This window comes from Gossypium arboreum, chromosome 4 (assembly GCF_025698485.1).
Source record: "Gossypium arboreum isolate Shixiya-1 chromosome 4, ASM2569848v2, whole genome shotgun sequence".
Taxonomy (NCBI): Eukaryota; Viridiplantae; Streptophyta; class Magnoliopsida; order Malvales; family Malvaceae; genus Gossypium; species Gossypium arboreum.
The window spans coordinates 4,066,352-4,131,033 of record NC_069073.1 but is presented as its reverse complement, the minus strand read 5'-3'; the positions used below and the strand labels follow the sequence as shown (position 1 = coordinate 4,131,033).

The following is a 64,682-nucleotide window of genomic DNA, read 5'->3' as shown; positions in this document are numbered from 1 at the left end:
ATAAACAATGATTTACTCTTATTAGAAGTATAGTCCTTAAAATTGAAAATTTTCTTTAAACCCCTTCAACATTTATAAAATTTTAAATAAAATTATAGTTTAGTCTTTTAAAAATGATTAAATTTTGATTTAGTCTTTCTAAAAACTATAAAGATATAAGATAATATATTGGTGAAATTACATTTTAATTCTATTATACCCCAATTTGGACTGGACATGTGATACTTTTAAAAAGCGCCATGTGGATACTTGAAGATGACTCTCTACATTCCGTCCATCAGATCGTCCTTAACTACTCAATCTCTTGAATGTACCACCCACTAATAGAGGATAACATCTCCTTTCATTAGGCTACCTGCTCACCATGATTTGGCTACAGTTTTTTAGTGTGAACATTTTCCTCAAAAATTATTAGGGTCCATCTGAGTATAACAATATTGTTCTCTTTTATAAAGCATAACAGAATGGGTCTCACTGCATACATCCCTCACATACTCCATGATGAGAACTAGCTTGTCACGTCACCACTACAAGACAAGAGGACTTCCCCTATGAATACCCTCCAAATGATCAATAAAAAAAGGATATTCTTCCCCTAAAGCAATCCTCAATTACTCATCCCTGCAACCAACCTCCATAACATTCACAACCTACTTCTTTCTCCTCTTATCCTTCTCCGACTCATTGCTGTTTTGGTGAATCAATTCCCTTTTGGACCATCACCTTTTCCTCCCTAGCTCATCCATTGTTGAGACTTGTTTTGACAAATTCTCCTCTAAAAAAAAAAAAAGGCTATGTCCCTAGTTAAGATATTGTTGAACATGAAGCTAAAGCATTTGAAATGTATATACATTATATATATAGGATCGGGGTGAATCGAACTGAATTGTGTGAACATTTTTCAAATTAATTGAAATCGAAACAAGATGAATGTCTTGGATTGTTCCAAGTTGCATTGTTCACTATTTCACCCATTAATACATAACGAGAAAGTAAAGAAAAGAATAATAAAATAATTAATCATTGTGATGAATACAAACAAACATTTCCACCCTACTAACCACTAATATTAATTTATACCATAAATAATATTCTCATTATTAAAACATGCAATATATTTTATCACAAATCTTTGAAAAAAAGAAATAATAAAACAGTGCTTAGCATATATCTTGGAAAAAAATGAACAAATCCCACCGGAGATAGCTAACAGAAAGAATTTAGAGATGGCAACCAAAGCAATTACAGGTCTTGGGAGTGAAAGAGCAGAAACCAAAAGGTCTGTTTGGAATGTTGCAATTGATGGCATAACAGCAAGGAGATGGCAAACAAACACCTCTAGCTCCACCACAACAAGTACAAACCGCACATATCTGAAATCTCCTTAAATTCCTTTTGCTTTCATTAAACAACATCAGCATCTTCACCATCTTTTCTTCCATAATTGGAACCATTTCAGATGACCCATTTACCTTCAAATCCATAAACAATGAAAACACTCAAATCTTTGACGTGAAAATCAAAGAGAAGCAAGGATTTTGACTTACTTGACCCATAGTTGCAGCCTCATTGTAATTGAAGAAACAAGATGAAAAGAACAGAAAGAGGAGAAAGAGAGGGACCCCATAAGCAGACTTCATGTTTGTTCAACTGGTTTTCTTTCTTTCTTTTTCTTATGTAAGTAAAGATGAGTAGGTTTTCTTTTTGGGGGGGATGAAAAGTAGTAGTATTTATTTAGTTGAAGTAGTTTTTCTTTTTGGTGTAAATCATAAATGAAAAAGATTTGAACAGCTTTGGGTGGTGCTAAATGGAGTGCATCTTAAATGGATTTAGCTGTAGAAGTGGAAAATTTTAGTTTCATGTGGAATTGCTTGTTAGATTTTACAATAAGTGTCCATGTCTATATCACTTTTTTATTCATTTTTCAAATAATTATTAATTCTTTTAAATATCCGTTTACATGAAAAAATGTTACATTAGTATGAGCTACACGTGACACATTATATCCATTACCTACTTAACAATTGAAATAAATGGATTTGTTAGGTGTGAGTGTGACCAAGGAAGAGTCATATGAATTTTTTTTGGTATTATTTATATCGGTTTTACAATTTATATTTGTATTTGTGGTTATCTTTTTTAGTAATATCATTTTAAAGTTCAAATATGTGTTATTTTTTAGGTGTAATATATTTTACCATTGCACACAACAATTGTTGGTGAAGATACGATAAATTTACTTTTTGTTTAGGCTTAGATATTAAAGAAATGTCTTTGAATTGAAATTAAAATTTAATAATTATTTTATTTTAATTAATTTGAATTCTTAAATAGTACTTTTATCTTATTTAAATTTGGCGTAATGATAAATTTAGTCTTCAACACATATTTTTTGTCAATTTGTTTTTTTTAAATTAAATTTAACTATTAAACTTTCGAAAAAAGTTAAATCACTTTTTAAAATGAAAATGTTAATTGAAGCATTATTTTTTAATGATTTTTACATGACAACCTGCATAGCAGTCCATGTGTATTTCATGTTGACATGACATTATTTATTTTATATAACACATAGATTGTTATGCAAGCTACTATGTTTAAAAATTTAATAATCAGTAATGTCGTTAAAAAAGTAACAATTCGACTCTTTTTGAAAGAGTGGTGGGTAAATTCAATTTTTTTTTTAAAAAATTGATGGTCAAATTTAACTAAAAAAAAGAATAAAAACTAAATTGACAAAAGATGTAAACATTAAGCGCTAAATTTATTATTATGTCTTTAAATTTTAAAGAATTATTTTTATTTAATTAAATTAATATATACTTGATTGTAGGGTATGTACCTTTCGATTTAACCGAACAAATCAAATTAGTTCAAGTAATTGGTTGGTAACCAAATATAATTTAATTAAAGATTTTTGAAATTTTAGTTATTGGTTAATTCAATTTAAAATTGAATTTGAATCGAATTAACTTATTAATCAAAATTAATAATAATATATTGTAGACCCAATATATTAGATAAATCCAATAGGTTAAATAGCCCAAAATATAAAGTTAATAGATATATATTCTTATAATGGCATAAAAAGCATTATGAAAACTAAAATTACTTGAAAATTAAAAAATTAAAAAAAGTAAAAGTAAAAATAAAAGAAATAATATGTAAAATTTTGGTTAATTTCGATTGGCCTAAATTAACTAAATTTATTTTAATTAATTAACAAGTTTTTAAAAATTCAATTCGGTTAACGGTTTTAAAATTTTGATTAATTCAATTAATAATAATACTGAGTTGAGTATTTTTTAAATTTTAAATTTTAGTTGATTTAATTTTTGAATAAATTATTAAACAAAGCCTAAAACTTGGAAATTATCGATTTTCGAAAACAATATCAGCCAATTTGCTATTATCATTTGGTATACAAGTGATGGAAAGTTTTTATTTTATAAGTCGGTTGAGATTTTATCACATTTTTACTTAGGAAAGAGATCCATTTACATTATGTAAAAATTATTTATAGATTTTTATTTATAAAATTAGGAAAATAAAAAAATTATATTTTAATCTCAGCCATAAATTTAATTTGATCTAATTACTAAAATATTAGGTAAAACTAATGAGTCTTACATTACGTAAATCAATCCCTTCTCTTTTATTTATTTATTTTTATTTTTAAATAAATTTAAAATATATGACAAAATTTCAATTTCACTTGTGGATTAAAATTTTCCGTCGCATTGTACCAAATGACTATCCTATCTTTAATATATGTCATACAACTTTTTCCATTTCTACAAACCATTTTGTCTTTAATATATGTATATTTTTTATTTAAATATGCGAAAGGTTCCTATACTTTTTAAATTTTAAAATATAGTCCATATACTTTAGTTTTGAGACATTAAGTCCCTATGTCTTTTTTTTATTTTTTTTATTTGAAAATCTTTATCCCTCCATCATCAATTTTGTTGTCAGAATGGTTAAGTTAATTGTTATAATAAAAGGTAAATAACTTTTTAATCCTCATTATTTATAATTTTGTGTCAATTTGGTCCTTACTCTCTTTTGTATATAAACAATTAAAAAATGTTTCAAAAGTTAAAAGTTATTTGTATTTTCAATAAAAATATTAGAAAATATTTAAAAATTGTGAAAAATTAAAACTCTTTAAAATTTTAAAAATAAAAATAATGTTATTTACTTAGACCTATTAATGATTGGGCCGTGGCTTGGGTCCAAAAAGATTTCAAGTCCAGATTATTTTGGTCCCGCCTATTCAAAAGTTCATTTTATTATTCAAAAAGTAATAAAATATTAAAAATATGTGTTATATTAGTATTTTATAATTTAATTTAATTTAAAAATATTTTTATTATATAAATTGAGCTTGAGCCTGGATGTGCAAGTTGCCCGACCCATAGGCATGTCTTTTAAATTTCTCCATGAATGGTAATAAGATCTTTCCGAACTTTCAGCTATTCATTTGGTCCATATTAAATCAAATTTGAATATTTTTTAAATTTTCAATTAGATTAATTATATATCAAAACTATTTTATATAAATTTAATTATAAAACATGTAAAATATTACTATAAAATAATTTTAAATAATGATACAAACTTTGAATAGGCTCGACTTGGACTGAGTTTGGACAAATTTCTTTTATGTCTTATGGCGAGCCGACCTTAATTTAATTTAAATATTAAAAACATGTTTAAAATTAAATTTTATTATAAAAATAATATAAAAATATATTTTAAATATTTTATTATTTTGAAAAATGAAATAGGATTGAGTGGGGTGAACCAAAAGCGGGTTTGAATTTTGAAATTTTTTTTGACCTTGACAATAACCCAACTAGGCTTGGCCTATGGATAACTCTAAGTAAATAACACTTTTTTTTTTGAATTTTTGGGAAAAATATATTTTTTATATATTTTATATTTAAATATATAGCATTCTAAATATAATAGAATTGAAACGATAATAAATAACACATAAGATGAGATTTTAATTTTACTTTAACTAGGGTCTAAATATAATTCATATTTACATATGAATAAACTAACTGATGTGTTTAATTTGTCTTGATTTGAATTGAATGGTGATTAAATTTTTTGTTAAGTACTCGTTTTACACGGACTCGAACCGTACTACCTCATCCTAGTATATAAAAGAAAATCTACTTACGTAAAAACGAATATGGGACATGCAACAATAATGCAGTGCACTCCTAAGCTTGTTGGGCATTTCCTTGCGTGAGTTGCTTAATTACTGTTTGGGTGGACGTATGTACAAGTTGGCACATTTTAGTATTTTAGTATTTCAAGTTGTAAGAAGAAAAACAAGATATTTCTTGTTGTTTTCAGCTGATAGAGAGATAATTACAACACAACTTAAACAAGTCCTGGACTCTTTCTTCACCAGCCAGAGTTGGTGAATAAGTGGCTGAGCCTCAGATATTATTATTATTCCATGGCATATGCTTAGTAATAACATAGTAACATGGTAGAGCCTTAGGGGCAATACACTTATATCTATTTCCTCTTCTTTTTTTCAATGCTCAAACATGCATTATATATATATATAGTGTGTGTGTGTGTATTATTTGTGCATTACTCAGGACAGCAGCGATAAGTGTAAAACACGTCCATCACTCTGGAACACTCAGGGCAGATCATTATCCCCGGAATCTGACCCATAGCCGGCAGGTGAAGGTTGATGCAGCTATGCACATCCCTGGTTATTAATTTCTTGTACTTTTTTATTCCTTCAAGGAAATGAACCCCGATCATGCCGCTTCTCTCCATCTGCTGGTAGTGTTCCATGATAGTTAGAGCTGTTTTTCCGCTGGTTGTGACCATGGCACCTTGTCCCATGGAGAACATGGCCCATTCTTCCCCATTCCCGCCGTACCCAACCACTTTCAACGCCTCCTGCATTACCTCATCCTTCTTGCCAAATCGGATTTTGGCGTACAATATGCTCTCCAGTCGACTCCAAAACTGCCACTGTGATTCAGATTGAATAACCAGAATGTCTCGACCCAGCTGGTTCCTCGTTAGGCCTTTGCCTTTGTTCTTCCCCACTCCCAAGTACACAAGTTTTAAGAAAACACCGGCACTTTGTGCAGCATTATTCACTTTCTGGATGAACTCCTGGTTCCATGATATATCCCCACCACCAAACAAGCATACAAGTGTCGCCTCGCTATTTGTCTAATGAATCAGAGTAGCCATTAAGCACCCCAAAAACTGAACCAAAAATAAATACAGAAATTTAGAGATGAAAAAAAAAATACCCATGATTCTATGTCTATGCCACTGTCACCGGGAAGGATAAGTTGATCAAACAGCGAGTCGAGCGTCCAAGTCTTTCGCTCGTCCAATTTCTTCCACTCCTCATCAGTGAAAGGGAAGGCCCGCTTACCCCATGTCCACAACATAGGGAGAGCATTTAGGCATGTTATTTCCCCTCCTTCAGTCACCGACACAGCAATCGCTTCCTTTATAAAGTGCCAATCCCTCTTGATGTACTGAATGACTTCTTTAATCCTGGGTGGAAAAACCGCAATCCATTTCATCATTTGTCTCAGCTCCAAAAACCTTGCCTCTGCTTTGTCATCGTATGCCAACGATCCCACGATTGGGAGCCACACGATTTCATACTTGCCCTCATTCTCTTCGTACAATCTCTCGAGAACCTTAATTTCTTCTATGGAGATGTTGAGATCCGATATCAGAAATAACACATGCTTGTTTCTCAGTTTTTCAGAATCCTGTACCTGTACCCCCAAACAAATCAAACCTCAAAACCCCAGATTTTGAAACAATGAATCCCACAATAATCTGCAGTGGTGTGTAATTTGAACCAACCTCAATACATTTCTTGATTTTTGCTATCAGTTCCGAAGTACTGATTTCGGACACTTCCTCATACTCAAGTGGAGAAATTTTCTCTGCGCCTGTGATCACACGTAAAATATAAATTACATTTACTCCATTACCAGACACCACGAGAAAATTTCTTATATAAATTTATTAAAAATTGACGTTGAAATGGTAAACATGTCTGAAATATATGTATTTTTTAAATTTATCAAAATATAAAAATATATAAACACTCCCGAAATGATTAATGTGTGACCTCAATTCAATCAAGCATAACATTATAATAATTAGTAATTCGATGATATACGTGTTCACGTAGAAACCACGCATTTAAAACATAGGTGTTAGTTTAAAAATAGCATCCAATAAACAATAAAATATAAAATAATCAAAATAAAGCTTTGATTGAAATAATAAAATTACAAATAACAAATATGATGCATCATTATGGTCTGTGCATTATTGAAGTTTTAGTATATAATATGATTTCGGTTTAAAATTTTACAATTATGACAATTATAATTATATCGATAAATTTAATAATTGATTTGTTAAAATATAAATCGTATAAAAATATATGAAAATGATTTATTCAATTGTATATTTATAATAATTGATTTTATTGTAATTATTAATATAATCGTAAGTTGTAACTTCGGTGAGGAAAAAAACTTACCAATATACTTCATGTTGTCTTGAAGTTGAATACTTATATCCCTTAATTGTGCTGAAAACGATTTTAATTCAACATGAACATCCCTAAAATAGATGAAAAGTAGAAATAAATAAACATATAAATAATTAAGTTAGGAGGAGTTTTAAATTTCTAGAACTTTAATCTCTGCCAATTTTAATTAATCACGGTGTTAACGTATTTCATTAATTATACTTAATTTTGATTAATATAATAATTTTATCATTTAAAGTTTACATATTTCTTAAATCTGATTTTATTCTAAAATTTAACAAATTTAGCCTCAACATTTATAACTTATAAGAGTTAAAATTGTTATTATATGAATTAAATTCATGTAAAATTAACAAAAAATTAACACGGCGATTAATTATCATTAGTTGCTCACTTTGAAATTAACGGGTATTAAATTACTCCGATTTTTTAAAGGTACTAATTTACTAATATCAAAATTGAGAGGCAAATTCAGCGTTAATTAGGCGCATCCAAAGCATTTTATCTCAAGAGAAACGGTGGTGCTTGCGGTACATTCCGAGAAATCAAAATCAAATTGCAGACTGTCTTGCTAAACAAGCCTTGTCTGAATTTGATAATTTACAAGTGTTCGATGATCCTCAAATGATGACACACACTTTAGTGGATTTGGATAAGATTACAAATGTTTTTTCTCTTAATAATACTATTTTGTAATTAGTTTTTGTTTTTTATTATCACCAAAAAAAAATAAAATTTGAGAAGCACCAATAATTAATTAAGTTTGGAGTTGAGGATGGAAGGGGCTTACTCCCTTTTGCTTAAAACGGCTGAAATTTGTAAAACAATGTCGAAGATGTTTTTTGTAGCGTTGAGGTAAAACTCCAGCATCGCCTCCTTCATGGATTCCTGTACTTTTAGGCTGTCGGAGAATTTCAAATTGGTGCGTACCACTTCCAACATACCTTCGGTAAGCCCTGCTTCCGTAAGAGCGTTCAAATCGAGTTTGGGCGAGTGGCCTTTCAGGATTTTAACTAAAAGCTTAGCCATCAGGTCGTCATCACGATGCTTCACCAGCATCGACAACTCCCCGATACTGGAAGCAAAAGCTGCGATAGCTATCACCACTTTGGCGCTCCATGAATAACTGCGAAGCCTTTCCAGCACTGCTGTTCTGGTTTTCTCCAGATTCCCGCTTCCTGCTGCTAAAAGATTGCATGACATCTACAATGGTGCAAGTACAATGCGTTTGATTAGTACATTCATAAATTAATCAAAACATGCATGCAGTGGTTGGTGTAATAATAATTTTGAGACAACAACCTCACAGGAGATATCTCGTATATCATTCAATACTTGACGCATGCCTTGAATTCTCTCCAGGCTGCTGATCATGTTGTCTAACTCTGCAGATTGATCAGTATCCTGCAGCAAATAAAAAGCATTTAAGTGGAGTTACCAACAAAGATAACCCATTTTGACTTAATGAGCTTGACTAGATGTTGGATCAGGCTGAGTGCTGAACCAACCGAGCTAATTACTTGCTGAACAAACTTATTTTTGGAGTAGAGCAAAGTAAAATAACGCAAATGAAATTTTATAAAGCAAGTAACCTTGGAATCAACAACAAATTTGAAAATGCTTTCGACGAGGTCGAGTAGATGTCGGCGAACATCAGGTTCAAGAGTTTGAAGGGAATTAGTTTTATTAGTCATCTGAGTCTGTTGTGATAACTTGTCGAAGGAGTAGTAACGAGAAGGATGAGATGTTTTAGCTTCAGCAGCCATTGGTAGCTCGGAAGGTGAAGGTGGTAGGTCAAGATTCAAGTGGCAGATGCATTCGGACTATTATATACCATATATGGACAACATCATTGCATATTTGACCAATCATGTCAGATATGTGACATCATCATCATCATCATTTAAAGAAAAAGTTAGCTTTCATATTCTTTAGAAAATTGTATGGTTAAAACATGCTCCAACAACTATACTTTTCCTACATTTAATACTTAGTTTTTAGGTTTTTAGATTTTAAATTCAATTATACTTATTAATACTTGTAATTTTCGAAAATTTCTATTCTCACTAAACGATAACAGTTAAATTTATTAAGTTACTCTATTTTCAAAATATAATGCAGCAAACATATTATCATATATATATAATACCATGTTAGTTTATTATTTTCACATATTACTCACTAAAAATCCAGTTAATGGATTAGTGATTTTCATTTGCATCAAGACTGGAATTTCAAAAGTCTAGGAACGTAGAATGACCTAATCGGAGAAGATAGATTAAATCTATAAACATACTCATAGTACATGACTAGTAATTAAATCAAGTTCGTTTTTTTTATATTTTTGGGGCCTTAGGTGAAATAATAAATTGGACTCTTTTTTTTAAAAAAAATTAAAAAAATATAATACAATAAAAGCTAGAAAAGTTTTGGAGCCCTAATAGATAAAGCATTTATGGTAAAAAATTAAAAGCTCTAGGCATTTAATTAATTTGTTTTAGTCTAAAATTATTTTCCCATATTAAAAACTAAAAAAATATTTTTTGGGCCCCTTCCGGCCTTGGGCCATGGGCGATTACCTTCTCAAACAACCCTAAGATAGGACCTGATTGAATTTAATTAAACAGATTTAACAATTATTGTTTTGATCAGAACTAAAATTTTAAAATTCGAAAAGTAGGAAGTAAAATTGAGAAATAAAAGTATTAAATTTGTACAAACAAATGGCATCTACCCATATTATATATGATGACTAAAGATGTTGGTTTATTTGAAGGAATATTTTTGGTCAAGTAAATTAAACTCATACGAAAAGCATATATATATATATATATATATATCTGACATAGCAAAGATAAAGTTGATTATTCTTTGAGTCGGATCAAGAATTTGTATCATTGATGAAATTAAAACTTGGAACTTGAGATATTGCTCCTTTTTTCCTTTCTTTTGCTTTTATGTTAATTATTTACTTTTAAAACTTTTGCATCATATTCTTGCTTCACACCTCAAAACCAGGACCCTTTATATTCTACCAAGTCCCCATCTTATTCAACAAAATTGCAAATAGGAGGTCTCATGGTTTTTAAATTTGGTACTTAGGTTTAATATATATATATATTTGTTTATTTTAGTATTTGAATTTGATAATTATGTTTATTTTGATCTTTATATTTGGAAAATATAAACGTTTGTGTGGCACTTTGAGATAGTTCCATGTCATCAAATTCAGATGGAATCCAAGTTCAGAGGCCAAAATGGACTTAATTGTCAAGTTTAAGTATGCAAACTGAACAAAAAAAAAAGTGAACTTAGTTAAAATTTATGTATAAATTATTATTTTAACTCATTGCAAGAGAAATTCTAATTTCCTTTTAATGTATCTTAAAAATACATATTTTGCTTACGAGACTTTGACGATGTTGACATTGAAATTTTGAGTATTCAGATTCAACCCCCATCATGTGTTAATATCATATGTAGGTTTTATCCCGGTTTATTCTAGATTTCGATCTCACTAAATATGAGTTTTGTTCGGATTTATTCTAATTTTCAATTCAATTATGATTTATACTAAATTGATTTTAATTGTAATTGAGCGAAAATATATTATTTATAACAGTGTATTATGCTAATATTATTTTTAATATATATATTAAGAGATCAACATTTACAATTTCCTTTTTGTTTTCAGTTACAATTTAATATCTCTTTCAAATTTCGACTCAGAACTCAAATATCAATATCTATTTACTTATATATAAAAGGAATGACATTTTTCTATGACATTTTTCTTTAGTTGACATGTGGCACCTCACAATGCTTTTTTTTTTTTACATTTAGGAATATGGTTAAATTTTAGTTTTGGTCCTTATAATATATTTAAATTTGAGATTTAATCTCTATACTTTAGTTTATAGTATAATTTATAATGCTATTAATTAGCCCAAATAATTAATATCGTTAACTTTTCAATTAAAACATTAGATGGTTATGTATAATTTGAATACCCTAAGAGTCTTATAGATTGATAGGTAGGGGTGGGAAAAACTTAATTCAATTTAAAAAATCTTCTTTTTTCTTTTTAAAATTCGAATTCATTGAATTGAGTTATTTGATTTTTTTTGAACCAACCCGATAAGTAATTTGGGTTTTCGAGTTTGAGTTGAGTTGAATTTTACAACTTGAATAATTCGAATAATTTGAATAAATCAAATAACAAGTTGATATAAATACCCTTAGATCATTGGAAATTTTCAAAATGTGTATGTTGGTCATTCTCAAAACTTTAAAATTCAAATAATCTTCTAAACTTTAAAATTTTATAAAAATATATACAAACTCCACAAGTTAAAAAATTAATTTTTTACAATATATAAAAAGAATAATTTATATATATTTTTTAAATTTCAAAATAATAAATTTGAGGACTTAACAAGTAAATTATGAAATGAGTATCTATATATATATATATATATATATATATGTGTGTGTGTGTGTGTGTGTGATATTTAAGTTTTTAAAACTCAAAATTTAGTTATATTGTTAATAAGATTACAATATGGTCGGTTTAATTTTTTTGAACTTAAACAAATTTATTCGACTCGACTAGAATTTCATTTCACCTAGCTCAATTAGAAAATTTTCAAGTAAAGTTAGGATGATAAAATAAGACTCATCAACTTGACTAACTCAAAACTTTTTCACTCGATTTGGCTCGATTCGATCAAACGCTCACCCTACTAACAAATGATTTCCCATTTTTGTTAGGTTTGCTGTCTGTGACAGCCCTAATTTGGCCCTAGTCGAAAAGTGGTTTCGGGACCACAAAACCGAGTCATAAAAATAATTAACCGTTATAATTTATGCTTACTGTATATGTACATGCACGTGTGAAAGTTTCATGTTTTAATTTGGTCAATTGTATGTGAAATTATTAAATAGGACTTATGTGAGAAAATTCTGAAATGTGATAGGTTAATCTTAAGTGGCCTATTAATGCATGTGACAAAGAGGATGGACTTGCATGTCAAATATTCATTTTATTTAGGTAGTGGCCGGCAATGATGATATGTTATATGGAATATATGTATTATTTAATTATAATGGCTTTATAATTTTAATTTAGTAATGAATTAATAAAAGAAAATGGGTGATGAAAACAAAGCTTCACCTTTGTTCTTACAGGCGAAATGTAAGAAAGGAAAGGGGAGAAAACTTCATTCGGTTACCATAGGCTTAAATCAAGCTCAAGAGCAAAGAGAGTCGAAGTTGGATAGGGGAAAAGAGAAAGTAATTGAGTGGCCTTTCTGCAACCGTTCAAGTATATCCGAGGTAAGTTTTGAATAGTCACATTTAGTACGTAATTGATAATGTCTTGATATGTGTATGATAACTGTATGTACTGCGATCTATTGATTCTATTTGAATATAGTTGAGTGACAAATAATTTATGTTTAAGGCTTAAAGCCGAATAGACATTAGAAGTTAAGCTTGGAAAGTAAATGGACATATATTCTTATGTATGTTATTGAGCCAAAAGTTATATGAATGGTGCCCATGTTATGCTATTATTGAATGGAATAAATGAACTATGATTGTGAGATGTTATGTGAATTGAATTTTCTTGCGAATAAGTATGCATGACATTCATGATGTATATCCGGACTTAGGGTCCGCAGCTATGTCTTTGGAATTATATCCGGACTTAGGGTCCGCAGCTATGTCTTGGAATTATATCCGGACTTAGGGTCCATGAGCTATGTCTTTGGAATTATATCCGGACTTAAGGTCCGCAGCTACGTCTTGGAAATATATCCGGCTAAAGTCCCGAGCTTCGAGTGGTATTATACGGGTTTAAATTCCCGAGCTTGTCTTTGTAATTGGTTTCAAGTCCTAAGACCTAACAAGCTTAATGCCAGTAAGTTAAGTAAGATTACGATATTGAATGTTTTCAGTAAACCATCGTCAAGTAAGTACTATACATTTAAAATGTTCAGGTACGTATTACTTACTCATCGATGAATTGATTTCGAAGTGAATCATTAGCATCAAAGAAGAATATATATATATAAATATGATTGATGGTTATATTTGTGAATATGAGAATGATTTAATCGGTCATGGTATATTTGTATATGAATTATATGTTAAAATTTCTTTATGTACTCATGTACATTCAGTCAATGATTTTTGTGAATTATTAGTACTAAAGAATGATACTTAAGTGTGAATGAATGTTTTGATTTTCGATAAGTCTTTAATTGTTTGTGATGCTTAAAACTTACTAAGCTTTGAAAGCTTACTCTGTTCTTTATTTCTCTGTTTTATAGATTGTTGATTTTGGCCACCGACTGGGGATCGTCGTGATTCATCACACTATCGATCTTTTGGTATAGTTATATTTTGGACTCGATATGGCATGTATAGGTTAGGCTGATGATAACTATGTTTTGAAATTATAAATATTTTGGCTATACGAAAATGGCGTATAACTTAAATATTAGTATGTATTTCAGCTCGATCTCTGTTTATGTTTATTGACACTGTGAATGAGATAATTAAATGTTTAGTTCGGTAATACCTCTTAACCTTAATCCGGCGTTTGGATTCAGGTTAGGGGTGTTACATTTTATTAGTATCAGAGCTACGATTTAGTCGATTCTAGGTCTAAGGTTGAGTGTTTGAGTCTAGCTATACATCCATATAGTATTAATACGGTAGTATGATGAATTCTGACAGTTAAAAATGTGTTTTCGTATAGTAATGGATCCCGATCCCAATCGAGTGGTAGCCGATGATGTTGAGAGTGTAGCGCCTGTTCCCACGCATGGGACAGTGCCGATGGACTCTCAACCTATTGCAAGCAATCAGAACGAGGAGGCTAGATAGGCCTTTTATAGTGTGATGAATAATTGGTTCAACCAATACATTCGAACTAATACGGCTGTTCCACAACCCCCACTCCCGAATAATACACCCCCTGCACCTACGATACCTCCGGTAACTGATCAGACGAGGCTAAATAAGTCTCCGGTAGACAGAATCCGAAAGCACGGGGCTACTGAATTTAAGGCTACAGATAGCGATGATGCTGAGCAAGCTGAATTTCGGTTGGACAATACTATCTGAGTATTCGATGAACTATCTTGCACACCTGATGAATGCCTGAAATGTGCCATATCTCTGCTACGTGATTTTGCTTATTATTGGTGGAATACATTTGTTTCTTTTGTGCCCAAAGAACGGGTGACGTAGGAATTCTTCCAGATTGAATTTCGAAAAAAATATATCAGTCAGAGGTTCATTGATAAAAAACGAAAAGAATTTCTTGAGCTTAAACAGGGTTTCATGTCAATTACTGATTATGAACGGAAGTTTGTCAGACTCAGTAGATATGCTCGGGAATGTGTATCGTCTGAGGCTATTATGTGTAAACGTTTTGAAGATGGGCTGAATGAAGATATAAAGATGTTTGTTGGCATTTTTGAAATACGAGAGTTCGTAGTACTTGTAGAACGAGCTTGCAAAGCCGAAGAACTTAGTAAAGAAAAAAAAAGCTGATGTCGAAGCTGGAGAATTTCGTAAAAGATCTTCAGGAAAGTCTTTTCAGCAATCATCGAAGAAATTTCGAGATGATTCAGGCCGATCAAAGAATATTTCAAGTTTTTCCAGACGAGACCATGATCGACCCCCTGTGAGTACACGAGCCATTTCAGTTGCCAATGTTGGAAACGAACGTCGGGACAGAACCGAGTGCAAGTATTGTGGTAAATGGCATTCGGGGAGTTGTAGATTTCATGATCGCTCCTGTTATAAATGCGGGTCAGCCGACTACTTTATCAAAAATTGCCCGAGATTATCCGAACAAAATGCGAATCAGAGTGGGAAACCGAGTAATACTACAGCACGAAGTAGACCACCTAGGAATACGGGGAATGCTAGCGGCGGTCAGAGAGGGTCTAGAGATGTTACAACCAGATCCGAGGCTCGTGCTCCTGCTAGAGCTTATGCTATCTGCACGCGAGGATGCTTCATCACCGGATGTTATTACCGTACTTTTACTCTTTTGATCTTGATGTGATTGCTTTGATTGACCTGGTTCTACTCATTCATATGTATGTGAGACTTTAGCATCCAAGAAGACTTTATCTGTTGAGTCTCTTCGAGTTTGTTATTCGAGTGTCGAATCCTTGGGTCGTTATGTGCTTGTTGATAAGGTGTGTAAGAAATGCCCCCTAGTAGTCCGAGATTACTGCTTTCCGGCCGATTTGATGCTTTTACCATTTGATGAATTTGATGTTATCCTCGGTATGGATTGGTTGACCGTACATGATGCAGTTGTGAATTGCAAAAGTAAAACCATTGATTTGAGATGTGCAAATAATAAGATAATCCGAGTTGAGTCTACTGATTGGAACGGATTGCCAGCAATAATAATATCCTCGATGTTAGCTCAAAAATATGTGAGAAAGGGGTGTGAAGTGTATCTTGCATACGTACTTGATAGTAAAGAATCAGAAAAGAAGCTTGAATCAGTGCTAGTGGTTTGTGAATATCCGGATGTTTTTCCCGAAGAATTACCGGGGTTACCACCTGATCGGGAAGTAGAGTTTGGCATTAAATTTGTACCTGGGACTACACCGATTTTGATAGCTCCATATCGTATGGCACCAACCGAATTAAAGGAATTGAAAGCTCAGTTGTAAGAGTTGACGGATAGAGGTTTCGTTAGACCGAGTTTATCACCTTGGGGTGCACCAGTGTTGTTTGTGAAAAAGAAGGACGGAACCATGAGGTTGTGCATCGACTATCGTCAGTTGAATAAAGTGACAATAAAGAATAAATATTCGTTACCGCGTATTGATGATTTGTTTGATCAACTGAAGGGAGCCTCGGTGTTTTCAAAAATAGATTTGAGATCGGGTTATTATCAGTTGCGAGTTCGAGACTCAGATATACCTAAAACTACTTTCAAAACGAGATACGGTCACTACGAGTTCTTAGTGATGCCGTTTGGGCTCACTAATGCCCCTGCAATATTTATGGATTTGATGAACCGAATTTTTAGACAGTGTTTGGATCAGTTTGTAGTTGTGTTTATAGATGACATCTTAATTTATTCACGTGATGAAACTGAACACGCCGAGCACCTGAAATTAGTGTTGCAGATTTTATGGGATAAGCAGTTATATGCTAAATTCAGTAAATGTGAGTTTTGGTTGAGAGAAGTTAGGTTTTTGGGTCATGTGGTATCCGTATCGGGTATTCGAGTTGATCCGAGCAAAATTTCGACCGTACTTAACTGGAAGCCTCCAAGAAATGTTACTGAAGTTCAGAGCTTTTTAGGACTTGCCGGTTACTACAGACGGTTTGTAAAGAGTTTTTCGATGGTAGCCACACCAATGACGATGCTACTGCAGAAAGATGTTAAGTTTGAATGGTCAGAAAAATGTCAGAAGAGCTTCGATCAGTTGAAAACGTATTTGACTGAAGCTCCATTACTAGTGCAGCCCGAATCCGGTAAAGAGTTTGTCATTTACAGTGATGCATCCTTACTTAGGCTGGGTTGTGTGTTGATGCAAGAAGGTCGAGTTGTAGCTTACGCATCAAGGTAATTTAAGCCGCATAAGAAAAACTATCCGACCTATGATCTTGAATTAGCTGCCATCGTATTCGCTTTGAAAATATGGCGACACTACTTGTTTGGAGAGAGGTGCCATGTATATTCGGATCACAAAAGCCTCAAATATTTGATGACTCAAAGAGATTTAAATCTGCGACAAAGACGTTGGCTTGAGTTGTTGAAAGATTATGAGCTTGTCATCGACTATCACCCGGGAAAGGCTAACGTGGTTGCTGATGCTTTAAGTCGTAAATCACTGTTTGCTTTACGAGCGATGAATGTACACCTGTCTGTTTCATCTGATAATGTGTTAGTAGAAGAATTAAGGGCCAAACCATTATTGATTCATCAAATACGTGAAGCTCAGAAAGTTGATGATAAATTGGTTGCTAATCAAGCTGAATGTGTTTCAAATTTGGAATCAGAATTTCAAATTGATGACGAAAATTGTTTGAGGTTCAGAAGTCGATTGTGTGTTCTAAGAAATTTAGAACTTATTTCGGTAATTTTGAATAAGGCTCATAGTAGCTGAATGTCAATTCACCCGGGGAGTACAAAAATGCACAACGATCTGAAACGTCAATTTTGGTAGCCTGGTATGAAACGAGACATTTCTGATTTTGTTTCGAAGTGTTTGATATGTCAACAAGTAAAAGCGGAACATCAAGTGCCTTCAGGGTTACTTCAACCGATCATGATACCCGAATGGAAATGGGATCGAGTCACGATGGATTTTGTATCTGGGTTGCCATTATCGTCAAGTAAGAAAGATGCGATTTGGGTTGTTGTTGATAGACTGACTAAGTCGGCTCATTTTATTTCCGTACGTACGGATTATTCACTGGACAAACTAGCTGAATTATACGTTTCTCAGATTGTAAGGTTACATGGGGTACCTATTTCTATTGTGTCGGATAGAGATCCGAGATTCACATCGCGATTTTGGAAGAAATTGCAAGAAGCATTGGGTACCAAGTTGCATTTTAGCACCGCTTTTCATCCTCAGACTGATGGTCAATCAGAGCGGATAATTCAGATACCCGAGGATATGTTGAAATGTTGCATCCTTGAGTTTAGTGGTTCATGGGAACGGTATTTACCTTTGATTGAATTCGCGTACAACAATAGTTTTCAATCAAACATTAGGATGGCACCTTATGAGGCTTTGTATGGTCGTAATGTCGTACACCGTTATTTTGGACCGAGCTTAGTGAAAATAAAATCTTCGGGGTCGATTTGATTAAAGATGCTGAGCAAAAAGTAAAAGTAATCCGTGAAAGTCTGAAGGCGACTTGGATTGTCGAAAGTCGTTCTGGATTTAAAACAAAAAGACATTGAATATCAGGTTGGAGACAAAGTATTTCTTAAAGTTTCACCTTAGAAAAAGGTGCTCAGATTTAGCCGTAAAGGCAAATTGAGTCCGAGGTTCATTGGGCCGTATGAGATATCCGAACGAATTGGGCCAGTCGCATACAGATTGATTTTACCCCCTGAACTTGAAAAGATTCACAATGTTTTTCATGTCTCGATGCTTCGACGTTATAGATCCAATCCATCGCACATAATTAACCCATCAGAGGTTGAAATTCAATCTGGTTTGAGTTATGAAGAAGAACCGATTTGTATCCTAGCTCACGAGGTGAAAGAGTTGCGAAACAAAAAGGTTCCGTTAGTAAAGGTGTTATGGCTCAAACACGGGATCGAAGAAGCTACATGGGAAACCGAAAAATCTATGAAAGAACGATACCCAAATCTATTCACTGGTAAGATTTTCGGGGACGAAAATTCCTTAAGTGGGGGAGAGTTGTGACAGCCCTAATTTGGCCCTAGTCGAAAAGTGGTTTCGGGACCACAAAACCGAGTCATAAAAATAATTAACTGTTATAATCTATGCTTACTGTATGTGTACATGCACGTGTGAAAGCTTCATGTTTTAATTTGGTAAATTGTATGTGAAATTATTAAATAGGACTTATGTGAGAAAATTCTGAAATGTGATAGGTTAATCTTAAGTGGCCTATTAATGCATGTGACAAAGAGGATGGACTTGCATGTCAAATATTCATTTTATTTAGGTAGTGGCCGGAAATGATGATATGTTATATGAAATATATGTATTATTTAATTATAATGGCTTTATAATTTTAATTTAGTAATGAATTAATAAAAAGAAAATGGGTGATGAAAACAAAGCTTCACCTTTGTTCTTCTGGGCCGAAATGTAAGAGAGGAAAGGGGAGAAAACTTCATTCGGTTACCATAGGCTTAAATCAAGCTCAAGAGCAAAGAGGGTCGAAGTTGGATAGGGGAAAAGAGAAAGTAATTGAGTAGCCTTTCTGCAACCGTTCAAGTATATCCGAGGTAAGTTTTGAATAGTCACATTTAGTACGTAATTGATAATGTCTTGATATGTGTATGATAACTGTACTGCGATCTATTGATTCTATTTGAATATAGTTGAGTGACAAATAATTTATGTTTAAGGCTTAAAGCCGAATAGACATTAGAAGTTAAGCTTGGAAAGTAAATGGACATATATTCTTATGTATGTTATTGAGCCAAAAGTTATATGAATGGTGCCCATGTTATGCTATTATTCGAATGGAATAAATGAACTATGATTGTGAGATGTTATGTGAATTGAATTTTCTTGCGAATAAGTATGCATGACATTCAGTGATGTATATCCGGACTTAGGGTCCGCAGGCTATGTGCTGGAATTATATCCGGACTTAAGGTCCGTAGGCTATGTCTTTGGAAATATGTCCTGCTAAAGTCCCGAGCTTCGAAATGGTATTATACGGGTTTAAATTCCCATGAGCTTGTGCTGGTAATTGGTTTCAAGTCCTAAGACCTAACAGGCTTAATGCCAGTAAGTTAAGTAAGATTACGATATTGAATGTTCGCAGTAAACTATCGTCGAGTAAGTACTATACATTTAAAATGTTCAGGTACGTATTACTTACTCATCGGTGAATTGATTTCGAAGTGAATCATTAGCATCAAAGAAGAATATATATATATAAATATGATTGATGGTTATATTTGTGAATATGAGAATGATTTAATCGGTCATGATATATTTGTATATGAATTATATGTTAAATTTCTTTATGTACTCATGTACATTCAGTCAATGATTTTTGTGAATTATTAGTACTAAAGAATGATACTTAAGTGTGAATGAATGTTTTGATTTTCGATAAGTCTTTAATTGTTTGTGATGCTTAAAACTTACTAAGCTTTGAAAGCTTACTCTGTTCTTTATTTCTCTGTTTTATAGATTGTTGATTTTGGCCACCGACTCGGGGATCGTCAGCAGTTCATCACACTATCGATCTTTTTGGTATAGTTATATTTTGGACTCGATATGGCATGTATAGGTTAGGCTGATGATAACTATGTTTTGAAATTATAAATATTTTGGCTATACGAAAATGGCGTATAACTTAAATATTAGTATGTATTTCAGCTCGATCTCTGTTTATATTTATTGACACCGTGAATGAGATAATTAAATGTTTAGTTCGGTAATACCTCTTAGCCTTAATCCGGCGTTCGGATTCAGGTTAGGGGTGTTACACTGTCACTTTTTTTTTTTTACATTATAAGACAATGGTCAAATTTCAATTTTGACCCCTAGACAATGCTGAAATTTGAGATTTTATCTATATACTTTAATTTTGATATAATTTGGTTCTACTTTTATCATGTCATTAATTAGTCTAAATAGTAATTTTTCTTAAGAAAACTATTCCAACGAAAAATTATATTTTATCATGATAATTTTGAATAATTGTTTTAAGAAAAAATCTTAATCAATATTTTCAAAGCTATTTTATTGATACATGACTATTAAATGACTTTTTTTTTTAATTTCAAAATATCGCACTAGAAATTTCAATAGAAGAATTGTAACAATAGTAACGGACTTGAAATTTATTTTTTTATTGAATAATCTTTTTAAAATTCTGATCATATCTGTTCTTTTTAACACAATATCTAAAACTACCCGTATCATCTTCCCAACCCATAAATAGGAGCATAATGCAATTTAGCGCATTTGAACCCACGTAATCCTTCATTAACAACAATACTCATACCAATTAAACTAAGACTCAGTCGACATTCAAGTTTAATTTTTAAATCTAAAAAGTAGAATATAATATCATGAAAATAAAAATAAAAATCTAAATTCTAAATATATAAAATTGATAAAAAATTAGAACATATTTTAATTATCAAACTTTGTAAATTAGCACAAAAAAAATAATAACAAAACAGAAAACCTCATTCTTAAATGGCGACTTGTGTTATACTAAAGAAGTATATTGTAAAAGAAGAGCCAAAATCACGAGTTTCATGCTTGCATGCTAGCTGGAAAGAGACAAAAAAAAAAACTGTTATTGTGGGAGAAATGTTGGATAACAATGATTGTGGTCCACTGCTTGTCCCAATTAACACTTCAACTACACTTCTTTCTTATTTTTCTATAATATCCTTTAAATTTTTTTTATTAAAAAAAACCTTTAAATTAACAAAAATTCTTTCATTATAATTAATTTGTTGCATGTATTAACGAGAAATTATTCCATGAATTCTTCCCATGATTTCGTATATGATCCTATCCAATTATTTAATACCACGTCAATAACTTTTTTCAACTCAAATTAAAGAGATTAAAACAATTTCCATGTCATATTTAATTTTGTTAAATTTTTCTTTTCTTTTCTTTTCATTTGACGTGGGGACTAGTCCCTCCTTGTATTTCAAGTCTTTTCTCTCTGAAACTGCATATGTATTGACAGAAATTTCAAAAGGGTTACTCCTCACATTTTTATTTCAATTTTACTTCTTTTTTTTTTGTTTTTAATAAATAAAAAAATAAAAAATTGTTATGAACTAAATTCAATAACTATTTCATAGTTGAATGAAAAGATGGAAAATCATTGATTTTAATCATTAGAAATAAGAACAAACCTAATTCTGCAATCCCTCTATTTTTTTGCTCAGTTGTAATTCTTTCATTCCTGATTTTGAATTGCCCAACACCTTAAATTATTTTTTTTTCTAACAGTGAAGAGATGATGAAAAAAAAAATTAAGAAAATCACCAAAACCCTAAATCATCTTCTTCTAATAGTGAAGAGACGGTGAGAGGGAGGGAAAAAATCACATCAAATGAAAAGAAAAATTAAATAAATAAAATTAAATATAAGGTGGGAATTGTTTTAATCCTTTTCATATGAGGTGGTGGAAAGGATTCATAAAATAATTTCTCTGTGTTAAGCTAGATTAGGTGATACCCACCTTGTGAATGAAAATATAAAACCTTAGGTGATATATATACTAATTTTTAAAAATAACTTTTAAGATGATAACAATTTTTAAACGATGGGGTAATTTTTCTTATATAAATCTTAAACTATCTATAAACGAAAGATTAAAATATGTTTTAAGTTTTTATATTTTTTTTAAATTGAATTTTAGTCTCTATACATTTTTCGATGAATTTAGTCTATTTTTAAATTTCAAAATTTAGTTAAATTTTAAAATTCAAGTTTAACTGTTAAAATTATTTTGTTAAATTCAAGTTAAAATTATTTTGTTAAATTCAAGTTCATTATAAACTCTCTCTTTTTTAGTTACATTGCTATCGTATGCATAATTTTTTATTTCAAAATGGCACAAAAGTGTTAACAATTGGACCTAAATTTTAAAATCTAAAAGGTAGCGAGACTAAATTCTTGAAAATAAAAGTAAACTGATTAAATTCTAAATTTGTAAAGAAGTGGCCTATGGCATATTCTAACCAAATTTAAATAATACTAAATTATGGCACACACCACAATGTAGGTAAAAATTTTCATGTGACAAATTTATAAAAAGTTGATACGGTGAAAAGATGATGTATTAGATTCAAATCTCACGATTCCTATTATGTGTAGCTATTTTTCTACACTTATCAAAATATAAAAATACATAAATACCATCGAATAATATTTGTTGCTTTATAAAAGATAGAGACTTTTTGTAATTTCTTAATTGAGTTAGGACTTGGTTGATAGGTGATACCAACTCAATCAACCCCTAATATATAATAAATTTTCTCACCCATGATGTAGGTGAAAGAAAATATTTTGTGTAAACAAATATCTTCTTTTAAAATTTTCTTAATAATGATTATTGGTGCAATGATGAAAAATTATTTTTAATTTATTAAACACGTGTTTGATACTTGAATATGTTGTATTTAATTTTTTTTATTTAAAGATTATATGAAAATATGAAAAAACAAGAGCATCATCACAATAACATTAGTGATGTATACCCTAAACTCGACTTGAAAGTCGACCAGATACACAATGCCACCTTGGTTATCTGGAGCAACCTCAAACAAAATTGAAACAATCGAATCCTCTAGCATACTGCACCAAGTGTGGAAAATAAAGGGCAGAATATGAGGACCTAGAAGGGAAAGGTTGGATTGAACCAGGTTGTGACTTTGCTTTTATTTTCTTGTTCATAACATTTCAATTTTCATATTTTCCAAGGTTTTGTATACTAACTTCGCTTTCTATGTATAGTTAGAAGTGCCACATCTATCACAAGGGAAGCCAATATTGCAAAAAGAAGTAGCAACCTCGATCCCTATTACAACTTCCAAGGCAGTAGTAACCTTTAAGGCACTTCCAAAGTTACCTATATGGAGGAAGCAAGCAAAAAGGCAGCAACAGCCACTCCCAATCCATCAACAGCTAACATTATAGCCATTCGTTTTACTTTTCGATGAATGCTAAGTCAAGGAAATAGTATTTCCAACGCTGCTACAAAAGACACACATGGTATGAAAAAGGCCAAGGACTGATTAAAGGATCTTTACTTTTGTGTAGTTAGTCACTTCACTGTTTTTTGTCTGTTCACCATATGTATTTGGCTATACAAGACACACGTGGTACGACAAACAACTTATCAATTTTTTGTGTATCTTCTTATTTTAGCAGCTTGTGATTTAGGGTTTTTTCTTGTGTGTATCTGGTTTTACAAAGGTTGCTTTAAGAAAAGCTTACAATATGAAACACTTATTTTATACCTTCTTACCATATTCAATAGAAATGAATTTCATACTTTGAGCAACTTGGCGATTACCCTTTTATTATGACCTTTTATTATAATATTAAACACTTAGTTTATACACAAAATACATTACTTTCTTCCATATTAAATCTTCTTATTTTGTAGGAGTATTATTTTTTACACATGTTTTAGTATATGAATTAGCAATAAACTAATTCAATTAGAAATACTAAGCCACACCCATGACTTATTTTTAACAAAGAGAAGGAAAAATTATCTTATTTTAAAGAGGTCTTATTTTTTACAAGAATTTTTAGTCATTTTCTAATTTCAAGTTTAAATTTCTGCTGTCTTTTCTTTATTTTATTACATTAGTCACCAAACTAGACATTAGTCTGTAGTTTTTTGTTACACTCCTATTGCCAGCATTAAACACTTAAAACATTACTTTCTTTGGAATTTAATGTTCATATCTTGTAACTTCTTTTTCCTAATTTCATTTTACAATTCTATACTACATTTAAGTTCCAATTTTCATTGTCGATTGAATCTTAGTTTGATTGGCATGAACGTTGTGTCACAAAAAATAGATATGATCAAAACCTTTAATAGATATGATCAACATGGACTTAGAATTTGCCCAAATTCAGAGATAAATTTTTATTTGTTATCCAATTGAAGGAATTAAAATTTGAAATCCAATTCTGTTTCAAAGACGCCATTAAAGTTTGAAATAAATGATAGCATATCTTCAATGTGGGTGGAGTTGGAAGATAATTAGACATGTAAAAGATTTGTTTTAAGGGAAAAAGATGGGTTTGTAGGCAGCATGAAAGAAGACCAAACACTTATCCACTCAACAACCACAAGCATAAGAGTCATAAAAAAAAACAAAGAAAGCAAACATTACCAATAGCTGTTCCTCATGAGATCATAAGCTTTTATTACAAATTTAGCACATGCATACAAACAAACTTAAGATAACAAAGTGGCAGTATTGATCAATCATGAAACAGATAACAAGCCCCTACAACCTCATCATCATCAAATGCAAGGTCCCTACTCCCTAACCCTCATAAGTTCTTTATGCATTAAGCAATGCCATAGTTCAAGAAAAAGCCAATCATATCTTTCCAGAGAGATCCAACTGCACACGTTATCGCGTTGAATCATTTGTTCATGAATGCCAAAAGGCATAGGAATCATCTAAAACTGGAATTATTAACCACAACAACTGGCAGCCCAAAACATGTAGGTAGCAAGTAAGACCTTCTTACATCTTAAACTATCCAATATTTACACATCTTATTTCTCGCTTAATATATATAATAAAAAGAATGAAAGCACAAGTTTTCATATTTGAAATTATTGTACCTGATATCATCTTTATCAATGATATTTAATAGAAACCTGGAATATTTTATTGAGCAATATTCTGAAGATGCTCTATCATTCTCAAAAGCCTCCTGCAAGGACAAGAGTATGGTGCTTGGTCAGTACAAACTAATCCAACAAAACATAAGATTCTGTTAAGAGTGACTTACTAATTCATTTAACATGAAGAAAAATCTCCAGGAGTGAAGAGTTAGAAGAATTCATCTTACAATAATATATAGATAACATGTCCCACTTCTTTATGCAAGAGCATGAAATGTGTACTGATTTGTACTTCTGCTTGACAATTTCACTCATGTATAATTAGGAAGAATATATATATATATCTCAATGCAAGAAACAACGTACAAAATCACTCAAGATTGTTCAATATTGAGGAATACAGTAACTGCTACCTCATGCAACAAGGCTGATAGTTAAAGAAATGTCTGCAAATGTGAGGTCAAAGAAGAAAAGGAAACAAAAGGAAAAAAAGTGTGATATGGATGGTGAAGCGATGGTGTACAACCAAAGCAGGATGGCAGAAAATTGCTCAACCAGTATTAGAATTGAAAACCTGGGTTCAGACTGGAAATCTTAAGTCAGAGGCTTAAAAACTGCAAAAGAAATGCCTTGTATAACATACTGTGAAAGAAACATAACACAGCTTTGGGACAGATGAATTGTTCACATTGGGTTTACCAAAAGTGACATCAGTTTCAGATTTATACAAATGCAGGAATATGAAATTCAGAAGATGCAACTGTCGACTGAATTGCATATATTTTAAAAGAACAGAATCAACTTGACATGAACTCTGTACATCCCCAACAATGGGAAATGAATTTACAGATGACTCTTCCTCATCCACCAAAAGATTGTCAACTATAATTAGCGCATCTTGTTTCAGTGTTTATCCCTCTGTATCAATACTGTCATCACTGGAAGACAATTGTCTGTTCTCTGACAGTGAAAGTCGTCTGGGCTTTGTAGAGCCTGCTTCAACAAGCCCTTCTGACGAAAGGTTTATCCCACCACTTCCTGATGAAGACCCCAACAAACGGTGAACTGGGGCTTCAAATGGAGAAGATGCAGAGTAATTGAATGTGAAAACTCCCATAGGATGGTTAAACTTGCAACTTGGACCAAACTTGCAAATTCCATATCTAGAATAGAAAATGCATAGAGGTTCTCCCTGTTAAAATGCAAAAATAGAAATCAATATCAGTAGCAAAAGAATAAAGCTAGCAACACCATAAAAGCACATCAGCACACAGTAGGTAAACTCTCAATGCAAATTACCCACATGCACCATAGAATTAATGAGCATATTTCAAGGAAGGCAAACTGACAAGAACTAAAGGCGACCTTAGACCAGAATGAATATGTGAAATGGATAATGGATAATCAAAGTGTTTTCTTGGTAAATAGAAATGAAAATAAGTAAGTCAAACCAGTAACAATCTACAAATGAACATATAATTTAAACAACATGAAAGCTTCAAAATGAGTGCGCAAGATAAAGTTCTCTACCATATAAATTCAGTAAATGATAATTAAGAATGAAATGAGGAAGTTAACTTGAAAAATAACCTAGTAACTTATGTGACATGGACTCATAAGGGTATCTAGTTTGAATATGTCATCATAGGGGTATCTAATTCACCCAAAATTTCAACAAGCAGAGTAAGCGAATTAGTTTAGTCTTCATCTGTACGATAGAACACAAAATGTACGTCTCAAACTTCATTATAAAAGTGACACTTCACCACAAAAGTTGGCACAGGCTTTATGACTACAAAAATTGGAGGAGAAAAAGGTTTAGTCTACAATTTATGCATTTAGATTCATAAATTTACTCTCTTATCCACTTTGACTTTCCTCTTTTAATCTTTGTTTCCATAATACCCAACTTCTCTAGAGCAACACCATCAATTCTCTATATTGTTTAAACTGAAGTGTGGTAAATAGAAATCAGGATGTAAAGTTGCTTGAAACAGTAGGCAAAATTCTACTAGTTGCTATTAGCGTCCAGATTGAACTTATTAAAGATTGAGTATTTCTGCCAAAAAGGTTTCATTGAAACAAATGGTTTTATTTAAATATGAATACAAAGATATAAAAATATCTTAGTAAAATTAATTAAATCAAGCAAAAAACATTTAAGCATGAATAATTGATATAAATTATATGGATATATTAAAAAGTAAATACACATATTTATATATGGTATTACACTTTTTGCATTTATATATATTTATTCAAAATATTGTTATTAAGACATCAATATATGCATATCTAATTTCTGGATCCCTTTTAGCTGAGCCTGCGAGTCTAAAAACTTTAAGCAAAAGACGAGTCAGACACATGGACACATGCCAATATGAACACCTGAGTCCATCTTACCTAGTTGATATGAATTTCCCAAATTAAGAATATTAAGAATTAACCTAAAATTAATTGACGTTTGACAATAATTAGAAGGGCCCGACTTGAATATAAGACCACAAGAAATCGAAGATCTAATAGATGAAGGATAACACAACTTAAAACTCCCTTAATATGTGGCTCAACAAGGGCCTATGTGAACAACCTCGCATGGGGTAATAGACAAGAACAAACGTATCTTGGATCAGATAACATATTGAAAATCAAACCTAAAACCTATTAACAACAAGCAGAGAATCCCGATGTAAATATAATGTCACAAAAAACCCAAAACTTAATGTGAGATGAACCGCTTAAAAGGTAAAACCATTAGCCCTCTTCAAGGTAAAAAAAGTAGTCCACATATTTGTAGTGGCATGTTAAGAATCTTATTGTCATCTTGAAGTTGACAGAATTGATGAGATGATAGGTTACAAGGTTAGTTAAACTTCCAAAAAATAAAAATAAAAAACTGACCAAAAAAACGAGGTATAAGAGGGAAGCACTTTGGTCTCAGAAGATAAAGAGAGAGGATCAATGACAAGAAAAAAAGGGAAAAAAAAACAATGAAGTCTAAACCAATTTGAAACCATCTTCATTGTAACCCTAGTTTATTTTTTATTTTTTATTTTTTGACACCTCACCCTTCTTTTAGCCTTTCTTCACTGATTTCAGACAAAATAAAAAGGGCAAATTCTTGATTTGTGCAAAACCTTTATGCCTTTGGTCATAGAAACAATTTTAAGGATGACTTAAAAGACAAGAAGAAGATTCTAGATAAGTCACAAGAGCATGTAGTTAGCTTTTGTGGCCCTTTAAACTAGCCTTTTTTTTCTTCAAAGTAATAAATTTAGTTTGCTTTGGTTGCTTCCGAAAATACAATTATTTAAAATAGTTAGATTAAACCACCGGTATATATATAATCATATTTACTTTTATACATATAAACATAATACTATTGTTGAGACTTAACTCTCTGGGATACCATTGTTTCATTTCTTGTTTGAACATCACTTGGGACAACAAGTTAGGACAACTTCTAGGATGCCATTGTTCCATTCCTTGTTCGACCAGCACTTGAGACAACAAGTTAGGACATCATGTGGGAAGGCAAGTTGGGATAATTAAAGTGTAGTACGTTTGACTTGCTATCAACAAATTATCTCTGGTTTATAGCTTGGATTAATGTTAATTGTTGGGGGCTTCATTTTCAAATAGAAGAAGAAGAGAAGTTTGAAATGCTTGGAGAGGCTATACTTATCCTTATCTTTTAAGAGTATTTGAAGCTACTAAAAGACTTGCTTATGAAGGGTTTCATGGGATAATTATTCAAGATTATGTCGATAAAATCCAGCCATTTAAAGTGAAGATAAGGTCTTATCAGATCAGCATGATGTTTACTTGAAAAGACCCTACAAAAAGGTTGATTGCTGCACACTGATAGCAGTTTTGAGTGTCTTATTGAGTCATTGTTTTGTTATTATAGCTGATAATTTTCAACACTCTTTAGGTATTTGTTGGAGAGAGTTCTATTATTGTAAGGTGTCTTGTGGGTGATTGATTGTAACAGTTGGGAATTTCTATTGGGGTTGCAATTGTTTCTTGTTGTAAAGGTATATTGGACTTTAGCCAATATGTTTCTGAATCCATAGTTAAATAAAATCATTCACTAAACGAGGCTCTGTAGATTCGGATTGGTGAATCCGAACTGCGATAACAAATACCATGTGTTGATTTCTGTCCTTGCTTTACTTTCCTTTTATAATCTATTTGTTAAATTGTCTTGTTTCAAATTCTGTTCCTACATCAATTGGAACATTGAATACGGATATCTAGCAAATTGAGAGTTTTTCTATTGGTACCAGAGCAAGCTTCAAACACATGTGAAGATAATTGTATTTTCAGTTTGTAACAATGGAATCCATTGATGAAATTAAGGAGCAATTGAAGAACTTCGGCAAAGCCATGAATAAAATTCTCTAGAAGGGGAATGAATTCAAATGATGGAAAAAGCAACAACCACATCAAGAAGATTCATTTGATTGATGACAATTTTGAGCTAAAAAAAGTTAGTCCAATGCTATGAATGCAAAGGTTTTTGTTACATTCAATACGAATGTGTTAGCACCATCAAGAAGAAGCAAAAGTCACATGCTAGTGATGAAGAGTTTAGTGATTTTATTGATTCAAATGAAGATTTTATCAACAGTTGTTTTTACTTCCTCTGTCCCAATGCATGTTCCAACAGACTATGGAACAAATAAGGATTCAAATCATGATGTTGAGCCAAATTATTGAATTGAAGATGCCTATTAATGGATATAAAAAGGATGGAAATATTATGTTAATCGAATGATTCCTTGAGGGAAGAAGCTGTCATCCTTTAAAGGAAAAAAGGAAAGGCTCGAAGTCATGGTTTAAGAAAAAGATGATGCTTTAAAAATCACCAAGAAGGAGCTAGCTGACTCGAAGGTTGTCGTGAAAAAGCTTTGAGGCCAACATGAGAAGCTTCATGAAATTTTGGCTTAAAAGAAATTTGAACCAAGCCATAGAGAATTTGGTTATATCAATAAAGGTAAGGAACCTATCACTACTATAATTTTCGTTAAAATTAAAGATTCTTTTACTCTTCAGAAAGGAAAAAAGAAGGATCAAACACCTATTTGTCATCATTGTGGAAAGATTGGAGATATTAAATCTTATTGTTACAAGTTGATAAATTATCAAAGATGGGAAATTATAAGGAGTGTCCAATCTAATGTTACAACATTGAAAAGAACAGTACCTAGACAACAACATATTTGTAATAAAAAAGGTAAATCAATATGTTTTTATTGTAGGAAAGAAAGGCACATCAGACCCCCATTGTTTTAATATGATGTGAGATTGGAAGAAGTTCATGTCCATTGCAAAACTTGTTACAATAGCAAGTGCACAAGGTAGAATGTGATGAAGGCAAATTTGAGTGAGAAAAAATCAGCTACATTTGAGCTTTGAAGATCATCTGCCGATTGATGCTCACGTGAAACATAAGATTGCAACTTATGTTGAAGACATCAAAGATTAGACATTCTAGCTTGCGTGGAAAAGGTATTTGTTGTTATACAAGCTGCAACCCCTATTGTTAAATATTTAGCACCTTTCCCCCTTGAATTAAATTTGAGGCAAACAAACAAAAGTAGCATAAAGTAAGGCGGAGTAAATTTGTTGATTTTGGTGTTACTTATGGTATAGTTTATATTAATGCTAATTATGGTTTATTTGTGCAGTTGAGATGATAAGATTTGACATGGTGATTGATTTCATTTAGCAAGCCTTCAAATTTGGTGATTGGAAGTACATTTTGAGGAAACTAAGGAAAACAGAGATGGTTAAAACCCTGTTATAAAAGATGACGAAATAATCTCAACCTGCTGCAGCTGCACAAAAATAATTGGTTGTTTGGTAAATTGATTTGTGGCTTGGAGAAGACAACCTTGTAAGGGGAGGAGAAGTAACAAACAAATGTTTGAATTTAAAATGAGATGGTGACTGATGGTTGTTGCATTGTTGATTTGGTTTTGAAAGATTGCTTATGTTCTATTTGCTTTTGCACCATTTTTCTCTCATGTTGTTAGTTTAGTTAGTTGCTTTTACTCTTGGTAGTACATTGTTTGAATTTGTTTCAAACTTGATATCTTGTTACTAATTGATCATGCTTTATAAATCCTTTAAGATTAGAGATATGCTTGGTTGACTAATTGAAGTTTGAGCATGATATTTGGGGATGCATTCTCTTAGAGGAAGTCTTTTGTTTTTGAAGTCAGTTTTCATAAGGAGCATCTTTGGCATTCTTTCAAAAAGGGGGAGAAAATTGGCAGCAAATGGCCGTGCTAAGTTATTGATGATGACTAATGACACTGTTTGAAATGCATGCTGAAAGGGAGAGTTCTAGTGTGATGCTATGTGATAGGGGAGGCTTGTTGAAAGTTGATAACAGGTGTATTAATAATTTGCTAATGTGTTTTGCCAAAATGCCAAAACGAGATTGTTGGGATTTTAACCATCTGAGATGTCATTGTTTCATTACTTGTTTGAACAACACTTGGAACGGTAGGTTAGGACAACACTTGGGACAGTTAAAGTGCAGTAATTTTGTTGACATTTTTTACTTGGGTAATCTTGGTTGACTTCCTATCAGCAAATGATATTTGGTTTTTGGCTTGGAATAATTTTAATGTTGTCGGGAGCATTTTCGAATGGAAAAGATAGAGAAGTTTAAGTGATTGGAATAGTAGGGGATTTCTATTAAGGCCGCAATTGCTTCTTGTTGTAAAGGTGATTGGGCTTTAGTCAATAGATGTTGACAGCTTATCTTAGCTAATCTCATTACTGATTTTTAGAGATTAGATCAGCTTAAAATTAGGATTATTGATTTAATGTATTGATTATGTTTCCTTAGTTAGTCCTACTCTTTTAGTATAAATAACCATTTAAGTTTTTCTGTTGTAATAAATAAGCAAAAATGATTCCTATTATCAACATGGTATCAAGAGCTTGAGAATCCAAATTTAAGGAGCCTATTTTTTGAAATTCCTAAAACCTAGAAAATCCAATTTGGGACTCTCCATTTTTCAGCCTATTATTTTCTCACCGCCCCCTTCAACAAAGTTGTAGTCTCATCTCCGGCGAAACCTCAACATGTTAAGACAGAGGCAAATACAATAGGGGGCTGGTAGTGGCCCTGCCCACCCCCCCCCCCCAAATGGAAAATTTCTATTTAGGCCCTTGAAATTTTTTTAAAATTTTAAATTAGTAAAGTTAAAATTATACTTTGGCCCCCCTAAAATTATAGAAATTCGATTTAATCCTTTAAAAATTATAAAGCTATAGACTATAAAAAATTAAATTTTCATTCGGCCCCCCCTAAAAATTTGTTCTGGCTTTGTCCCTATGTTAAGATACAATTTTTTAGAACTGACAATGGTACAGAGTACAATTTTGATACCTATTTGGAGTCTTATGGGATTATTCATCAAACAACTTGTCCCGTTACTAGTTTACAAAATGGGGTTGCTGAAAGGAAAAATAGACATTTCCTAGAAGTTGCGAGATCTCTTATATTTTCCATGAACCTTCCAAAATCATTTTGGAGGGACGCAATTCTTATATCCGTCTACCTTATTAATAGAATGTCACTCAAAACCCTTAATTTGAAAAGTCCCTTGGAAACTTTACAAGGTAAAAATAATTATACTATTCCTCCCAGGATATTTGGATGTGTCTATTATGTCCATGATCGGAAAGCAGACAAATTAGATCTAGGAGCCCTTAAATGTGTGTTCATTGGATATTCTCCAACATAGAAAGGTTACAAGTGTTATCATCCTCCTTCACGAAGAACTTTCATTAGTATGGGTATTACATTCAGAGAAACTGAGCCCCATTATAATACAACTCAATCACCTCTTCAGAGGGAGAACGATGAGAGAGAATAAGTGATACCTGGCTCAATAACTATTAAAAACCTTATTTTAGAAAACACCATTGTTTAAGGGGAAGTTATTGTTCAAGGGAAAACTGTTATTTCAGAAAACACCATTATTCAAGAGGAAGCTACAACAATTTGATGTGAAGAATGCATTCCTACATGGAGACTTAGAAGAGGAAGTATATATGGAGATTCCTCCTAGATTTGATAACGCAAAAATGCAAGGGGAAATATGCAGATTGAAAAAAGCCTTGTATGGATTGAAACAATCTCCCAAAACATGGTTTGACAGATTTCGCAAAGCTGTGATCACTTTTGGGTATCAACAAAGCAATGCTGATCACACCCTTTTTATGAAACATTACAAGGATAAGATCATTCTTCTTATTGTATATGTTGATAACATAGTGATGACAGGAGACGACGAGAAAGAAAAGACTCAACTGAAGTAATGTTTGGCTCAAGAATTTGAAATAAAAGATCTAGGGAAGTTACAATATTTCCTGGGAATTGAAGTTGCCAGATCAAAGAAAGGAATCTTCATATCTCAAAGAAAATACATCCTAGACCTGTTGACTGAGACAGGTATGATAGGATGCAAACCTCCAGAATCACCTATAGAAAGCAATCATAAGTTGCAAGCTAGAATAGGAGAGTCAGTGAATAAAGAAAGATATGAAAGATTGGTTGGTAGACTAATTTATCTCTCACACACTAGACTTGACATAGCATATGTAGTTAATTTTGTAAGTCAGTATATACATGATCCTTGAGAGTCTCATATGTAGGCTGTCTTTCACATTCTACGCTACCTAAAGTATGTCCTGGGAAAATGTCTCCTCTTTTCTAAACATAGTCATCTCCAGATAGAAGCTTTTACAGATGCAGATTAGGTTGGATCTCTAGATGATAGGGGGTCTACATCACTTGTGGGAGGAAGCTTAGTCACTTGGAGAAGCAAAACGCAAAGTGTCGTTGCTCGATTAAGTGATAGAGCCATGGCTCAAGGTGTTTGCGAGCTACTGTGGCTATTAAAAGTTATGGAAGAATTAAAGTTGTCGAATAAAGGAAAATTATACTTATATTGGGACAACAAGGCCACCATCAGTATAGCCCAAAACCCAATACAACATGATCAAACAAAGCACATGAAAATTGATCGGCACTTCATCAAAGAAAAGTTTACTATCAACATCTTGTGCTCAAGTTATGCAGCCTCTGACAAGCAATTAGCAAATTGGGCATGTGTGGCATCTATGCACCAACTTGAGGGGGAGTGTTGACAGCTTATCTTAGCTAATCTCATTACTATTATCAATCCTAGAATTGATGGCAAAACACTTTCTATCTTCAATGCAGCCAATACACTCCTTTTTTGCATCACTTTTCAGTCAAATCACAACCAAAGTCATTGAACTTTTGATCCAAAAAAAAACCTCTAAAATCCTTGTTTGCTAAACCCAGTAAACATGTAAGGAGATCATCCTTTGTCCCAAATACACGACAACTTATATTTAAGTTAATACCTTCTACTCTAATTTAAAATTTTCTGTAGAAACAACAAACTATCAATTCCCCAGCAAGAGTATCAAGGAAAATATCCATTTTTTAACATAAAAAGAATTATTAGCTTAAGCTACAAATAAAACTCAACAATTAGGAAGCCAAGGTTTTCATGAAGAAAAGGTCATGAAAGTAAATGGTAGTTTATGTAACTCACCGGACGTAAAGGAAGGCCTATAGGACTCAATATGCAATCAGGGGCAGGAAGAACTCTCTCTCTTGGATGATGAAATCTACAAACTGCACCAAATTTACAATCTCCAGTCTTCATGTAAAATTGGCACTCGGGCTCGCCAGGTCTCTCAGGAAATACATTCTCCCTTTGCAATGCATAAAAACCTACAGGGGCAGAGCCAGAACGAAATTGAGAAAATAAGGCTTGAGATCCTGCAGATGCTGATTCATTTGGACGAGAGGTTCCATAGATTTGGTTATTTCCATTTGTCTGCTGCAGGTTCTCTGAAGAAGATACTGAAGCCAATTGACCCTGAAGAAATGAAAAGTATAAGAAACATGGTTCTCCTTTTATTCATTTTTTGGAGAATAAATGTTAGCACTTCGAAATGATCGCAAGCTAAGGTATCAACTAACACAATCAAACTCTGTAATTTGTACAACTAAATGCAAGCAGAAATAAATAAATAAATAAATAAAAAGAGAGTAGATCTATGCTCTCGGGCATTTTTATAAATGATAATGTTAGAGATGCCATCAAGCCATTTGGGCCAAACCAGTAGCAAAGACTCTGTTCTAGTGACCCAGAGTTTGACATGCTTATTTGATTCTACACCTTAAACCTACCAATAAGCATGATCAGAAATAGATGAGTCATGTTTAAACGCCTATATACTTTCCTTCAGAATATCAACCAAATCTGCAGAAAATCATACTTGCCCAGCACACCATCAGCCAGCCACAAGTTCAACAACAACAAAAAGCAGTACAACTCCACTACCATTGGTAATAGCACCAGTACTATTGACTTGTGATCTTAAAGGCCTTATCCAACCTCCACCACACTTAATTCTAGGCTCCCTTAAACAATCCTGTCTAATTTTGTTGGTGACAAGTATCACGAAATGACCATTTCTGTCGCTTGACAGCTCCATCAAATAAAGCACACAACTATTAGCCTCATGTGACCATAATCAAGCTAAGAATACGCTACTTATTTCAAGGGCAAAAAAAGGTCAAAGTTGACCTCTAATACTTTCCAATCACATGTAAATGCTAAATAGGCTGCTTAATGAATACAACATAAGTAATAAGCAAAGGAAAAGCTTACACTGTAAGCATTCCAGCTTGGAACTGATACCATCCCTTGGGGTAAAATCAAAGGTGCATAACTTGAAGGACCTTGCCAACGGGGACTGGGAATGAAAGAGGCTCTTGACCAGTTTGTAAGCCCTCCTAGAAATGACTGCTGACCAGAAGTGGTTGGTGATGGGACAGTCGGATAAATAGGAGAGCCTCGCAAGGAAACCATCATGTTAGTTGGCTGAGGATGGTGGAATTTACAAGTGCTCCCAAACTTGCATTGTCCAGTTCTTAGATAATATGCACACTCAGTCTCATTCTGTGAAGGAAAAGTAGAAAGGAAACAAGTTACATTATTAAGCCTATGAAACACTAATAACCACAAACAAACCTGTTAGAAATTAATCATTGAAGAAATACAGCTTGCCTTAATGAGGTCCAAGTTTGCGCAAGAATTCAACCTCAACCATGAGGCCATTAATGGTCCAAAATTCAACAGTATTTTTGTTCATGAAATCCATATTTAAAGTTAAAAAAAAAAATTCATAACTCAAAGCTAATAAAAGATTCGCTTTGAGTTATAGCAAGCAATAAGATTTTACATTATGATCCTAATTCTCTATGCGTGTGTATTTTTCATATTGGATCTAAATGATATATCATTCAGTCAGTTTGACCATACAATTGAACTAAGATTAACTGGAAGTTATAAATTTTGCATTTAGCTGTCAAAATCATAATTTTGGTTTTGAAAAGACAAAGTAACAAACAAACATGAGACAGGAAGTGACTTGAATATTGCCTTAAATTTGCATGTTATAAATTGTGTTGTATACAGTAAAAGAGAAAAAAAAAAGAAAAAAAACCGTACCGGGCGAAGAGGATAACCCAAAAAATTTAAGGAAACTCTTCCTGCTATCCCAGCTGTGTCTCTAGGATGATGAAACTTGCATGTTGCTCCAAATTTGCAAGTTCCTGTTTTCAGGTAGTACTGCAGAGCAGTTCAGATCAAAATGTCAGTTGTCTCACCCAAACATACATGAAAATGAGAAACATAAATTCACATATTAGATATGAGGCAGTAAAACCAAAATAGTAGCTTCTGTCAAGATTTTAAATTAGCTTCTCATGCAACAAAAGCAAGAGTCAATGCTATATTGCCTTCTAGAATAGGAAGAGCGAAAATAACATCCAAGAATAGAGCAAATATTAGGAGAAGCCAATAAGCTAGTCAAGCTAAGAGTTCACTCAAAGTTTGATTATTATTCAACACTAAAGCGAGAAGTAAACCTTTTTCCAGGCTAAATTATTAGCATATCTCCATTTTCTTTTGTTTATTTTCTGATACTAGGAATCAAGACAAAAACTGGAATGTCTTATAAATTGCTCAAGAGAAAAATATTTAGAGGAAAACGCAGAGACAAGGGAGGAAGAGACCATTCACGAAGTAATAGAAACTTTTATCATCAATAATTTGGATCACTTAAACAATTATTTTGAATAAATTTTATTTCAACCTGCAATCACATGAGTCACATTCTGTTCTACATTCAGCGGGATTTCATTCTAAACCTGAAAGTAATCCTTGATTCATTATGGACAACTTCTAAACCTGTTCAACACTCGTTTGATTCTAGTGCATCAACCATATAGATCCAAACAAATTCCGAGCAGCAAAAGAACTGATCTAACAGTCAAATCCATTAAATTTGTAGAGAAATATCATCAATCTAGAATAATCGCATTCACTAAAGTATTAAAATGTTTAGGTCATCATTTTGATGAGCAAAATCCCCAAGGTAGAACAATAAAACAAATTTCCTCTTTTAGATGGATAAAAGTAATATACTTCATGTTAATCAGAATGTCATACGTTGCAAGTTGTAAAGCACAAGTAAAAGCAGAAACATTATTGTCATTTGAGAAACCAAGGAAGAAATACATGCCTGACATTCTGGTTGTCCTACTCTTTCCGGAAACTCTCCTTTCATCCTTGCAGTAGTAATAGCCTGGAATTTGATACAATTGAAATAAACATTTGAAATGAAAGTTGATATTTAAAATCTCAAACTTGTAGTAGGACAAAGTTAAAATGAAATTATTATAGTAGATAAAGTATAGCCATGTGTAAAAGTTTCACATGTATACAACTTTAACTACAAATATTATGTCAATGATAAATAAAAGGTTTGAGAACTGCAAATAAATAAATTGAGAAGCTTTTTCCCATTGTACCAATAATATCTCACTCATAAAGCATTAAATCCAAAATAATAAGAATTTCCTAAGCAAGCCGTGGCTTTATACCAGCTTTCTGTTTGGAGGATGATTAAAACAACATGTCGCCCCAAATCTACAAAGGCCTGTCCTTATATAGTAAGAACAATCTGGTTCTCCAGGACGCTCTGGGTAGGGACCAGATTCCATTGTTTCACTGGATCTCAAGTTTATTTGCCACATACCATCTGAAATAATATTAAACCAAAAGGTTCAGAAAATACATCACAAAATTGAGTCAAAGAACAACAAAAGGGTATTGGAATTTTCAATTAGTAAAAAAATTTCTTACAACATAACACACTCAAAATATTCCCCAATAAAAATATTTCATTGTATAGACAAAGTTTCTCTTTAATTAGACTTATTAACATTTAAATAATACTAGTTAAAGAAGCATTATAAGTTATCATTTCATTTCATTGTCACTATGGGAACCTACTGGTTCCTTTATATCCTTTTTTCAAGAAATCCAAGCAAAAGGAACCTTACCCACTCTCTCCCCCTCTTCTCCTCACACTCCCACCACCCATTCTCCCTCCTTTCCTTACCTTTCCAAAAAGTAGGCCGAAATGTTAAAAGCTATGCATTGGAAAGATGAGTAGTTAGGTCTAAAGAACAAAGAAAATCAGACAAAAGGTTCATATTTTTTCTCTTTTATGTCCATCACAAACCAAATGAACTCATTGGAGAATCATGTTCTATGTTATATGTCCCTCTTCCTGCATGATGAACATTGCTTCATATATTCTTTCAAAAAAAAAGAACATTGCTTCATATAAATAACATATAACATGTAAACAAGGAGAAATCTAAATATATTTGATTATCAACCCAACTTCTTACTTTCAAAAAGTAAAAATAAAGAAAGACCATATGTTTAATTAGAAAAAACAAGGTAGATTTTATGACAAAACCTCAGGCAAAAATACCAAACTTTTACAGTTTTACTCGTAAATTCCAGCAAAAGAATGATTATTCAGTCTAAACCTAATGCCACTATAGTGTCTAATTGCATTTCCACTAACATTCAACGAAAAAATGAGGAACCAATCTAAAATATTTAATAACCTTCAGTCTAACAGTGATAAAAACAAAAAGATGTAAACAGAGACCAACTAGAACAATCATGTCCACCTCAATTGTATTTGATGAACAGAACAGCTCATAATTTCATACATAGAAAATTAGTGCAGCTCAGGTTTTAGTATGATCAAATAAAATTCGTAGAAAAGGTACTAAGACAAGATTGCTTGAACAACTTGCTTTTTTCTTGATAACAAAATTCATCATCATTATTTATATACACATTCATATACAAATTCATATATACACGTATAAGAATAAGAACTGCATCACATTCGATCACGTCATCATGATGAAAGCTGCAATAATTCATGATCACCATAAATTTTCTTCCCTTTCATTTTCTGAAACGCAATTAAAATTTTAAGATTAATATAGAAATTCAAAATTTTACATAATTTTTTTTAAACTTAACCTAAGAAAATTAATATTTTTTTACAGTGATCAAACCAGAGTTCACCACAAAAATGGCCAAAAGAAGAATTAACGATGGGAAAAAGAACATGTAAACCGCATTTTCTTGCGTTTCACAAAATAAAAAACGAGAAATAATAAAAAAATAATGCTGATAAAAATAAACTAGCTTAAAGAAATAAACAAAGGACAGAGAGAGGCCTTGATTCAACGACGGTGAAAGCGACGTTCCTTCAGGCCCCGCCGCTGGTGTTCGGGACATCGGAATTCCGGCACCGAATGAGAATTCCATTCAGCAGTCGTCTTCCTCCATCACCACGACTGTCACGTTAGCACCACCTCTACGTCCCAATTCTCATTCCCAGTCGCAAAACAACGCCCTCACTCTCTCGCTCTCCTCCTTCCTAACAGAAACCAAAAAAATAGAAATAAAAAACCGTTACCCTTTTTAGAGACCAAAAAAATTACTAAAAAGGAGCTTTTCATCATGCAAATATTTTATTTTTAAAATTATTTTATTTATGTTTTTTAATAAAAGCGAAAGAGCGTTGTTTTCTCTTCTCCACATAATAAAAAAGAAATTGAAATTGAAAATGAAAAAAGAGGGAATAAAAAACAACAATCAAAAATCCACCAACTCTTCTTTTCCTTTTTTATTTTTCCTTTGTCTGCCTTTTTTTCACCCGCGTTTTGCACAAACCGACACCGTTTCGTTTTCCTTACTTGCGCTCCTTTCTAAAGTACAAAAAATGCAGCTCAAAATTAAATAGTTTAAACTATATTGAAAAAGTAATTTAATTGGAAATAGAAATTTATTGATGCGAAAATTGTAAAACTCCTTATGTTTTACTAGGATATTAGTTTTTAGGTGCAAAGGGTCAAAAAGCTCTCTATTTTTTAAAAATGTATTCAATTGAAGTTTTAAATTTTCAATTACATCAATTAAGCTATTTGACCAATATTTTTCATCTTTGGCCGTTACGTTGTTAAAGTGACAATTCATGTTAGAAACAATTGGTGTAACATTTTTCACTCGTTTTGACGTTCGGTACAGATGGAAGATACTACTAGAGCATTTACATAACAAGAATCTTGGAATTATTTAAAATTTCAAACTTCGAAGCATTTATAGAAAATCACTAAACTAAGTTTAGAATAATTTAGAGGCTTTAGAAACAACTAAAGATTATTTAAAAGTGGTACGTGGTGATCAAAAGTATCCGAGACCCAAAACAAGCCCCTAAAAGTCAAAACAACCCAAAATAGAGTAGTGGATCTATCATAGTTGTATCAGTACCACTAGAGAGATGTACTAATCCATCTCCCAAGTTTTGTACATTTTTTTGTTGTATGACTTAGTTGTTCCGAAATTACTGAGCTAGGTACTGATACCTTCGACCTTTGGAGGCAAAATTGGGCTACTGACTTAGTTGTTTCAATACTTATGAGCAAGGTACCGAAACCTTGAAGAAAAAGACCAAATATTCAAGTTGGAAACACCTATAATACACATCAAACACCTTCTGTAACAGCCAAATTTTTCAGTGGTGTCGGAAACAGTGATTCGAGATCACTAAATCTGACGAGTAAGTTTAGAAATTTTAACAAATAATAATTATAGGCCAAGCGCGAACTTAAAAGAATTATTTTTAATTAGTGAATTTTTCGATTTTAAAAGAATTAATCAGGTAAATTTGGTTGAAAACGAGGTATCGAGACCTCGGATTTATAAACCGAGCCATAAATATTTTTATAAATATTTATGGAGTGCTATTAAGTTAGTATTAAAGTTTCGTTAGAAAATTTTAACGTTTGGTTAGTCAATTAATTAAAAAGAACTAAATTGAAAATAGTGCGAAATTTATTAAATTGTGATTAAATAGTTTAATTGATTAAAAAGGAGAGATTTAAAAGAAAATTGGACCCAAATTGTATGGGCTGGACGGTTGGGCAAGAAAATCAGCAAAAAAGACAAGGAGAAACAAGGGCAAAATGGGAAATTTTGCAAATTAAACATATAAAACAAGACAAATTTGAAAAATTTAGAGATATCATCATTTTTCTTCAGCAAAAATGCCATGGGAGGTCTGAAAGCTGCTGGTTTTTCATACTTTGACATATGTGAGTTCAATTCTTGCCCTTTTCTTTGAGATTTTTATGTTTTTGTGACTTTTACAATTAGGTCCAAGTGTTTAATTCATTAGTTTTTTATTTTATGAACAAAATTAAAAGCTATCATTGATAAGTGTTAGCTGTTTATGATGAAATAAAATGAATTTGAAGCTTTGATCTTGTTGTTTGATGATTTTATCAAGTAATTTCAATAGAAATTGATTTTAGGACCTAATTGTGAAAAAGTTGTGAATTAAGGTTTAGTGTTAAAATTCTGATTTTCAAAGGTTGTGTAATAGTTTAGAATGATGGAATAAAATGTTAATTGAGAAAAATTAGCTTAATAGATGGGCTAATTGAGCAAGGACTGAATTGTATGACCTGTGAAATTTAGAGGAAAAATGGTAATAAACATCTTGAACTAAAACAAAATTGGACAGCAGCAGTAGACTAACTTTGAAAATATCACCATAAATTGTATAAATCGAATTAGAAGATGAATAAAATATTAAATTAAAGCTTATTGAGTCTAGTTTTTCATAGAAGAAACAGTGTAAGCAATGGATTTGTAAATTATGAGATATAATGAATTTTGTGAGACAAGGTTAGAATGAATTCGGGTTCTCCTATTTTGACTTTGGAAAATCACTAAAAATTGGAGAAAATTAATTAGAGTCTCAAATTTATATTATTAGAATTATTAATGAGTCTATTTTCAATAGAAATCAATGGGAACATTATCCGAGTTTTGTACTGTGATATAATTATTTTTTAGTGAAGAGAGGTCAGAACTGTGGATAGTGAAACAGGGGAAACTTAAATGAATAAACTGTACTAATTGGCTAAACTAAAAATTATGAAAATTTTATGGTGGAATGATATGTGAGTCTAGTTTCAGAGAAAATTTACGGATCTTAATTTTGAGCTCTTTAGCTCGAATTATAAATAATTGAGTGACTATGACTCGTGTGAACAGCTTGATGTGAGCATTAATAAGTAAATTGTGAAATCGTACTTACAAGAATGTTATATACATTAAGGATGTGGAATGGAGAGGAGGAGGAGGAAAAATATATATGAATATTCAGTTAGCATGGCTAATTTGCATGTTTTAAGCTCATGGACTAAATTGAATAAAAGTAAAAATTTAGGGGGTAATTTTGTAAAAATGTCAAAAATGACTAAATTGAAGGGAATAAATTGTTTTATTATCTAAATTAATAAATTGAATGAAATTATCAATTTAAGATTGGGTGAAATTTGGGAAAATGGTAAATTACCAATATGCCCCTAAATCTTGGTATTTCTGCAATTTAGTCAGGTAGGTTCGGATACCCTGAATGAGCATGTAAATATAATAATTTAAGTATTGTATCGTATTTTATATGATATATTGAATTGAATATATGAAAAGGATGTTACATGAAACATGAAACATGAATACTAAATAATATAAATTAATTGAAATTATTCTGAAAATTTCGGTAATGCCTCGTATCCTATCCCGGTCTCAGGTACGGGTATGGGGTATTACACCTTCTAATAAGCAACCATTAAACATACTCAATAATGGCATTGAAAACATGTAATTACAATCTCAAACACATTATAGCTTAGCTCATATCCATATATCATTGAAACATACCATGAAGACATTAGAAAACCTCATTAAAAACACCCAATTTAAGTTTAGCAACCATTCATTTGCTAGCTCAAAACCAAAAGAATAAAGAGCATGCATGCTTAGACAAAGGATCATACATCCCAAAGTTAAAGTCAATCAAATGAGTCTCCAACTCAACAATTCAATACTCAATGTCTCAAAATAGTTAATGACATATGAAACTACCACATATATACATGTTTGAAACCTTAAGTACATGCCACAATGTACCTTTGGTAAAATGGGACTCAAACACTTAAGAAATTTCACCCAAACACAATCAAATGTATATTACACTACGTGTGCGCTCCTAACCAAACACAACCAAAGATGTGGCACTTTTAGTACTCCAACCAAACACAACCAATGTTTTCAAAAGGAGAATGTTCCTTTTGGCCCCCCATAAGAATGTCAAGATGAAGGTAGCATATCAAGGCTCCAAATCTCCATATAACCCAAACAAGTGCTAAGTTATCCCTATTGGCATATCAACCATATCCTAACCCTTTTGCTAAGTTTACAAGGAAATTTCCATATAATCAAGTACTTATAACTTAATAATGACATGTACATATCATAGCAACTTGTATACTCAAGTTTTCATGCCACGTTGTCAAAACGGAGCATAAATTTCTCATGTATCAATTCCATAAAACATATTTACAAGAGCGAAGCTCATTTTCATATTCAACATGTTAATTTAATAAGAACGTCCTTATTTCATTCACATGTGCATGTCCATACATAATAAGTACGTATCATATTCTTAGTCCAATTGTTCAATTCAATAACATTTTAAATACATTTTCCTTACTTTAAATAATACCATGTTACCAAACAAGTTTTACTCATTTTCATTTAGTTTATAATAATAATTTTAATGTAATAATTAACACACATATGGCAATCATGGTAAGTCCCATGAGAATTACCCCAAAAATTAAGCAAAAAGAGTGGAAGGCCCTTCCCTTTCCATGTGACAGCCCTAATTTGACCCTAGTCGGAATGTGGTCTCGGGACCCCAAAACCGGGTCATAAAATTTATTTAAAATTTATTTGCATATCTTCTAAGTGTGATAGTGCATGTGTGAAAATTTGATGTTTTAATTTAGTCTTATGAATGTGAATTTTACTTGAACGGACTTAGTTGAGAAACTTAGAAAATATGATAGGTAAATTGTAAGGATCAAATAATTGCAAAGTGGGAAAGCTTGGGTTTGCATGTCAAAATGCCCAAAATTCATTAATGGTCGGCCAAGTAATGATGTTTCTCCCACTAAGTTAAATTTATTATAATTTTATGTTGGCAAATGGTTAAAATAATCTAAATAAAAAAATGAATTAATAGCAAAAGATGAATAAAAGAAGAAAAGAGAGAGAGAGTATTCATCTTCTTCCTCTTGCAAGCCGTAACTTAAATGAAATAGGAGGGAAACTCTCAAGGACATTCGGCCATCCTAAGGGTTGATTAAGGTAGGGTTTCATGTTAATTCCATTAAATTAAATAAAAATATAGTTAGTAGTCCATGTTTTATTATAACCCATATGTTGATATTTTACTTAATTAGGTGACAAAATGAGCATACGGTTAAATTGGATGAATGCTAGGAGGATGGTGTTTTTGATGTTTTAGATAGAAATAGTAGAAAGGTGAAAAAGGAGCTAGATAAATGGATATATGTGAATTTAGATGATGTTATGAATAGATGTGAAGCTTATGCTAGTTTAGAAAAATTCGGTCAAAGTGTTCATGAGATGAAACTATGTGTTGAATGACAAATGGTGAGTAATTTCTATTTTGATAGTGATAATGTATTCGACCTTAAGGCATTAGATAAACATTTGTTGAAGTTCTAATGTCTTGAACAATGACGGTTGTAAGATGTAGTGGAAATTATTAAATTATGTATGTAAGAAATTAGCAAGGGTGGTTGCCATATGTACAAAAATATATATGTGTTTATATATATGTGTGTTTATTTGAAGTAATGATTGGATTATTAATAGTAACGTGATCCTAGGTGGTCAATAGCCGAATAGCTTAAAAACATAAGGTAGAAAGATCACATTTTACCGTGTGGTTCTTGTGATAAAAAATCATTAATATTATGGGATATAAATAACTAGCAAGGTGATAAATTAGTTAATTTATTTATTTTAGCTCAAGAACCCAAAGGAGGGGAATCAAGCAAGGGCAAAGCAAAGAATATCGAGTAGCCAATTGGAACCGTTTCATCCAACACAAAGTAAGTCTGTAAGTAACTAAGCTTGGTTATTCTATACATAATTGGTGTATGCATATCGTGAAGAAATTTCTCTCGTTCATGTATTCTTTTGATTGAAAGGCATGTGACCGATTATACTTAGTTAATTAAATAAATCACTTTGTTAAAACGAAATGACTTTGGCACTATGTGTGCTAATTTGAATGGCACTATGTGTGCGAATTTGTATGGCACTATGTGTACGGATTTGAATGTCAATATCTATGTAAATTACTAAGGTACTATGTGTGCGAATTTGTATGGCACTATATGTGCAGATTTATATGGCACATGTGTGCGGATTTGAATGTCAATATGTATGTGAATTACTAAGGCACTATGTGTGCAAATTTGTATGGCACTATATGTGCGGATTTATATGGCACTATGTGTGCGGATTTGAATGTCAATATGTATGTGAATTACTAAGGCACTATGTGTGCGGGTTAACATGGCACTATGGGTGCGAATTTCCTTGCTTGAGCACTACGTGTGCGAAATTGGTTGTTGATAAAATAAATGCAGGAACTAAATGAAGGGCAAAAACTATTGTCCGAATAAGAAATTGGAGACATGAAAATTGAAACATAGGTACATGAATGCATCTATTTCATCGTTGTTAAATATTGTAGGAAGGAATTAAGGTATCCGGTTATATGATACTTTGAGTTAATAGTATGACTTGACTAGTAGTTGAATTGATAATTTCGATAATCTATGGAACTTTCTAGTTTCTAGATCGACATATTCAGTTAATTGTTTACATTACATGGCTTACGACTTACTGGGTTGAAAACTCATTTGGTGTGTTTGCTTGCTCTTATTTAGATTTCTTTTTGATCCGTTTCATGCTCGGGACCATCCTCGAAGTCATCACACCTGCCTGCAACGTTTTGGTATCCTTTCTTAGTTAATTCTAAGTTAACATTATGGCATGTATAGGATAGCATTTTGGTAGATTTTGTTGTTTTGATAGTATTGTACATAAAGGCCATGAGAAGATGGCTTAACTTTCATGCTTAAATTCGATTTTGTTGGATTATGATTAAGCTCTTTGTGGTTAATCGGCAATGTGTTATGGGGGAGTGGTATATTTGATATTTATTATGAGTGTCAAATTTGTTTAATGATTTTGAATATGTGAAGTGGGTTGATTCGATTTTTGTTTTGCATATTGAATGGATTATTTGAATTTCGATTGTTGTATTGGTTAATGTGTTATATATGATATGGCATTGAAAGTAGTTTAGTTATATCCGAACATGTATATGTTTGTTTTAACATGTTCACGGCTTGGTATGGGTGATTCATGTTTTCGAATATATATATATATATATATATGTTAGTAGTTAAGGACATACCCTTATGAAGTATAAATTGTAATGTGAGATTGTTTGAAAGTTACATAATCATATATTATAGATTCGGATATAAGATAAATCTATGTGGAGTGGGTATGATAAATCTACGATTCAATATTTACTTATATAAATCTTATGTATATGAGGAAATGGTTTATGATAATGTGTTTGGTTATATATTAAATAACGATGTGTTTTGTGATATAAAATGTTATGCACTAATAAATATAAATGCATGTTATTATATGAGGTATATTCGGTGTGTACTTTTTGTGTAATATAATTTTAGATATTGACTTATAAAATTTATATGTTTTAATATTATACCGAAATGTGTCTAAGTTTCAATCGGCTATGTGATATTAATAAATTGTTTGGTTTAAAAGTTAGTCCAAGTGTGTGCATGTATATATATATATTTTAAAACAAAAAGATATTTTGTTCAAGTAATACCTTGTAATCCCAATCTGGCGACAGATACGGGTTAGGGGTGTTACATTCCACATCACTCTATTACCCTCTCCTTGCATTTGCTAGGAGCTGTTGGAAAATTTTAGTTGAGAAATCAATTTTGTTGCACAGTGGAAAATTATTATCATTATTTAAGCCGAGTGGTTGTATTGTTTATAGTAATAAACTCTAACCAAATCAATGCATGTGCTTTGAGTTAGGCGGTTTATTCATTCCTTGACTTTCGACCTAAATGATCTTCTTCGCTATGCTTGAACTTTGGTCTGGTTAGAGTGTGACCACTAATTTCACAGACCGATTGCATAGAATGAAAACTTTATTAATATTCTGTGGGAATATTAATATATCTCAAAGTCTAGAAATTGAAAAGATAAACTCTCTTAAAATATAAAGTAAAATAAATCACAATAGATTTTAATAGAGTAACAAGCTTAAGTGGTGTGTGTTTGACCTAACCAATGATCTCTATTTATAGAGAAAAACACAAAAGTCTTAGTTGAACAATGGTTAAATAAATAAGATTATTTTAATAGAAAATTAAAAATATTTCCCTTAGGGAATACCTAGGGTAGTAACACCTAGTCTTTAGGACTAAGGTTGCCACTCAATTGTGGTCAGACGGGCCTCCAAGCCAATTTCTTGTATTGGGTATTAATTATATGTGTTATATATTCTTTAAATCAATTAATATAATTTTACAGACCCAATAATTAGTTTTCTATTCTAAAATTATTATTTATTAATTAAAATATATTTATTTAATTTCTTAATTAAATTATTTTCTCAACCCAAGTCTAAATTTGTTAAAATCATGGTGGCTTTGTCGTACTAGAATCTATGAGTAAATGAATATAATTAATTTTCACTAAAATTGAGATGACTAATTAATTCAATTTTTACTTCGAACTTCAATTATTTAATTACAAACTATTAAATAAAAAGTTGAAGAAATTAATTTACTGTCTGAGTCATCTCTTGTATATGGCGAGAAAAAGCATTCACTATAGATAGTGATACATGCAATCTGTTTCTCTAATTCGTTGTTTCCATTCATTCATCATATAAATTCAATTGCAAATTGTTTAGAGTTGTACTGAACTATCGAATTGACCTATTTGACATATATATAATTAGGAATCAAATAATTTGTAATTAATTTTTGACTCTTTGTCTATTAATTATAATATTATTTATTCATAGAATGTAACAACCCGAAAGTTAGTTGTATCAAAAAATGCGATTTTTGGACCTCGTTTCCATAAACTGAGTTTGTAAATATTTTTATATAATATTTACGGGAGTTATTATTTAAGTCAATTAAAGTTTGGATAGATAATTTTTCTGAATTAGTGATTAATTAAGGTTCAAGGACTAAATTGTAGAGTCCAATCACTATAGGTTTTTAATTAGTAAAAGGATTGAGGACTTAAATTGCAAATAACCCAATGTTTAAAATAACAAGTATTCAACCTTAGAAATATTAGTAGACACTAGTGAGTATTTTATAAATATATGTTATAAAATGTTAATTTAATTTAATTATTATAATTATAAAATAAATATATAAAACATAGTTCGGGTGGAAAGAAAGAAAATTTTCCTCCATCTTTCCACACCCGAACATTGAAAAAGAAGAAGTGTAAAATCGGCATAAGGGGTTTCAAACTTTGGCTATATATTGGTCAGTTCAATTTAGTCATTTTATTGCAATTTTTTTGTTTTTGAGGTCATGGGAGCTTGATTTAGCTAGCCCATGTACCAATTTGTAAGATTTTTAAAGTTTTAGAAAGTTACCATTGATGATTTCTTGAAGTTTTAGGTGTTAAATTGATAGCTTTTAAGCTTATATGTGAAAAAGGACTAAATTGTGAAGTAAATTTATAGTTTCATATATTAGGGACTAAATTGAATAAATTATAAAATTGGCTATAGAAATAAGAAGTAGGAGGTCCCTAATGGATAAGAGTGAAATCAGATTTCAAATTGGAGTTTCAAATTGAAAATTATGTTAGTCACGATTTTGAGACTAAATTGAATAAAATATAAAATGACAATTGACTGTAATTTTGGTTGAATATTGATGGTATTGTATGTTTATGTAATACCCCATACCCGTACCTGAGACCGGGATAGGATACGAGGCATTACTGAAATTTTCAGAATAATTTCAATTAATTTATATTATTTAGTATTCATTTTCATGTTTCATGTAACATCCTTTTCATATATTCAATTCAAAATATCATATAAAATACGATACAATACTTAAATTTTCATATTTACATGCTCATTCAGGGTATCCGAACCTACCTGACTAAATTGCAGAAATACCAAGATTTAGGGGCATATTGGTAATTTATCATTTTCCCAAATTTCACCCAATCTTAAATTGATAATTTCATTCAATTTATTAATTTAGATAATAAAACAATTTATTCCCTTCAATTTAGTCATTTTTGATATTTTTACAAAATTACCCCCTAAAGTTTTACTTTTATTCAATTTAGTCCATGAGCTTAAAACATGCAGATTAGCCATGCTAACTGAATATTCATATATATTTTTCCTCCTCCTCCTCTCCATTCCACATCCTTAATGTATATAACATTCTTGTAAGTACGATTTCACAATTTACTTATTAATGCTCACATCAATCTGTTCACACGAGTCATAGTCACTCAATTATTTATAATTCGAGCTACAGAGCTCAAAATTAAGATCTGTAAATTTTCCCTAAAACTAGACTCACATATCATTCCACCATAAAATTTTCATAATTTTTGGTTTACCCAATTAGTACAGTTTATTCATTTAAGTTTCCCCTGTTTCACTATCCAACAGTTCTGACCTCTCTTCACTAAAAATTAATTATATCATAGTACAAAACTCGGATAATGCTCTCATTGATTTATATTGAAAATAAACTCATTAAGTATTCTAAGCATATAAATTTGAGATTCTAATTAATTTTATCCAATTTTTGGTGATTTTCCAAAGTCAAAATAGGGGAACCCGAATTCATTCTAACCTTGTCTCACAAAATTTATTATATCTCATAATTTACAAATCCATTGCTTACACCGTTTCTTCTATGAAAAACTAGACTCAATAAGCTTTAATTTTATATTTTATTCATATTCTAATTCGATTTCTACAATTTATGTTGATTTTTCAAAGTTCGTCTACTTCTGCTGTCCAATATTGTTTTAGTTCAAGATGTTTATTACCATTTTTCCTCTAAATTTCAAAGGTCATATAATTCAGTCCTTGCTCAATTAGCCCATCTATTAAGCTAATTTTTATCAATTAACATTTTATTCCATCATTATAAACTATTACACAACCTTTGAAAATCATCATTTTAACACTAAACCTTAATTCACAACTTTTTCACAATTAGGTCCTAAAATCAATTTCTATTGAAATTACTTGATAAAATTATCAAACAACAAAATCAAAGCTTCAAATTCATTTTATTTCATCATAAACAGCCAAAAATTATCATTGATATCTTTTAATTTTGTTCATAAAATAAAAAACTAATGAATTAAACACTTGGACCTAATTGTAAAAGTCACAAAAACATAAAAATCTCAAAGAAAAGGGTAAGAATTGAACTCACATATGTCAAAGTATGAAAAACCAGCAGCTTTCAGACCTCCCATGGCGTTTTTGCTGAAGAAAAATGATGATATCTCTAGATTTTTCAAATTTGTCTTGTTTTATATGTTTAATTTGCAAAATTTCCCATTTTGCCCTTGTTTCTCCTTGTCTTTTTTGCTGATTTTCTTGCCCAACCGTCCAGCCCATACAATTTGGGTCCAATTGCCTTTTAAATCCCTCCTTTTTAATCACTTAAACTATCTAATCACAATTTAATAAATTCCGCACTATTTTCAATTTAGTCCTTTTTAATTAATTGACTGACCAAACGTTAAAATTTTCTAAGGAAACTTTAATACTAACTTAATAACACTTCATAAATATTTATAAAAATATTTATGGCTCGGTTTATAAATCCGAGGTCTCGATACCTCGTTTTCAACCAAATTTACCTGATTAATTCTTTTAAAATCGCAAAATTCACTAATTAAAAATAATTCTTTTAAGTTCGCGCTTGGCCTATAATTATTATTTGTTAAAATTTCTAAACTTACTCGTCGGATTTAGTGATCTCGAATCACTGTTTCCGACACCACTGAAAAATTTGGCTGTTACAACTCTCCCCCCTTTAGGGATTTTCGTCCCCGAAAATCTTACCAGAAAAAGTTGCTTTCAAATCTAATGAAAAACTTCCACAAAATTTCTCAGAATCACAACCGAATTAATCTCAAACATCTCTTCCCAATAACCTTTAGACTGTAGCATACGATTAATTGAGACATATCATCAAAATCTCACTTATTCCTCATAATTACAACTCTGGTAAGGGGGTGAGGTCGTAAAGCCTCTAACTTAACTCTCATAACTATACACATATGACTTGACATTCATACATAACATCATCGTTTTCACATAATTCACTTCAAGAAAATTTATACACTTATATAGTCTATCAATATTTTCTGCCATCTACAATTTCAAACAATGAATTCACTTAGTTTCGCTCAATATCAACAATTAATCAATTTCAATCTTTTAAGTCCATTTATCACTTACCTTTCTTAATCAATTTAGAGAACCATTTCGGAATTGAGTACTTCGTTTTCATCATGCCATAGTAAAACTATTGTCTTGCACATAGTCACATATCACACACCGTAGCCATAGCCTAGCTATGGTCTTACACGAATCACATATCACACTGATGCCATATCCCAGATATGGTCTTATATGGAAGCACGTAGTCACATATCTCTGATGCCATAGCCCAGCTATGGTCTTACACAGATCACATATCACATTGATGCCATGGTCCAACCATGGTCTTTTCCGTCAATTCGTCTTAGCCACTGAACGAAAGTACTCAAATCCGTTGTTCCACTTAATTTGTACTTTTATTCAAATATCATTTTACAACTATCACAGTTTAATGACATTCATATGCAATAATATACTATATCATTCATGAAATTTTCATATCACAACATTAAATTTAGCCATATGAACTTACTAATCATACTTATTCAACCAAGTGTAAATAAACACACACTTATTCAGTTTTGAATAAAATTTACTTAATCAAACATGTTGGGCACATAACATCGTAGACATGCCAAACAGACACGGATAGTCTTATCATAATAGACATAGTCATCATAAACCAAAGAACATACTTTAAGGATAAATCATGATCGATAATTTACGAAATAAGAGTGATAGGAAAACCGAGATAAAGAACTCCAAAATGCGATACCATACCAGAAATCCGAGAACATAACTCATACGAAAATAATAACAAATATCCAAATGATTTCTCAGAGAAAACCGGAAGAGACAGAAGAATAGTCTCATGTAAGTTTCACCATCGACTTCTTTTTCCAAACATAATAGAATTGAATTCCATATGGAGTGATACAGATTTAACACTTAATAATAATAAATAATTTGAATTATAATAATATAATCGTATGTTGAGCATGTTTGTACTCGTGGTATTACCATAATTCAAATTATAAATACTATAATAAATAATAGACATCAAACATGTAACAATATAAGTCATATGTGTTAATTATGCTTTAATTTCATATCTCGCAATAGTCTTTCATCAAATGGCATCATATATCATCTATATTATCTTTAATCAATTCATGAACCTTTGGTTCAAGCTTTCAATCTCATATCTCTATTTCAATTCACAATTCACATTTCTTTTCATAATTCCATTTTTTTCACACTTTCAATAGTTTATTCGATGAAATTCATTCGATTTTCTCATTTCATTTACTCAACCCTATTAACATAACTCGGACTCGAGACGGATACGGATCCAACCAAACACACCAAGATGCGGCACATTGTGCCTAAAACGTACATAGTACTGATCGATATCGACACATAAGTGCACGAAGCGACACACGAAGTGCTGAAACGACACACGAGATGCGATCGACACACAAGGTGCACGAAATACGACACATAAAGTGTCGATCAAGATAGCCGACAAATCCGTACACTTCCAGTTCCTATGGCATGCCAATTATATCCGACTAGTCCGACAAGTTAATAGGGAATTCAATTCTTATTTCAATTTCACTTAATATTCATATTTACCCCTATTAACAAGACTCGGACTTTGGCGGATACACGGATTCCATCCAAACACACCAAAATGTCCAACCAAAACACACCAGTATAATCCTCCAAAATACACCAGTATCATATAATCCTCCCAAACACACCAGAATATCCAACCCAGACACACCCGGAAGATTATAAATCCTCCATAACACACCAGTATATCATATCCTCCCAAACACACCAATAAGGAATTAAATGCCTCTTCGGATAAACCGAAGTATATAATAACAGAAACATCTTCTCGGCCGAACTACAAATCTCCTCATCACATCACAAACCCAATGGCATGCCATTTGTATCCAATCTGGTCCGATACTGTTAATAGGGTATTTGATTCACTTTCCAGTTTCCAATCAATACACATTTCAATTAATCACATATTCATATCAATTTCATTACATTCCCAATCAATAAAATTTTCAAATATAACATATATGCAAAATTCTATTTCCACATCAATCACATATATCCATACAAATTCAATTCAATATTAATACTTACCTTAAAATTTTACTTACTATACACATAAATTTAAATATAACATTTATTCATACCTTTATGAGTTCCGACTCATCATAATCTACTTTTGCTCATATATTTGAGTATCGCTTTTATCATTATCGTAATTAGCTCGGTTGGGAAAGTATCTCTATCTTTAAGTAAAATAAATCTTATCAGAGTTGGAAGATATTACATTATCTTATCACAAGTTATATAATGGCATGTATTTTTAGACTTCACATATGCTACGTTCGGTCCGAGAACCGGCTAAACCTTAGCTCTGATACCATTAAATGTAATACCCCATACCCATACCTGAGACCGGGATAGGATACGAGGCATTACTGAAATTTTCAGAATAATTTCAATTAATTTATATTATTTAGTATTCATTTTCATGTTTCATGTAACATCCTTTTCATATATTCAATTCAAAATATCATATAAAATACGATACAATACTTAAATTTTCATATTTACATGCTCATTCAGGGTATCCGAACCTACCTGACTAAATTGCATAAATACCAAGATTTAGGGGCATATTGGTAATTTACCATTTTCCCAAATTTCACCCAATCTTAAATTGATAATTTCATTCAATTTATTAATTTCGATAATAAAACAATTTATTCCCTTCAATTTAGTCATTTTTGACATTTTACAAAATTACCCCTAAAGTTTTACTTTTATTCAATTTAGTCCATGAGCTTAAAACATGCAAATTAGCCATGCTAACTGAATATTCATATATATTTTTCCTCCTCCTCCTCTCCATTCCACATCCTTAATGTATATAACATTCTTGTAAGTACGATTTCACAATTTACTTATTAATGCTCACATCAATCTGTTCACACGAGTCATAGTCACTCAATTATTTATAATTCGAGCTCAGAGCTCAAAATTAAGATCCGTAAATTTTCCCTAAAACTAGACTCACATATCATTCCACCATAAAATTTTAAGAATTTTTGGTTTACCCAATTAGTACAGTTTATTCATTTAAGTTTCCCCTGTTTCACTATCCAACAGTTCTGACCTCTCTTCACTAAAAATTAATTATATCATAGTACAAAACTCGAATAATGTTCCCATTGATTTCTATTGAAAATAGACTCATTAAGTATTCTAAGCATATAAATTTGAGACTCTAATTAATTTTCTCCAATTTTTTGTGATTTTCCAAAGTCAAAACAGGGGAACCCGAATTCATTCTAACCTTGTCTCACAAAATTCATTATATCTCATAATTTACAAATCCATTGCTTACACCGTTTCTTCTATGAAAAACTAGACTCAATAAGCTTTAATTTTATATTTTATTCATCTTCTAATTCGATTTCTAAAATTTATGGTGATTTTTCAAAGTTAGTCTACTTCTGCTGTCCAATATTGTTTTAGTTCAAGATGTTTATTACCATTTTTCCTCTAAATTTCAAAGGTCATCTAATTCAGTCCTTGCTCAATTAGCCCATCTATTAAGCTAATTTTTCTCAATTAACATTTTATTCCATCATTATAAACTATTACACAACCTTTGAAAATCATCATTTTAACACTAAACCTTAATTCACAACTTTTTCACAATTAGGTCCTAAAATCAATTTCTATTGAAATTACTTGATAAAATTATCAAACAACAAAATCAAAGCTTCAAATTCATTTTATTTCATCATAAACAGCCAAAACTTATCATTGATATCTTTTAATTTTGTTCATAAAATAAAAAACTAATGAATTAAACACTTGGACCTAATTGTAAAAGTCACAAAAACATAAAAATCTCAAAGAAAAGGGTAAGAATTGAACTCACATATGTCAAAGTATGAAAAACCAGCAGCTTTCAGACCTCCCATGGCGTTTTTGCTGAAGAAAAATGATGATATCTCTAGATTTTTCAAATTTGTCTTGTTTTATATGTTTAATTTGCAAAATTTCCCATTTTGCCCTTGTTTCTCCTTGTCTTTTTTGCTGATTTTCTTGCCCAACCGTCCAGCCCATACAATTTGGGTCCAATTGCCTTTTAAATCCCTCCTTTTTAATCAATTAAACTATTTAATCACAATTTAATAAATTCTGCACTATTTTCAATTTAGTCCTTTTTAATTAATTGACTGACCAAACGTTAAAATTTTCTAACGAAACTTTAATACTAACTTAATAACACTCCATAAATATTTATAAAAATATTTATGGCTCGGTTTATAAATCCAAGGTCTCGATACCTCGTTTTCAACCAAATTTACCTGATTAATTCTTTTAAAATCGCAAAATTCACTAATTAAAAATAATTCTTTTAAGTTCGCGCTTGGCCTATAATTATTATTTGTTAAAATTTCTAAACTTACTTGTTGGATTTAGTGATCTCGAATCACTGTTTCCGACACCACTGAAAAATTTGGTTGTTACAGTTTATGATAATTTTAAGCTAACGTTGACCTAGATTACTCGAGTGGAAAAAGAAAAGCTACAGCCGTCGACGAATAACTCGAAGTTTTTGGTTTGTATTTCTATAATTTGAATCATTTCAATTGTTGTATACCTATTTTGTTTTGCATTGTAAGATTATGAGGTAAGTTGAAATTAATAAATCGAGTTGAATTTATACGATTTTGATTGATTATTGAGATAGATGACTAAATTAAAAATAGTATAATTCGAAGAAATTATGAAATTGACTTTGAATTGGGCTGCAATAGGATATGCTATCTAATAAATTAATTATTTGAACTATGAATTCAATTGATGAGATGTGAATTGAACACAATGATTATTTAAATGTATTGTTACCCTATTAACTGTTCGAGCATAATTAAATATAATTGGCATGCCATAAGATAGATCGAGTATGGGTTACTTTGACTACGAGTTGATGAGTGTTGGGCACAACTTTTACTTAATTTATACCGTTGAGCGCGAGGCATAATTTATTTGCTTCAGAATTGTTCGATGAGGCACTAGGTGCAAAATTGGTGTGTTGGTTGGATCATCTATTCGTTTAAGTCTGAGTCAGATTAATAAGGATCTAAAATGCAAAATTGAAAATGGCACATCAAATGAATTACTAATGTGAAAATAATTATGTACACTAGATTATAATTCCGAAGGTTTGGTATGAAATTGAGACAAATTGATTCGATTTGGGACATGTTGTACTAATGAATGATACTCCTATACTAGTTATCGAACATGAATGAAATGATTTAAATGGTAAAATGGTACATTATAACATGTTTGGCATCGGTATTGAATGACATTTGATTAAGTGTTTTTAATTGACTTAAGTTGTGTTATAATGTTCGATTATAGAATACCACTGAGTTTATTACTTAGTGTACGTTTTTTGTTATGTGTATAGGTTAGGTTAAAGTAAGATCTCGAGTATTGATTTCAGTATCCAGATAGAATCTCAAACTCAACACTATTTGTGAATCTCTTTTGACTGTAAATGACATGTTCCAAGTTAAGTCATATTTTAGTTGTTTTAAAGTTATATATCTTTTCGGATTTGGGAGCTTTTAGTGTACAATTTGGCCATATGGTTGAAATATGCTTATGAATCTTTAAATTTGGTTGTGATGGCAAGAACTTAATGATCTTAGTATGGATGTACAAGTTAAAATGAATGGTACTAAATGGTATGCTTATTGATGATAATATAGTTAGTTTATAATTGATAAGGTATAAGTCAATTGATAATTGAGGTTTCGGTATGCTTTAAATGGATGTTAGCTATTGTACTTGTGTTTATTTGTTGTTGTAATAGATGCACATATGTATACGGGAGTGTATATGAGAGTGTAGGTGTTAGTACTGGGAAGATTTGCAAGTTTTGGGAATGTACATTTTTGCCAAAAATCAGATACGTAGTGGTCTGTCTTTGGTATCACGATACCAAGCCTTGGATATTGCGATATCACTTTTGACATATTTGCAATTTGGTCCTCGAAATAGGAAATTTGAATACTGTCTTTGATATCGCGATACCAAACCTTAGATATCGCGTTACCCACCTGATGAAATTTGAAGTTTGGATACCGTCTTCGGTGTCGCGATACCAAGCCCTAATATTGTAATACCCACTTTTGAAAATTTTACAGTTTAGTCCTAGCTTGATCTCAGGATAGAATTAAACTTTCGTAAGCTTGTGTAACACCCGATAATAATTGTATATTGTATTGAATGCATGTTTTGGTTAAATTTAATCATTAACTCGTATAAATTGATTATGATTGACTGTAGTTGCTTCGACAATGAATGTGTCATCTTGTAACTTAGATCTAATGATCGTTAGGTATTAGTGTGTTACATTTAGTGGTATCAGAGCTACAGGTTTAGTAGATTATCAAACTAAACTGAGCTCAAAATTGAGTCTTGACGTAAATGCCAAAGTCGAGTTGGGATTTGATGCTGCTTATAAAATCTCTTTATTTTATAGCTAAATATGTTTAGGGAATCCAGAAATGAAGCTGATAATGATGTTTACAATAGTAGTCACTCCACTAAAAGTGAAAACAAGATCATATCTGGAGCACCTAGCGTAAATTCAACTGGTGCTCGTCAGCCCAAGGCTACTGAGCATATACTTGAAGGTCAGAGAAATGAAAATTTGCTTCGTGTAATGCAGAGGCCCTTCAGAGGGTGTCGACTACTCCTATGGCTATAGCTGTGCCCGAAGTTCGACTAGCCCCTATTAAAGAGCTAAATAAATATGGTGCCACTAAATTTATGGGAGTAAAATGGGTTGATCCTTTGACAGTTGAGACATGGCTGGAATCGAAAAATCAAGTACTGTAATAGCTAGAATACACTCCCCATAAATATGTTACGTATGTCATTTCTCATCTACAAGGAGAAGCATGTACGTGGTGGCAGACTATTACTCAACATGTATACATTGATCAGATTGACTGAGATTTCTTTCATCTTGAATTTTAGAAAAAGTATTTTGGTGAGTTGTATTTGGAGAATAAAAAACAAGAGTTCCTATCGTTGAAACAAGGCAAGAGGACAATGGTTGCTTATGAGCTTGAATTTCTGCAATTCAGTAAATACACCTTAGAACTTGTACCATTAAAAAAGGAAAAGTTGTAAGTGATTTCTCTGAGGGTTACGAAATAATCTCAAAGTTTAGTTGGCTTCACATAAAATTAAAGAGTTTGTTGATCTGACTGAGCAGGCCAAAATGGTGAAGTAGGCCATAGACCTCAATAAGAAATCTGAACCCTCTCGAGCTCTTGGAAAGCTAATGGAGACCTTTAGTTCGTATCCGATGCCTAGGAGAACTAGGGAGACTCATGAATCCTGGAGAGTGACCACAAGATCTGTTAGACTAGAAAGAACTCGATATTGTTAGTCGTCTTTATCAGGGGGTAGGGTAAGAGGTCCTATAAGAGATTTTGATATAACCGAATTGTGATCACTGTGGGAAAAAGCATTGATGTGAATGCTGAATTTTCGTTGTGGATCTTTAGAGCACTTTGTTCGTGTCTGCCCAAAAAATGATAATGCTAGCCCTATCACCACACAAAGGTCTACTGCTACTGTTAGGGGCCGAGGGAATAATCATGGTGGTTCTGTATCGAGAGCTAGTTTGAGAAAAGGGCATGAGAATCTGTTCAACAACAAGAGGTCAGAGCTCTAGCACAAGCTTATATTGTTCGAAACTATGAGGAGGGCAATGCTACCAATGTCGTAGTAGGTATATTTCTATATTTCGCTCCTGTTTATGCTTTGATAGACCTTAGTTCTTCTCATTCTTATAAAAATGCTGAATTGGTTAAATCTAGGATTCTAAAATCCGAAACATTGAAAGTAGCTACAATTGTATTGAGTCTTTTAGGACAAACTAAGTTAGTCGACCAAGAGTGTAACTGGTCTCTGTTGGAAATTTAAAGTATAGAATTCCCTTTTGTTTTACTAGTTATGCAGTTTGGTGATTTTGATTTGATTTTAGGAATAGATTGGTTGACCGAGCATAGAGTTATCCTAGATTGTCGTAAAGAGAAATTCTTTGTTTTAAGTCCAAATGCTGAAATCAGGAAAGTAAATGGCATCAGATTGAGTGGTTCAACTCGAACTATTTCGTCAGTTTGAGCTAATAAACTCTTGAACTAAGGCTGCAGAGCTTTTCTAACATATGCTATTAACTCAAACTTAGATGAAAGTTAGATAAGCAAGATTTGAATCGTGTGCAAGTTTCCTAATGTGTTTCTTGAGGAACTGTCAGGACTACCCCCGATAGAGAAGTTGAGTTCGCAACTGAAGTCTTCCTTAGTATAGCTTTGGCATCAATTACTTTGTATCGAATAACGCTGACTGAGTTAAAAGAGTTAAAATTGCAATTGCAAGATTTACTAGACCACGACTTTATACGTCATAGTATATCACCCTGGGAGCTCCAGTGTTATTTGTCAAGAAAAAATATGGTTCGATGCTACTATCCATAGATTATTGATTGCAGTTGTAAACCAACTAAAAATCTAACTAAGGTAAGTGCACCTACCAATTAATAATATAGCTATAGTGAGCACAGATATTGTTCCCACAATAACTAAAACTACTAGTAATTATCGTCTTTTTATTATTTAACTGACAAATTGGAGTGATTGATTAAAACTAAAATTAACTAAATTAATTAGCTAAAGAACACATTAAAGATTAAATTAGGGAAATGAACGATTAACAACCAAGAAGCAAGACAATACCCAGAAAAGAATTCACCTAGATTTCGTCTGTCATTATCAATCTAAATTATGCAATTTCTTTAGTTTGTATCTTGATTTATAGAAATCCCTAAATTATGCTAATATCTCATTTCAAGACTAAGATCAACGAACTTTAGATTGATTAATTGAAATTTCTTTCTACATAAAACCCATGTTATTGCATTAACTCGATTTATGGATTCCCCTATTAGATTTGACTCTAATCCGGTAGATTTATGTCGTCATATTTTCTAGGATTGTATGCAACTCCATTCAATTACACTAGATCTAATCTTAAACAGAGTCTATTCCTCCTCTGATTTAAGCACATCAAACTTGGATTAATAATCTGGAAATATCAAACCAAGAATTAAGCACACATAATTGAGAACAAGATCTAAGTATTTATTGCATAAAAATAGAAATCAAATAACATAATTTATCCTAAGGTTCATCTCCCTAAGTATTTAGAAAATTAGTTCATTATAGCAAATAAAAACATCCAAGGACAGTATAACTACAAGAAATAAAGAAACTCATAATAAACTTCAAATAAATCAAAAGGAGATCTTCAACCTTGATGGAAATCTGCTTCAGAGTTGGCTTCAATGGTATTTTCTGAGCTGTTTTTTTGAGTATTCTATGACAACTCACTCCCCTCTTCTTATCTTTGTTATATATAGGTCTTAGAATGCCCGAAAAACCTAAAAAATACGTTTTCCCGTAGGTCTAGAGTGCGATTCATGATTTCCACATGGTCTAAAACATAGCCGTATGTTTAACTCGTGTGGAATGACCTAACCCGTGTGGCTCTTGAAACTTGCTCCAATCTTTTGATTTTTGCTCTTTTTTCGCTCCTTTTGCTCCCAAATGCTTTCCTAAATATAGAAACATTAATTTAAAGGATTAGGAGCATAAAATTCACCATTTTAAATTGAATAATCATCCAAAAACGCATTAAGAATGAGGCTAAAACATGTTACTTTTGACATTTATCAATTATCGATAGTAGAATATGTTGACGATTAAAAATTATAAAGCCCTAAATTTCATAGCCGGGTTTCTGTGAGTTCTATCGTAAATGAGTATCTGCTTCAGTGGCTAAGTGTTTTAGATGTTTGTTTGAGGTCTTGGGTTCAAGTCTCATTTTTGGTAAATTCTGATATTTTTGAGCCTAGTCTGATCTCTGTTGGGTGGGTTTATATTATATTTCTGGTAAACTCATATTAGAATGAGCCTACAAGTTCGAGTAGAAATGTGTTAGCTTGCCTTATGGTTTCATGTTCGAATCCCTGTACGAGCGTGGATGATATTTTTGTTTCGATCGTCTGATAGAGGTTTGGTAGAGTTGAAAGTCTGTGTTAGTGGATGAGTGAGTGGGTATTGAGGATTGGTCGGAGTGTGAGATCATGCCTTAATTTGGGGGATTTTATTTGAATTTAAATTTTATTTTATTTTCTATTTTCTATTTTTTCTCTTCCCAAAATTTGCATCTAACATTAGTTCCTTCCCCTCTCTGCAATTTTTATTCTTCTTTTAGTTTTCCTGCAATCATGTCCATAGCCTGTGGTTCGTGTCGTTGTATTTCGAAAATTTTGGTGTTCATCGTGCGATTCTGGTAAGTGGAGTTTCACTTGTCTGTGGGCTTTGGTTTCTATAAGCTGTTTGGGATTGTTTCTTTCCATTTGAATTTCATTAATAGTGTAAAGTAAGAGGATTTAATTTCTGTGAATGTGCGTTACGTAGGAGAATATTGTGAAGCAGCAATTTGTGCTTCAATGACCTGATTCTTGTTAAAGGTTATTTTCACCGTCAGTAAGTTCGAATGCATTATTCGGGTTATTATTGTCGATTCATAAATTAAATTGCTCAAATGGTGTTTGGTATGTTGGTTCTAGGTTCTGGTGGTTTCGGGCATATAAAAAATGAGCCAGGTGTGTAACAAAAACACGAGAAATCGATATTCAGTGAAAGCTGAAAAGTGGCCTGTCGACATGGGCATGTGCCCAGCTGTGTGCGACACACGGCTGTGTGACGAGCAAGTGTGTGGCCGTGTAGGACGCACGAGCTAGGCTGATTCGGGCGTGTGGGCAACACTAGCAGGGCCAATTTGGGAGTGTTGGCCATACGGACATGTGGGCCCAAAAGTCTGAATTTTTCCCTAGAGTCGCATAAGTCATTTCAATCGACTGTGGGCCTTTCGTAGGCAGGGACGAAGCCAGAAAAAAATTTTGGGGGGGCAGAAGGAAATTTTAATTTTTTATAGTCTATATATTTATAATTTTTAAAGGATTAAATTGAATTTTTATAATTTTAGGGGGGCCAAAGTGCAATTTTACCTTTACTAATTTAAAATTTTAAAAAAATCTAAATGGCCTAAATGAAAATTTCCCATTTTAGGAGGGGGCGGGGCCCATGCCTGCCCCCCTGGTTTCGCCCCTGTTCGTAGGGTCGGTAAAGGCGAACAAACCCTAATGCTTGATACCTTCCTAATCTGTTAAACTGATTTGAGTTTAAGAAATTGATATGCATGATCCGTTTGTTTGTAAAAGAATGTATGATTCATGTATGTGAGCATGCGAGGCACACTAATTCTGTATATCTGTATCTGTAAATGGGGTAGGTTTGGTTTATGTTGAGGAAGTGTTCTGTGAGGTAACATATTGCCGATTTACTGGCAGCTTGTCTGCATACTATTTTGATAAATGTCGTTTAGACACTATGTGGTGTGTAGAGATAGGTGGGTGTTTTATAACCTACATAGTGTGTTGGGATGGGCAGAGATGGTGTGTAGAGGATGGGGGTAGGACTTTGTATATCAGTATATCTGTATGTTCTGAAAATCTGATTCTGATATGATCTGACTCTATTAAGAACTTATGTCCGTTTCTGTTCTGAAAGACTGGAAATCTGAATTTTATGCATGTTTGTCTCTGTTAAGTTACACACTGAGTTTATGAAAAATCACATCTGTTGTATGTTCTATCCAGGTAATCCTCAGGTATAGGTGAATCGGTGCGACGGAGTCTCAGCGGTGACCACTAGTTCATGAACTGGTTAAATTAATAGTTTTATTTTAAATCTGGATTATTTTGAGAGTTTGTAATTTTTGGGACTCTTAGGACTGTTTGATTTAATTTTGGTTTTCAACTATATCGCCTTATAACCATCCGCTGCAACTAATATTTTACATAAAAGGACTATAA

General features: G+C 32.0%; 3 protein-coding genes across 3 annotated transcripts; all 3 read right to left on the bottom strand.

Annotated features, from left to right (window-relative positions):
• Nucleotides 1-935: 935 nt before the first annotated feature.
• Nucleotides 936-1,732, bottom strand: LOC108459722 (uncharacterized). Its single transcript, XM_017759124.2, has 2 exons — nt 1,548-1,732; nt 936-1,472 (listed from the first exon to the last, which is right to left on the bottom strand). Exons 1-2 carry the CDS (start codon nt 1,638-1,640, stop codon nt 1,221-1,223), a joined length of 345 nt encoding a protein of 114 aa, XP_017614613.1. The 5' UTR covers nt 1,641-1,732; the 3' UTR covers nt 936-1,220.
• A 3,602-nt stretch (nt 1,733-5,334) lies between these two features.
• On the bottom strand, nt 5,335-9,453 carry LOC108459629 (protein SIEVE ELEMENT OCCLUSION B-like). The gene is made up of 7 exons (XM_017759030.2): nt 9,175-9,453; nt 8,885-8,986; nt 8,373-8,785; nt 7,571-7,653; nt 6,880-6,968; nt 6,306-6,788; nt 5,335-6,222 (listed from the first exon to the last, which is right to left on the bottom strand). The coding sequence occupies exons 1-7, from the start codon at nt 9,346-9,348 to the stop codon at nt 5,620-5,622; spliced, it is 1,947 nt and encodes a 648-aa protein (XP_017614519.1). The 5' UTR covers nt 9,349-9,453; the 3' UTR covers nt 5,335-5,619.
• A 16,814-nt stretch (nt 9,454-26,267) lies between these two features.
• On the bottom strand, nt 26,268-40,791 carry LOC108459480 (zinc finger CCCH domain-containing protein ZFN-like). Its single transcript, XM_017758852.2, has 7 exons — nt 40,353-40,791; nt 38,682-38,839; nt 38,321-38,383; nt 37,246-37,365; nt 36,403-36,693; nt 35,275-35,604; nt 26,268-26,852 (listed from the first exon to the last, which is right to left on the bottom strand). Exons 1-7 carry the CDS (start codon nt 40,441-40,443, stop codon nt 26,571-26,573), a joined length of 1,335 nt encoding a protein of 444 aa, XP_017614341.1. The 5' UTR covers nt 40,444-40,791; the 3' UTR covers nt 26,268-26,570.
• Between the last annotated feature and the right edge of the window lie 23,891 nt (nt 40,792-64,682).

Excerpts from the sequence above, each read along its gene's own strand:
- LOC108459480 (XM_017758852.2), bottom strand. The coding sequence starts at position 40,443 with ATGGAATTCTCATTCGGTGCCGGAATTCCGATGTCCCGAACACCAGCG. Across the intron at positions 37,366-38,320 it reads TAGGACAACCAGAATGTCAG|TACTACCTGAAAACAGGAAC; the intron begins GCATGTATTTCT and ends ACTGCTCTGCAG. Across the intron at positions 36,694-37,245 it reads TGGGTTATCCTCTTCGCCCG|AATGAGACTGAGTGTGCATA; the intron begins GTACGGTTTTTT and ends TTTCCTTCACAG.
- LOC108459722 (XM_017759124.2), bottom strand. The coding sequence starts at position 1,640 with ATGAAGTCTGCTTATGGGGTCCCTCTCTTTCTCCTCTTTCTGTTCTTT. Across the intron at positions 1,473-1,547 it reads AGGCTGCAACTATGGGTCAA|GTAAATGGGTCATCTGAAAT; the intron begins GTAAGTCAAAAT and ends ATGGATTTGAAG.
- LOC108459629 (XM_017759030.2), bottom strand. The coding sequence starts at position 9,348 with ATGGCTGCTGAAGCTAAAACATCTCATCCTTCTCGTTACTACTCCTTC. Across the intron at positions 8,987-9,174 it reads AATTTGTTGTTGATTCCAAG|GATACTGATCAATCTGCAGA; the intron begins GTTACTTGCTTT and ends TATTTGCTGCAG. Across the intron at positions 6,969-7,570 it reads AGACAACATGAAGTATATTG|GCGCAGAGAAAATTTCTCCA; the intron begins GTAAGTTTTTTT and ends GTGTGATCACAG.